Here is a 63754-nt window from a genome sequence, read left to right as displayed (position 1 = left end):
TGTATATGTTGTTCTGGTCCTATAAATGTATATGTTGTTCTGGGTCCTATAGAATGTTGTTTCCGGTCCTATAGAATGTTGTTCTGGTCCTATAGATTGTTGTTCTGGTCTATAGAATGTTGTTCTGGTCCTATAGAATGTTGTTCTGGTCCTATAGAATGTATGTTCTGGTCCAATAGAATATGTTGTTCTGGTCCTATAGAATGTCGTTCTGGTCCTATAGAATGTCGTTTCTGGTCCTATAGAATGTCGTTCTGGTCCTATAGAATGTCGTTTCTGGTCCTATAGAATGTTGTTCTGGTCCTATAGAATGTTGTTCTGGTCCTATAGAATGTTGTTCTGGTCCTATAGAATGTTGTTTCTGGTCCTATAGAATGTTGTTCTGGTCCTATAGAATGTATATGTTGTTCTGGTCCTATAGAATGTTTGTTCTGGTCCTATAGAATGTTGTTCTGTCCTATAGAATGTAGATGTTGTTCTGGTCCTATAGAATGTTGTTCTGGTCCTATAGAATGTATATGTTGTTTCTGGTCCTATAGAATGTTGTTCTGTCCTATAGAATGTATATGTTGTTCTGGTCCTATAGAATGTTGTTCTGGTCCTATAGAATGTTGTTCTGGTCCTATAGAATGTTGTTCTGGTCCTATAGAATGTATATGTTGTTCTGGTCCTATAGAATGTATATGTTGTTCTGGTCCTATAGATTGTTGTTCTGGTCCTATAGAATGTATCGTTTCTGGTCCAGTAGAAGTATATGTTGTTCTGGTCCTATAGAATGTTGTTCTGGTCCTATAGAATGTTATGTTGTTCTGGTCCTATAGAATGTTGTTCTGGTCCTATAGAATGTATATTGTTCTGGTCCTATAGAAGGTTGTTCTGGTCCTATAGAATGTATATGGTGTTCTGGTCTATAGAAATGTTGTTCCGGTCCTATAGAATGTTGTTTCTGGTACTATAGATTGGTTGTTCTGGTCCTATAGAATGTTGTTCTGGTCCTATAGAATGTTGTTCTGGTCCTATAGAATGTTGTTCTGGTCCTATAGATGTTGTCTGGTCCTATAGACATGTTTGTTCTGTCCTATAGATGTTGTTCTGGTCCTATAGAATGTATAATGTTTGTTCTGGTCCTATAGAATGTATATGTTGCTTCTGGTCCTATAGAATTGTAGTTCTGGTCCTATAGAATGTTGTTCTGGTCCTATAGAATGTTGTTCGGGCCTATAGAATGTTGTTCTGGTCCTATAGATTGTTGTTCTGGTCCTATAGAATGTTGTTCTGGTCCTATAGAATGTTGTTCTGGTCCTATAGAATGTTTATGTTGTTCTGGTCCTATAGAATGTTGTTCTGGTCCTATAGAATGTTGTTCTGGTCCTATAGAATGTATATGTTGTTCTGGTCCTATAGAATGTTGTTCTGGTCCTATATGTTGTTCTGGTCCTATAGATGTTGTTTCTGGTCCTATAGAATGTATATGTTGTTCTGGTCCTAGTAGAATGTATATGTTGTTCTGGTCCTATAGAATTGTTGTTCTGGTCCTAGTAGAATGTATATGTTGTTCTGGTCCAGTAGAATGTATATGTTGTTCTGGTCCTATAGAATGTATATGTTGTTCTGGTCCAGTATAGTATATGTTGTTCTGGTCCTATAGAATGTTGTTCTGGTCCTATAGAATGTTGTTCTGGTCCTATAGAATGTATATGTTGTTCTGGTCCTATAGAATGTTGTTCTGGTCCTATAGCAGGTATATGTTGTTCTGGTCCTATAGAATGTTGTTCCGGTCCTATAGGAATGTTGTTCTGGTCCTATAGATTGTTGTTCTGGTCCTATAGAATGTATATGTTGTTCTGGTCCTATAGAATGTTGTTCTGGTCCTATAGAATGTTGTTCTGGTCCTATAGAATGTTGTTCTGGTCCTATAGAATGTTGTTCTGGTCCTATAGAATGTATATGTTGTTCTGGTCCTATAGAATGTATATGTTGTTCTGGTCCTATAGAATGTATATGTTGTTCTGGTCCTATAGATTGTTGTTCTGGTCCTATAGAATGTCGTTCTGGTCCTATAGAATGTCGTTCTGGTCCTATAGAATGTCGTTCTGGTCCTATAGACTGTTGTTCTGGTCCTATAGAATGTTGTTCTGGTCCTATAGAATGTTGTTCTGGTCCTATAGAATGTTGTTCTGGTCCTATAGAATGTTGTTCTGGTCCTATAGATTGTCGTTCTGGTCATATAGAATGTCGTTCTGGTCCTATAGAATGTAGTTCTGGTCCTATAGACTGTCGTTCTGGTCCTATAGAATTGTTGTTCTGGTCCTATAGAATGTTGTTCTGGTCCTATAGAATGTTGTTCTGGTCCTATAGAATGTTGTTCTGGTCCTATAGAATGTTGTTCTGGTCCTATAGAATGTTGTTCTGGTCCTATAGAATGTTGTTCTGGTCCTATAGAATGTATATGTTGTTCTGTCCTATAGAATGTTGTTCCGGTCCTATAGAATGTTGTTCTGGTCCTATAGATTGTTGTTCTGGTCCTATAGAATGTTGTTCTGGTCCTATAGAATGTTGTTCTGGTCCTATAGAATGTTGTTCTGGTCCTATAGAATGTTGTTCTGGTCCTATAGAATGTTGTTCTGGTCCTATAGAATGTTGTTCTGGTCCTATAGAATGTATATGTTGTTCTGGTCCTATAGAATGTATATGTTGTTCTGGTCCTATAGATTGTTGTTCTGGTCCTATAGAATGTATATGTTGTTCTGGTCCAGTAGAATGTATATGTTGTTCTGGTCCTATAGAATGTTGTTCTGGTCCAGTAGAATGTATATGTTGTTCTGGTCCTATAGAATGTTGTTCTGGTCCTATAGAATGTATATGTTGTTCTGGTCCTATAGATTGTTGTTCTGGTCCTATAGAATGTTGTTCTGGTCCTATAGAATGTATATGTTGTTCTGGTCCTATAGAATGTTGTTCTGGTCCTATAGAATGTTGTTCTGGTCCTATAGAATGTATATGTTGTTCTGGTCCTATAGAATGTTGTTCTGGTCCTATAGAATGTTGTTCTGGTCCTATAGAATGTTGTTCTGGTCCTATAGAATGTATATGTTGTTCTGGTCCTATAGAATGTATATGTTGTTCTGGTCCTATAGAATGTATATGTTGTTCTGGTCCTATAGATTGTTGTTCTGGTCCTATAGAATGTATATGTTGTTCTGGTCCAGTAGAATGTATATGTTGTTCTGGTCCTATAGAATGTTGTTCTGAGTCCAGTAGAATGTATATGTTGTTCTGGTCCTATAGAATGTTGTTCTGGTCCTATAGAATGTATATGTTGTTCTGGTCCTATAGATGTTGTTCTGGTCCTATAGAATGTTGTTCTGGTCCTATAGAATGTTGTTCTGGTCCTATAGAATGTATATGTTGTTCTGGTCCTATAGAATGTTGTTCTGGTCCTATAGAATGTATATGTTGTTCTGGTCCTATAGAATGTTGTTCCGGTCCTATAGAATGTTGTTCTGGTCCTATAGATGTTGTTCTGGTCCTATAGAATGTATATGTTGTTCTGGTCCTATAGAATGTTGTTCTGGTCCTATAGAATGTATATGTTGTTCTGGTCCTATAGAATGTTGTTCTGGTCCTATAGAATGTTGTTCTGGTCCTATAGAATGTATATGTTGTTCTGGTCCTATAGAATGTATATGTTGTTCTGGTCCTATAGAATGTATATGTTGTTCTGGTCCTATAGAATGTTCGTTCTGGTCCTATAGATTGTCATTTCTGGTCCTATAGAATGTCGTTCTGGTCCTATAGAATGTCGTTCTGGTCCTATAGACTGTTGTTCTGGTCCTATAGAATGTTGTTCTGGTCCTATAGAATGTTGTTCTGGTCCTATAGAATGTTGTTCTGGTCCTATAGAATGTTGTTCTGGTCCTATAGAATGTTGTTCTGGTCCTATAGAATGTCGTTCTGGTCCTATAGAATGTCGTTCTGGTCCTATAGAATGTTCGTTCTGGTCCTATAGAATGTCTGTTCTGGTCCTATAGAATGTCGTTCTGGTCCTATAGAATGTTGTTCTGGTCCTATAGAATGTTGTTCTGGTCCTATAGAATGTATGTTCTGGTCCTATAGAATGTATATGTTGTTCTGGTCCTATAGAATGTTGTTCTGGTCCTATAGATGTTGTTCTGGTCCTATAGAATGTTGTTCCGGTCCTATAGAATGTTGTTCTGGTCCTATAGATGTTGTTCTGGTCCTATAGAATGTTGTTCTGGTCCTATAGAATGTTGTTCTGGTCCTATAGAATGTTTCTGGTCCTATAGAATGTTGTTCTGGTCCTATAGAATGTTGTTTCTGGTCCTATAGAATGTTGTTCTGGTCCTATAGAATGTTGTTCTGGTCCTATAGATGTTGTTCTGGTCCTATAGAATGGTTAGGTCTATAGAATTGTTCTGGTCCTATAGAATGTGTTATGTCCTATAGAATTTGTTCTGGTCCTATAGAATTGTTGTTCTGGTCCTATAGAATGTATATGTTGTTCTGGTCCTATAGAATGTATATGTTGTTCTGGTCCTATAGAATGTTGTTCTGGTCCTATAGAATGTTGTTCTGGTCCTATAGAATGTAATGTTGTCTGGTCCTATAGAATGTCTGTTCTGGTCCTATAGAATGTAATGTTTTTCTGGTCCTATAGAATGTTGTTCTGGTCCTATAGAATGTATATGTTGTTCTGGTCCTATAGAATGTTGTTCTGGTCCTATAGAATGTTGTTCTGGTCCTATAGAATGTTGTTCTGGTCCTATAGAATGTATATGTTGTTCTGGTCCTATAGAATGTATATGTTGTTCTGGTCCTATAGATTGTTGTTCTGGTCCTATAGAATGTATATGTTGTTCTGGTCCAGTAGAATGTATATGTTGTTCTGGTCCTATAGAATGTTGTTCTGGTCCTATAGAATGTATATGTTGTTCTGGTCCTATAGAATGTTGTTCTGGTCCTATAGAATGTATATGTTGTTCTGGTCCTATAGAATGTTGTTCTGGTCCTATAGAATGTATATGTTGTTCTGGTCCTATAGAATGTTGTTCCGGTCCTATAGAATGTTGTTCTGGTACTATAGATTGTTGTTCTGGTCCTATAGAATGTTGTTCTGGTCCTATAGAATGTTGTTCTGGTCCTATAGAATGTTGTTCTGGTCCTATAGAATGTTGTTCTGGTCCTATAGAATGTTGTTCTGGTCCTATAGAATGTTGTTCTGGTCCTATAGAATGTATATGTTGTTCTGGTCCTATAGAATGTATATGTTGTTCTGGTCCTATAGATTGTTGTTCTGGTCCTATAGAATGTCGTTCTGGTCCTATAGAATGTTGTTCTGGTCCTATAGAATGTTGTTCTGGTCCTATAGAATGTTGTTCTGGTCCTATAGATTGTTGTTCTGGTCCTATAGAATGTTGTTCTGGTCCTATAGAATGTTGTTCTGGTCCTATAGAATGTATATGTTGTTCTGGTCCTATAGAATGTTGTTCTGGTCCTATAGAATGTTGTTCTGGTCCTATAGAATGTATATGTTGTTCTGGTCCTATAGAATGTTGTTCTGGTCCTATAGAATGTTGTTCTGGTCCTATAGAATGTTGTTCTGGTCCTATAGAATGTATATGTTGTTCTGGTCCTATAGAATGTATATGTTGTTCTGGTCCTATAGATTGTTGTTCTGGTCCTATAGAATGTATATGTTGTTCTGGTCCAGGAGAATGTATATGTTGTTCTGGTCCTATAGAATGTTGTTCTGGTCCAGTAGAATGTATATGTTGTTCTGGTCCTATAGAATGTTGTTCTGGTCCTATAGAATGTTGTTCTGGTCCTATAGAATGTATATGTTGTTCTGGTCCTATAGAATGTTGTTCTGGTCCTATAGAATGTATATGTTGTTCTGGTCCTGTAGAATGTTGTTCCGGTCCTATAGAATGTTGTTCTGGTCCTATAGATTGTTGTTCTGGTCCTATAGAATGTATATGTTGTTCTGGTCCTATAGAATGTTGTTCTGGTCCTATAGAATGTTGTTCTGGTCCTATAGAATGTTGTTCTGGTCCTATAGAATGTATATGTTGTTCTGGTCCTATAGAATGTATATGTTGTTCTGGTCCTATAGAATGTATATGTTGTTCTGGTCCTATAGATTGTTGTTCTGGTCCTATAGAATGTCGTTCTGGTCCTATAGAATGTCGTTCTGGTCCTATAGAATGTCGTTCTGGTCCTATAGACTGTTGTTCTGGTCCTATAGAATGTTGTTCTGGTCCTATAGAATGTTGTTCTGGTCCTATAGAATGTTGTTCTGGTCCTATAGAATGTTGTTCTGGTCCTATAGAATGTTGTTCTGGTCCTATAGAATGTTGTTCTGGTCCTATAGAATGTATATGTTGTTCTGGTCCTATAGAATGTATGTTTCTGGTCCTATAGAATGTTGTTCTGTCCTATAGAATGTTGTTCCGGTCCTATAGAATGTTGTTCTGGTCCTATAGATTGTGTTCTGGTCCTATAGAATGTTGTTCTGGTCCTATAGAATGTTGTTCTGGTCCTATAGAATGTTGTTCTGGTCCTATAGAATGTTTATGTTGTTCTGGTCCTATAGAATGTTGTTCTGGTCCTATAGAATGTATATGTTGTTCTGGTCCTATAGAATGTATATGTTGTTCTGGTCCTATAGATGTTGTTCTTGGTCCTATAGAATGTCGTTCTGGTCCTATAGAATGTTGTTCTGGTCCTATAGAATGTTGTTCTGGTCTATAGAATGTTGTTCTGGTCTATAGAATGTTGTTCTGGTCCTATAGAATGTTGTTCTGGTCCTATAGAATGTTGTTCTGGTCCTATAGAATGTATATGTTGTTCTGGTCCTATAGAATGTATGTGTTCTGGTCCTATAGAATGTTGTTCTGGTCCTATAGATGTATATGTTTCTGGTCCTATAGAATGTTGTTCCGGTCCTATAGAATGTTGTTCTGGTCCTATAGATTGTTGTTCTGGTCCTATAGAATGTTGTTCTGGTCCTATAGAATGTTGTTCTGGTCCTATAGAATGTTGTTCTGGTCCTATAGAATGTTGTTCTGGTCCTATAGAATGTTGTTCTGGTCCTATAGAATGTATATGTTGTTCTGGTCCTATAGAATGTATATGTTGTTCTGGTCCTATAGATTGTTGTTCTGGTCCTATAGAATGTCGTTCTGGTCCTATAGAATGTTGTTCTGGTCCTATAGATTGTTGTTCTGGTCCTATAGAATGTTGTTCTGGTCCTATAGAATGTTGTTCTGGTCCTATAGAATGTTGTTCTGGTCCTATAGAATGTTGTTCTGGTCCTATAGAATGTATATGTTGTTCTGGTCCTATAGAATGTTGTTCTGGTCCTATAGAATGTTGTTCTGGTCCTATAGAATGTTGTTCTGGTCCTATAGAATGTATATGTTGTTCTGGTCCTATAGAATGTTGTTCTGGTCCTATAGAATGTTGTTCTGGTCCTATAGAATGTTGTTCTGGTCCTATAGAATGTTGTTCTGGTCCTATAGAATGTATATGTTGTTCTGGTCCTATAGAATGTATATGTTGTTCTGGTCCTATAGAATGTATATGTTGTTCTGGTCCTATAGATTGTTGTTCTGGTCCTATAGAATGTCGTTCTGGTCCTATAGAATGTTGTTCTGGTCCTATAGAATGTTGTTCTGGTCCTATAGAATGTTGTTCTGGTCCTATAGAATGTTGTTCTGGTCCTATAGAATGTTGTTCTGGTCCTATAGAATGTTGTTCTGGTCCTATAGAATGTTGTTCTGGTCCTATAGAATGTATATGTTGTTCTGGTCCTATAGAATGTATATGTTGTTCTGGTCCTATAGATTGTTGTTCTGGTCCTATAGAATGTATATGTTGTTCTGGTCCAGTAGAATGTATATGTTGTTCTGGTCCTATAGAATGTTGTTCTGGTCCAGTAGAATGTATATGTTGTTCTGGTCCTATAGAATGTTGTTCTGGTCCTATAGAATGTATATGTTGTTCTGGTCCTATAGATTGTTGTTCTGGTCCTATAGAATGTTGTTCTGGTCCTATAGAATGTTGTTCTGGTCCTATAGAATGTATATGTTGTTCTGGTCCTATAGAATGTTGTTCTGGTCCTATAGCATGTATATGTTGTTCTGGTCCTATAGAATGTTGTTCCGGTCCTATAGAATGTTGTTCTGGTCCTATAGATTGTTGTTCTGGTCCTATAGAATGTATATGTTGTTCTGGTCCTATAGAATGTTGTTCTGGTCCTATAGAATGTTGTTCTGGTCCTATAGAATGTTGTTCTGGTCCTATAGAATGTTGTTCTGGTCCTATAGAATGTTGTTCTGGTCCTATAGAATGTATATGTTGTTCTGGTCCTATAGAATGTATATGTTGTTCTGGTCCTATAGAATGTATATGTTGTTCTGGTCCTATAGATTGTTGTTCTGGTCCTATAGATTGTTGTTCTGGTCCTATAGAATGTCGTTCTGGTCCTATAGAATGTCGTTCTGGTCCTATAGACTGTTGTTCTGGTCCTATAGAATGTTGTTCTGGTCCTATAGAATGTTGTTCTGGTCCTATAGAATGTTGTTCTGGTCCTATAGATTGTTGTTCTGGTCCTATAGATTGTTGTTCTGGTCCTATAGAATGTCGTTCTGGTCCTATAGAATGTCGTTCTGGTCCTATAGAATGTCGTTCTGGTCCTATAGAATGTCGTTCTGGTCCTATAGAATGTCGTTCTGGTCCTATAGAATGTTGTTCTGGTCCTATAGAATGTTGTTCTGGTCCTATAGAATGTTGTTCTGGTCCTATAGAATGTATATGTTGTTCTGGTCCTATAGAATGTTGTTCTGGTCCTATAGAATGTATATGTTGTTCTGGTCCTATAGAATGTTGTTCCGGTCCTATAGAATGTTGTTCTGGTCCTATAGATTGTTGTTCTGGTCCTATAGAATGTTGTTCTGGTCCTATAGAATGTTGTTCTGGTCCTATAGAATGTTGTTCTGGTCCTATAGAATGTTGTTCTGGTCCTATAGAATGTTGTTCTGGTCCTATAGAATGTTGTTCTGGTCCTATAGAATGTATATGTTGTTCTGGTCCTATAGAATGTATATGTTGTTCTGGTCCTATAGATTGTTGTTCTGGTCCTATAGAATGTATATGTTGTTCTGGTCCAGTAGAATGTATATGTTGTTCTGGTCCTATAGAATGTTGTTCTGGTCCAGTAGAATGTATATGTTGTTCTGGTCCTATAGAATGTTGTTCTGGTCCTATAGAATGTATATGTTGTTCTGGTCCTATAGATTGTTGTTCTGGTCCTATAGAATGTTGTTCTGGTCCTATAGAATGTTGTTCTGGTCCTATAGAATGTATATGTTGTTCTGGTCCTATAGAATGTTGTTCTGGTCCTATAGAATGTTGTTCTGGTCCTATAGAATGTATATGTTGTTCTGGTCCTATAGAATGTTGTTCTGGTCCTATAGAATGTTGTTCTGGTCCTATAGAATGTTGTTCTGGTCCTATAGAATGTATATGTTGTTCTGGTCCTATAGAATGTATATGTTGTTCTGGTCCTATAGAATGTATATGTTGTTCTGGTCCTATAGATTGTTGTTCTGGTCCTATAGAATGTCGTTCTGGTCCTATAGAATGTCATTCTGGTCCTATAGAATGTCGTTCTGGTCCTATAGAATGTCGTTCTGGTCCTATAGAATGTCGTTCTGGTCCTATAGAATGTCGTTCTGGTCCTATAGAATGTTGTTCTGGTCCTATAGAATGTTGTTCTGGTCCTATAGAATGTTGTTCTGGTCCTATAGAATGTATATGTTGTTCTGGTCCTATAGAATGTTGTTCTGGTCCTATAGAATGTATATGTTGTTCTGGTCCTATAGAATGTTGTTCCGGTCCTATAGAATGTTGTTCTGGTCCTATAGATTGTTGTTCTGGTCCTATAGAATGTATATGTTGTTCTGGCCCTATAGAATGTTGTTCTGGTCCTATAGAATGTTGTTCTGGTCCTATAGAATGTTGTTCTGGTCCTATAGAATGTTGTTCTGGTCCTATAGAATGTATATGTTGTTCTGGTCCTATAGAATGTATATGTTGTTCTGGTCCTATAGATTGTTGTTCTGGTCCTATAGAATGTTGTTCTGGTCCTATAGAATGTTGTTCCGGTCCTATAGAATGTTGTTCTGGTCCTATAGAATGTTGTTCTGGTCCTATAGAATGTTGTTCTGGTCCTATAGAATGTTGTTCTGGTCCTATAGAATGTTGTTCTGGTCCTATAGAATGTTGTTCTGGTCCTATAGAATGTATATGTTGTTCTGGTCCTATAGATTGTTGTTCTGGTCCTATAGAATGTCGTTCTGGTCCTATAGAATGTCGTTCTGGTCCTATAGAATGTCGTTCTGGTCCTATAGAATGTTGTTCTGGTCCTATAGAATGTTGTTCTGGTCCTATAGAATGTTGTTCTGGTCCTATAGAATGTATATGTTGTTCTGGTCCTATAGAATGTTGTTCTGGTCCTATAGAATGTTGTTCTGGTCCTATAGAATGTATATGTTGTTCTGGTCCTATAGAATGTTGTTCTGGTCCTATAGAATGTATATGTTGTTCTGGTCCTATAGAATGTTGTTCTGGTCCTATAGAATGTATATGTTGTTCTGGTCCTATAGAATGTTGTTCTGGTCCTATAGAATGTTGTTCTGGTCCTATAGAATGTTGTTCTGGTCCTATAGAATGTATATGTTGTTCTGGTCCTATAGAATGTATATGTTGTTCTGGTCCTATAGATTGTTGTTCTGGTCCTATAGAATGTATATGTTGTTCTGGTCCAGTAGAATGTATATGTTGTTCTGGTCCTATAGAATGTTGTTCTGGTCCTATAGAATGTATATGTTGTTCTGGTCCTATAGAATGTTGTTCTGGTCCTATAGAATGTATATGTTGTTCTGGTCCTATAGAATGTTGTTCTGGTCCTATAGAATGTTGTTCTGGTCCTATAGAATGTTGTTCTGGTCCTATAGAATGTTGTTCTGGTCCTATAGAATGTTGTTCTGGTCCTATAGAATGTATATGTTGTTCTGGTCCTATAGAATGTTGTTCTGGTCCTATAGATTGTTGTTCTGGTCCTATAGAATGTTGTTCTGGTCCTATAGAATGTTGTTCTGGTCCTATAGAATGTATATGTTGTTCTGGTCCTATAGAATGTTGTTCTGGTCCTATAGAATGTTGTTCTGGTCCTATAGAATGTTGTTCTGGTCCTATAGAATGTTGTTCTTGTCCTATAGAATGGATAAATACAACTTTTGGTAGCGTGTTCTGACTGAAAGTTAAAAAAGGTGTAATCAGTCCTTAAACAAGGTGTAGTCTCAAGGGTGTAGTGAGTCATTTGCTACAGAACAGGTTGTGTTCAACATTCTGGAATGTTCAGGTACACATATACACCGTGTAGAACAGACGTTGGCAGCTAGTCTAGTGGTTAAGAGCAGCGGCAGTTAACAGCTTTGGGCCAGTAACCAAAAAGGTCGCTGGTTCGAATCTCCGAGCTGACTAGGTGAAACAATCTGTCGATGTGCCCTTAAGCAAGGCACTCAAGTGTAAGTCATTCTGGATAAGAGCGTCTGCTAAACGACAAAAAATGAAATGACTTTTCTGACGTGTAGAGTAAGAATGGTAAAGTTATACACAGTATTTCTATCAGCCACAATCAGTAAGTTTCTCTTTCCTGAACCCGACCAACAACAACAGGTGTAAACAGGAAGTGACATCACTCACCAGGTCCTTCTGGAAGTAGATGAGTACACCGGCTGCCACCTGACCAATCAGAATCAGCAGCAGGCAGGTGAAGTACTGTGGAGGAAGAGAGGATCGTGGGATATATGAGACGACATCACCGTGGCAACAGTCCGTCATAACAATGCATAAACACATCCGCCCAACCCCCAACCCACATACCAGACATCCTCACCTGCAGCATCATTCAGTCATCAACAAATAGAAATGCATTATGCATTCAACTATGTATGTAAATAATTGACTAGGATGTGAACTTCCAAATCAAAACTACAGTAGTAACCCTGGAGAGGATCTGCATCATCTCCTTTGTGTTGTTACAATATCCACTGGAACAGCCATGGGGCTTTCTGTTGATACAATATCCACTGGAACAGCCATGGGGCTTTCTGTTGATACAATATCCACTGGAACAGCCATGGGGCTTTCTGTTGATACAATATCCACTGGAACAGCCACGGGGCTTTCTGTTGTTACAATATCCACTGGAACAGCCATGGGGCTTTCTGCTACAATATCCACTGGAACAGCCACGGGGCTTTCTGTTGTTACAATATCCACTGGAACAGCCACGGGGCTTTCTATTGCTACAATATCCACTGGAACAGCCACGGGGCTTTCTGTTGATACAATATCCACTGGAACAGCCACGGGGCTTTCTGTTGCTACAATATCCACTGGAACAGCCACAGGGCTTTCTGTTGTTACAATATCCACTGTAACAGCCACGGGGCTTTCTGTTGCTACAATATCCACTGGAACAGCCATGGGGCTTTCTGTTCCTACAATACCCACTGGAACAGCCACGGGGCTTTCTGTTGCTACAATATCCACTGGAACAGCCACGGGGCTTTCTGTTGCTACAATATCCACTGGAACAGCCACGGGGCTTTCTGTTGCTACAATACCCACTGGAACAGCCACGGGGCTTTCTGTTGCTACAATACCCACTGGAACAGCCACGGGGCTTTCTGTTGCTACAATATCCACTGGAACAGCCACGGGGCTTTCTGTTGCTACAATATCCACTGGAACAGACACGGGGCTTTCTGTTGCTACAATATCCACTGGAACAGCCATGGGGCTTTATGTTCCTACAATACCCACTGGAACAGCCACGGGGCTTTCTGTTGCTACAATATCCACTGGAACAGACACGGGGCTTTCTGTTGCTACAATATCCACTGGAACAGCCACATGGCTTTGTGTTGCTACAATACCCACTGGAACAGCCACAGGGCTTTCTGTTGCTACAATACCCACTGGAACAGCCACGGGGCTTTCTGTTGCTACAATATCCACTGGAACAGCCACGGGGCTTTCTGTTGCTACAATATCCACTGGAACAGCCATGGGGCTTTCTGTTGCTACAATATCCACTGGAACAGCCACAGGGCTTTCTGTTGCTACAATATCCACTGGAACAGCCACAGGGCTTTGTGAGCGACTCCTCCCTGTACAGTAGCAGTAGTTTGTAATGCATTCACACTAGCATACACTGAGTGGACAAAACATTAGGAACACCTTCCTTATATTGAGTTGCACCCCCTTTTAGTCCTCGGAACAGCCTCAATTCATCGGGGCATGGACTCTACAAGGTGTTGAAGACGTTCCACAGGGATGCTGGCCCATGTTGACTTCAATGCTTCCCACAGTTGCGTCAAGTTGGCTGGATGTCCTTTGGGTTGTGGACCATTCTTGATATACACAGGAAACTGTTGAGCGTGAAAAACCCAGCATCGTTGCAGTCCTTGATAAACTAAATCAGTGCACCTGACACCTACTACCATACCCCGTGCAAAGGCACTTCAATCTTTTGTCTTGCCCTTTCACCCTTAGAATGGCCCACATACACAATCCATGTCTCAATTGTCTCAAGGTTTAAGAATCCTTCTCCTCCCCTTCATCTACACTGATTGAAGTGGATTTAAGAGGTGACATCAATAAGGGATCATAGCTTTCACCTGGATTCACCTGGTCAGTCTGTGTCATGGACAGAGCAGGTGTTCCTAATATTTTGTCCACTGTGTAGGTTTTGGAGATGGCAGTAATTTTTTAAAGATGATTTTGACTTTAGCTTCATGCACCACTGATTGTAAGTCGTGTGTGTGTGTGTGTGTGTGTGTGTGTGTGTGTGTGTGCTCACCAGGCCCAGCAGACAGCGGATCTCGTAGATAGCCCCCAGACAACCCAGGAAGCCCATCAACATGGAGAGACCACCTACACCTATCAGGATGTAGGAAGCTATCTTCAGCACTGTGGAGGACTCTTCTGTAGAGAGAAACAAGCAACACTCGCAGGTTAGCACATTAGCGTCGCTATGGTAAAAACCATATATAGGCTAGCATTTTAGCATACCTACAGTACACCATGGGAGACTCCTCTGTAGAGGTGGGAACAAGCAGACTCGTTAGCATATCTGCCGTAAACACATATAGGTTAGCAGTATAGCAATCGACTACTGTGCAGGCTTGTATTTAAGCAGTCTGATGTAGGCTATACACAGGCTAGCATTTTAGCACACCTATGTATACAAAGTGACAGGCATTTTAGCCCATTCATCCCTTAGCAGACAGCATGTTCTGCTTCCTGTCTGACAGGTAGACAGACAGTAGAATATAACAGACATCTTCCTCTAAGGCAACTCATTCCCACAAAACCAAAAAGGACCTGATCTCACACCAACATATCTGTTCATGGAAACAGTTCTGGATCTCACACCAACATATCTGTTCATGGAAACAGTTCTGGATCTCACACCAACATATCTGTTCATGGAAACGGTTCTGGATCTCACACCAACATATCTGTTCATGGAAACAGTTCTGGATCTCACACCAACATATCTGTTCATGGAAACAGTTCTGGATCTCACACCAACATATCTGTTCATGGAAACAGTTCTGGATCTCACACCAACATATCTGTTCATGGAAACAGTTCTGGATCTCACACCAACATATCTGTTCATGGAAACAGTTCTGGATCTCACACCAACATATCTGTTCATGGAAACAGTTCTGGATCTCACACCAACATATCTGTTCATGGAAACAGTTCTGGATCTCACACCAACATATCTGTTCATGGAAACAGTTCTGGGAATCCTGGCTTCTAAAAAACATTTTTTTTTTTTTAAAGATTCTACTGGAGCCAGAGAGAGATTAGGTCTGCATTTCAAAATGGCACCCTTTTCCCTATTTAGTGCACTACTTTTGACCAAAAAGTGCACTGAAAAACTGTTTAAATAGTGTGCACTATATAGGGAGCAGGGTGCAATTTGGGACATAGATTATGTCTGGCAAGAGGAGGACTGATATATGTTACTCTGAGGACACTGTTCTCAGTGTGTGTGTGTGTGTGTGTGTGTGTGTGTGTGTGTGTGTGTGTGTGTGTGTGTGTGTGTGTGTGTGTGGCACTGCCAAACATTCTGAGGCTTTCAAAGGAACGAGAGAAGCATGTTTCTGTGGATCACTCCGGAGGTCTGGAACCAACAGTGTGTCGTCACGGAGGCCCAAACTCTCTGCAAAGTCCAGAAACCACCACTGGGACAGAGAACGGACAGGTCAACCTCATCTAAAGTCTTCAGTTTAAGGAGACGTCCTCCTTGGAGACAGAGACCAGCTCCTGAGATCCCCAGAGGTTTTCAGTAGAAATGGCAGAAACATCTGGCACACCAGGCAATTCAAAGTGTTTTTTTGTCAGCGCAGTGTCAGCGAAATGATTACTTGCAAGAAATGCTTATGCAAGATGTGAAACACGGCCAAATGTATATAGGTCATAGAGACAAAGTGGACTAAATACACAGAAAAAACAGTATCCTAGTTAATACTGTGATGAAATAGCTGTGGTTGGTTAGCGCTATACTCTAGCGTGTGACCAATGTGGAATACAGGAAGTTCAATAATGCCATGCTGGCTGATTTCTTCTTCTTCTGATTCTAAGCGGGATGACTGTGGCAATATTACTGAAGGAATATGTAAACCGCTGGTTGGGAACCCTCATTCCCAACAAAAGCAGTTTAACCAGACACGTATCTGGTTAAGAGAGACAGAGACCCTGCAGCACATCACAGACAGAGAGGAACGGCTAGAGAACAGATACCAGAACCCGGGGGAGTGGAGGGAGAGGCCTGGGGCCCCTGGGATAGAACCCGGGGGAGTAGTGGGTGGAGGGAGAGGCCTGGGGCCTCTGGGATAGAACCCGGGGGAGTGGTGAGTGGAGGGAGAGGCCTGGGGCCCCTGGGTTAGAACCCGGGGGAGTGGAGGGTGGAGGGAGAGGCCTGGGGCCCCTGGGTTAGAACCCGGGGGAGTGGAGGGTGGAGGGAGAGGACTGGGGCCCCTGGGATAGAACCCGGGGGAGTGGAGGGAGAGATGGGTACGACGCCTGCTGCTGGTTCCCCAAAAACAAAGAAATCATAGGTTTACGTGGGAGGAGGAGGGAGTGGGAGAACGGTGGTGGGAGGAGGAGGGAGTAGGAGAACGGTGGTGGGAGGAGGAGGGAGTGGGAGAACGGTGGTGGGAGGAGGAGGGAGTGGGAGAACGGTGGTGGGAGGAGGAGGGAGTGGGAGAACGGTGGTGGGAGGAGGAGGGAGTGGGAGAACGGTGGTGGGAGGAGGAGGGAGTGGGAGAACGGTGGTGGGAGTGGGAGAACGGTGGTGGGAGAACGGTGGTGGGAGTGGGAGAACGGTGGTGGGAGGAGGAGGGAGTGGGAGAACGGTGGTGGGAGGAGGAGGGAGTGGGAGAACGGTGGTGGGAGGAGGGAGTGGGAGAACGGTGGTGGGAGGAGGGAGTGGGAGAACGGTGGTGGGAGGAGGGCATGGGAGGAGCGAGGGAACAGTGGTGGGAGGACTGTGGTGGGAGGAGAGAACGGTGGTGGGAGGAGGGAGTGGGAGAACGGTGGTGGGAGGAGGGCGGGAACAGTGGTGGGAGGAGGGAGTGGAACTACTTAGTCAAATGTAGTGCACTATATGTCGGGAATAGGGTGCCACTTGGGACAACCAGCTCTGGAATGATCGTTAGGCTGGTTGGGGTTTGTTTCAACTCCTCCTCACATAATTCCTGATTCAAACCACCACAGGCCACTATAAAGACCCTGGTATAAACCCTTACTACAGATCAAACCACTACAGACCACTATAAAGACCCTGGTATAAACCCTTACTACAGATCAAACCACTACAGGCCACTATAAAGACCTTGGTATAGACCCTTACTACAGATCAAACCACTACAGGCCACTATAAAGACCCTGGTATAAACCCTTACTACAGATCAAACCACTACAGGCCACTATAAAGACCTTGGTATAGACCCTTACTACAGATCAAACCACTACAGGCCACTATAAAGACCCTGGTATAAACCCTTACTACAGATCAAACCACTACAGGCCACTATAAAGACCTTGGTATAGACCCTTACTACAGATCAAACCACTACAGACCACTATAAAGACCCTTACTACAGATCAAACCACTACAGACCAATATAAAGACCTTGGTATAGACCCTTACTACAGCTCACACTAGTGTTGTCACGATAACATTTTGCTAACGATATACGACCAGGCCAAGTCTCTCGATACCAATTAGTATCGCGATATCACGGAGGGGGGAAGAAAAAAAATTGGTGGCCTGGCATCCTGTTCGCCCCGTCCCCCAGACACATGTTCCTGTTATCTAAACGTTCCCTAAAAACCTGTCACTGAACTTCCCCCTTCTAGTCAATACAACACATTGAATTTAACTTCCCCCTTCTAGTCAATACAACACATTGAATTTAACTTCCCCCTTCTAGTCAATACAACACATTGAATTTAACTTCCCCCTTCTAGTCAATACAACACATTGAATTTAACTTCCCCCTTCTAGTCAATACAACACATTGAATTTAACTTCCCCCTTCTAGTCAATACAACACATTGAATTTAACTTCCCCCTTCTAGTCAATACAACACATTGAATTTAACTTCCCCCTTCTAGTCAATACAACACATTGAATTTAACTTCCCCCTTCTAGTCAATACAACACATTGAATTTAACTTCCCCCTTCTAGTCAATACAACACATTGAATTTAACTTCCCCCTTCTAGTCAATACAACACATTGAATTTAACTTCCCCCTTCTAGTCAATACAACACATTGAATTTAACTTCCCCCTTCTAGTCAATACAACACATTGAATTTAACTTCCCCCTTCTAGTCAATACAACACATTGAATTTAACTTCCCCCTTCTAGTCAATACAACACATTGAATTTAACTTCCCCCTTCTAGTCAATACAACACATTGAATTTAACTTCCCCCTTCTAGTCAATACAACACATTGAATTTAACTTCCCCCTTCTAGTCAATACAACACATTGAATTTAACTTCCCCCTTCTAGTCAATACAACACATTGAATTTAACTTCCCCCTTCTAGTCAATACAACACATTGAATTTAACTTCCCCCTTCTAGTCAATACAACACATTGAATTTAACTTCCCCCTTCTAGTCAATACAACACATTGAATTTAACTTCCCCCTTCTAGCCAATACAACACATTGAATTTAACTTCCCCCTTCTAGCCAATACAACACATTGAATTTAACTTCCCCCTTCTAGCCAATACAACACATTGAATTTAACTTCCCCCTTCTAGTCAATACAACACATTGAATTTAACTTCCCCCTTCTAGTCAATACAACACATTGAATTTAACTTCCCCCTTCTAGTCAATACAACACATTGAATTTAACTCCCCCTTCTAGTCAATACAACACATTGAATTTAACTTCCCCCTTCTAGTCAATACAACACATTGAATTTAACTTCCCCCTTCTAGTCAATACAACACATTGAATTTAACTTCCCCCTTCTAGTCAATACAACACATTGAATTTAACTTCCCCCTTCTAGTCAATACAACACATTGAATTTAACTTCCCCCTTCTAGTCAATACAACACATTGAATTTAACTTCCCCCTTCTAGTCAATACAACACATTGAATTTAACTTCCCCCTTCTAGTCAATACAACACATTGAATTTAACTTTCCCCTTCTAGTCAATACAACACATTGAATTTAACTTCCCCCTTCTAGTCAATACAACACATTGAATTTAACTTCCCCCTTCTAGTCAATACAACACATTGAATTTAAATTCACACTGTTCAGTGTATAATAGAATACTGCATAGAGTGGCTGATTGGCTCATATTTGCAAACGCCTAGCTGTGATTGGTCTGGAGGAATGGGAGGACTGAATATAGATGCATAATGGGCTGTATGTCATTGTGTCGGTCAGGGGACAACACTGCATGAAACCTTATTTACTGTTTAGTTAACACACACACACACACACACACACACACACACACACACACACACACACACACACACACACACACACACACACACACACACACACACACACACACACACACACACACACACACACACACACACACACACACACACACACACACACACACACACACACACACACACACACACACACGAGTTAGATATTACTGCATGGTCGGAACTAGAAGCACAAGCATTTCGCTACAGTCGCATTAACATCTGCTAACCATGTGTATGTGACAAATAAAATGATTTGACACACAAACTGCTCCCAACTTTTAAAACGTTAGGCACCAAACAGAATGTAAGGAGCAGCAGAAAGAGAGTCTCCCATTAGGCCTATATGAATCCTATATAGTTTAGTCTCCCATTAGGCCTATATGAATCCTATATAGTTTAGTCTCCCATTAGGCCTATATGAATCCTATATAGTTTAGTCTCCCATTAGGCCTATATGAATCCTATATAGTTTAGTCTCCCATTAGGCCTATATGAATCCTATATAGTTCAGTCTCCCATTAGGCCTATATGAATCCTATATAGTTTAGTCTCCCATTAGGCCTATATGAATCCTATATAGTTCAGTCTCCCATTAGGCCTATATGAATCCTATATAGTTCAGTCTCCCATTAGGCCTATATGAATCCTATATAGTTCAGTCTCCCATTAGGCCTATATGAATCCTATATAGTTCAGTCTCCCATTAGGCCTATATGAATCCTATATAGTTTAGTCTCCCATTAGGCCTATATGAATCCTATATAGTTTAGTCTTCCATTAGGCCTATATGAATCCTATATAGTTCAGTCTCCCATTAGGCCTATATGAATCCTATATAGTTCAGTCTCCCATTAGACCTATATGAATCCTATATAGTTTAGTCTCCCATTAGGCCTATATGAATCCTATATAGTTCAGTCTCCCATTAGGCCTATATGAATCCTATATAGTTCAGTCTCCCATTAGGCCTATATGAATCCTATATAGTTCAGTCTCCCATTAGGCCTATATGAATCCTATATAGTTCAGTCTCCCATTAGGCCTATATGAATCCTATATAGTTCAGTCTCCCATTAGGCCTATATGAATCCTATATAGTTTAGTCTCCCATTAGGCCTATATGAATCCTATATAGTTTAGTCTCCCATTAGGCCTATATGAATCCTATATAGTTTAGTCTCCCATTAGGCCTATATGAATCCTATATAGTTTAGTCTCCCATTAGGCCTATATGAATCCTATATAGTTTAGTCTCCCATTAGGCCTATATGAATCCTATATAGTTTAGTCTCCCATTAGGCCTATATGAATCCTATATAGTTCAGTCTCCCATTAGGCCTATATGAATCCTTTATAGTTTAGTCTCCCATTAGGCCTATATGAATCCTATATAGTTTAGTCTCCCATTAGGCCTATATGAATCCTATATAGTTCAGTCTCCCATTAGGCCTATATGAATCCTATATAGTTCAGTCTCCCATTAGGCCTATATGAATCCTATATAGTTCAGTCTCCCATTAGGCCTATATGAATCCTATATAGTTTAGTCTCCCATTAGGCCTATATGAATCCTATATAGTTCAGTCTCCCATTAGGCCTATATGAATCCTATATAGTTTAGTCTCCCATTAGGCCTATATGAATCCTATATAGTTTAGTCTCCCATTAGGCCTATATGAATCCTATATAGTTTAGTCTCCCATTAGGCCTATATGAATCCTATATAGTTTAGTCTCCCATTAGGCCTATATGAATCCTATATAGTTTAGTCTCCCATTAGGCCTATATGAATCCTATATAGTTCAGTCTCCCATTAGGCCTATATGAATCCTATATAGTTTAGTCTCCCATTAGGCCTATATGAATCCTATATAGTTTAGTCTCCCATTAGGCCTATATGAATCCTATATAGTTTAGTCTCCCATTAGGCCTATATGAATCCTATATAGTTTAGTCTCCCATTAGGCCTATATGAATCCTATATAGTTTAGTCTCCCATTAGGCCTATATGAATCCTATATAGTTTAGTCTCCCATTAGGCCTATATGAATCCTATATAGTTTAGTCTCCCATTAGGCCTATATGAATCCTATATAGTTCAGTCTCCCATTAGGCCTATATGAATCCTATATAGTTCAGTCTCCCATTAGGCCTATATGAATCCTTTATAGTTTAGTCTCCCATTAGGCCTATATGAATCCTATATAGTTCAGTCTCCCATTAGGCCTATATGAATCCTATATAGTTTAGTCTCCCATTAGGCCTATATGAATCCTATATAGTTCAGTCTCCCATTAGGCGTATATGAATCCTATATAGTTTAGTCTCCCATTAGGCCTATATGAATCCTATATAGTTTAGTCTCCCATTAGGCCTATATGAATCCTATATAGTTTAGTCTCCCATTAGGCCTATATGAATCCTATATAGTTCAGTCTCCCATTAGGCCTATATGAATCCTATATAGTTCAGTCTCCCATTAGGCCTATATGAATCCTATATAGTTCAGTCTCCCATTAGGCCTATATGAATCCTATATAGTTTAGTCTCCCATTAGGCCTATATGAATCCTATATAGTTTAGTCTCCCATTAGGCCTATATGAATCCTATATAGTTTAGTCTCCCATTAGGCCTATATGAATCCTATATAGTTTAGTCTCCCATTAGGCCTATATGAATCCTATATAGTTTAGTCTCCCATTAGGCCTATATGAATCCTATATAGTTTAGTCTCCCATTAGGCCTATATGAATCCTATATAGTTCAGTCTCCCATTAGGCCTATATGAATCCTATATAGTTCAGTCTCCCATTAGGCCTATATGAATCCTATATAGTTTAGTCTCCCATTAGGCCTATATGAATCCTATATAGTTTCAGTCTCCCATTAGGCCTATATGAATCCTATATAGTTTAGGTCTCCCATTAGGCCTATATGAATCCTATATAGTTTAGTCTCCCATTAGGCCTATATGAATCCTATATAGTTTAGTCTCCCATTAGGCCTATATGAATCCTATATAGTTTAGTCTCCCATTAGGCCTATATGAATCCTATATAGTTTAGTCTCCCATTAGGCCTATATGAATCCTATATAGTTTAGTCTCCCATTAGCCCTATATGAATCCTACATAGTTTAGTCTCCCATTAGGCCTATATGAATCCTACATAGTTTAGTCTCCCATTAGGCCTATATGAATCCTATATAGTTTAGTCTCCCATTAGGCCTATATGAATCCTATATAGTTCAGTCTCCCATTAGGCCTATATGAATCCTACATAGTTTAGTCTCCCATTAGGCCTATATGAATCCTATATAGTTTAGTCTCCCATTAGGCCTATATGAATCCTATATAGTTTAGTCTCCCATTAGGCCTATATGAATCCTATATAGTTTAGTCTCCCATTAGGCCTATATGAATCCTATATAGTTTAGTCTCCCATTAGGCCTATATGATTCCTACCTTTGAATCACATCTCATGAGAAGCAGACCCTTGTCCTTTCTTCCTGGACCAATCAGATGTGCCTAAACCTAGTGTGAAGTTACCAGGTTGTTAGCTAGCTAGGTAACATGACTGAACATGACGTTGTTCGTTTTCAAACCAATAATTAGCGACCTGGGATTAGTTTAAAACCGCCCGCGACATGGTTTTGTGAAATTATATCAAATGCCTGCGAATCCCAGTAGAAAGAAAAGTTGCCTCTGGTAATATGGGTCATATTTATATAACCGTTTAGACTAGAGACAAGACCAGACCTCTGGTAATATGGGTCATATTATATAACTGTTTAGACTAGAGACCAGACCTCTGGTCATATGGGTCATATTATATAACTGTTTAGACTAGAGACCAGACCTCTGGTCATATTATATAACTGTTTAGACTAGAGACCAGACCTCTGGTCATATTATATAACTGTTTAGACTAGAGACCAGACCTCTGGTAATATGGGTCATATTATATAACTGTTTAGACTAGAGACCAGACCTCTGGTAATATGGGTCATATTATATAACTGTTTAGACTAGAGACCAGACCTCTGGTAATATGGGTCATATTATATAACTGTTTAGACTAGAGACCAGACCTCTGGTAATATGGGTCATATTATATAACTGTTTAGACTAGAGACCAGACCTCTGGTCATATTATATAACTGTTTAGACTAGAGACCAGACCTCTGGTAATATGGGTCATATTATATAACTGTTTAGACTAGAGACCAGACCTCTGGTAATATGGGTCATATTATATAACCGTTTAGACTAGAGACCAGACCTCTGGTAATATGGGTCATATTATATAACTGTTTAGACTAGAGACCAGACCTCTGGTAATATGGGTCATATTATATAACTGTTTAGACTAGAGACCAGACCTCTGGTAATATGGGTCATATTATATAACTGTTTAGACTAGAGACCAGACCTCTGGTAATATGGGTCATATTATATAACTGTTTAGACTAGAGACCAGACCTCTGGTCATATTATATAACTGTTTAGACTAGAGACCAGACCTCTGGTAATATGGGTCATATTATATAACTGTTTAGACTAGAGACCAGACCTCTGGTAATATGGGTCATATTATATAACCGTTTAGACTAGAGACCAGACCTCTGGTAATATGGGTCATATTATATAACTGTTTAGACTAGAGACCAGACCTCTGGTAATATTATATAACTGTTTAGACTAGAGACCAGACCTCTGGTAATATGGGTCATATTATATAACTGTTTAGACTAGAGACCAGACCTCTGGTAATATGGGTCATATTATATAACCGTTTAGACTAGAGACCAGACCTCTGGTCATATGGGTCATATTATATAACTGTTTAGACTAGAGACCAGACCTCTGGTAATATGGGTCATATTATATAACTGTTTAGACTAGAGACAAGACCAGACCTCTGGTCATATTATATAACTGTTTAGACTAGAGACCAGACCTCTGGTAATATGGGTCATATTATATAACTGTTTAGACTAGAGACCAGACCTCTGGTAATATGGGTCATATTATATAACTGTTTACACTAGAGACCAGACCTCTGGTCATATTATATAACTGTTTAGACTAGAGACCAGACCTCTGGTAATATGGGTAATTTATATAACTGTTTAGACTAGAGACCAGACCTCTGGTAATATTATATAACTGTTTAGACTAGAGACCAGACCTCTGGTAATATGGGTCATATTATATAACTGTTTAGACTAGAGACCAGACCTCTGGTCATATTATATAACTGTTTAGACTAGAGACCAGACCTCTGGTAATATGGGTCATATTTATATAACCGTTTAGACTAGAGACAAGACCTCTGGTAATATGGGTCATATTATATAACCGTTTAGACTCGTGACAAGACCTCTGGTAATATGGGTCATATTATATAACTGTTTAGACTAGAGACCAGACCTCTGGTAATATGGGTAATTTATATAACTGTTTAGACTAGAGACCAGACCTCTGGTAATATGGGTCATATTATATAACTGTTTAGACTAGAGACCAGACCAGACCTCTGGTAATATGGGTCATATTATATAACTGTTTAGACTAGAGACCAGACCTCTGGTAATATGGGTCATATTATATAACTGTTTAGACTAGAGACCAGACCAGACCTCTGGTAATATGGGTCATATTATATAACTGTTTAGACTAGAGACCAGACCTCTGGTAATATGGGTCATATTATATAACCGTTTAGACTAGAGACCAGACCTCTGGTAATATGGGTCATATTATATAACTGTTTAGACTAGAGACCAGACCAGACCTCTGGTCATATGGGTCATATTATATAACTGTTTAGACTAGAGACCAGACCTCTGGTCATATTATATAACTGTTTAGACTAGAGACCAGACCTCTGGTAATATGGGTCATATTATATAACTGTTTACACTAGAGACCAGACCTCTGGTAATATTATATAACTGTTTAGACTAGAGACCAGACCTCTGGTAATATGGGTCATATTATATAACTGTTTAGACTAGAGACCAGACCTCTGGTCATATTATATAACTGTTTAGACTAGAGACCAGACCTCTGGTAATATGGGTCATATTTATATAACCGTTTAGACTAGAGACAAGACCTCTGGTAATATGGGTCATATTATATAACCGTTTAGACTCGTGACAAGACCTCTGGTAATATGGGTCATATTATATAACTGTTTAGACTAGAGACAAGACCTCTGGTAATATGGGTCATATTATATAACCGTTTAGACTAGAGACCAGACCTCTGGTAATATGGGTCATATTATATAACTGTTTAGACTAGAGACAAGACCTCTGGTAATATGGGTCATATTATATAACTGTTTAGACTAGAGACAAGACCAGACCTCTGGTAATATTAGATAGACCTGTATTTAGACTAGAGACCAGACCTCTGGTAATATGGTCTATATAACTGTTTAGACTAGAGACCAGACCAGACCTCTGGTAATATGGGTCATATTATATAACTGTTTAGACTAGAGACCAGACCTCTGGTAATATGGGTCATATTATATAACTGTTTAGACTAGAGACAAGACCAGACCTCTGGTAATATGGGTCATATTATATAACTGTTTAGACTAGAGACCAGACCTCTGGTAATATGGGTCATATTATATAACTGTTTAGACTAGAGACAAGACCTCTGGTAATATGGGTCATATAGAAAAGAGTAGAGGGCCTAGAGAGCTGCCCTGAGGTACACCACACTTTACATGTTTGACATTAGAGAAGCTTCCATTAAAGAAAACCCTTTGAGTTCTATTAGATAGATAGCTCTGAATCTACAATATGGCAGAGGTTGAAAAGCCATAACCTGTTGTTGAAAAAACATGTTTGAAGAATAATATCAAAGGCTGCAATGAGATCTAACATTACAGCTCCCAGAATCTTATTATCAATGTATTTCAACCAATCATCAGTCATTTGTGTCAGTGCAGTACATGTTGAGTGCCCTTCTCTATAAGCATGCTGAAAGTCTGTTGTTAATTTGTTTACAGAGAAATAGCATTGTATTTGGATCAAACACAATTTTTTTCCAACAGTTTGCTAAGAGCTGGCAGCAAGCTAATAGGTCTGCTGTTAGAACCAGTAAAGGCCGTTTTACCACTCTTGGGTGGCGGAATGACTTTGGCTTCCCTCCAGGCCTGAGGACAAAGACTTTCCTCGAGGCTCAGATGAAAGATCTGACAGATAGGAGTGGCTATAGTCAGCCACCATCCTCAGTAGCTTTCCATCTAAGTTGTCAATGCCAGGAAGTTTGTCATTATTGATCGTTAACAATAATTTCCCCACCTCTCCCTCACTAACTTTACAAAATTCCAACTTGCAATGCTTTTCTCTGTCATTATTAGTTTTTTTTATGCATGAATACGATTGCTCACTGTTCGTTGTTGGCATTTCCTGCCTAAGGTTTGCCCACTTTTCCAATGAAGTAATTGTGATGAATAAGCCATCTGATTGGATGAAAGATGGAGTTGAATTCTGCCCATCATTTCATTTAAAGTACTCCAACGTTTTTTTCCCATCATTCTTTATATCATTGATCTTGGCTTCATAATCAACTCCGACTGGCCTGTGCTCTTGGTTCTAACAGGCGATGAAATGATACAATGTATCAACATGGGAGCAGAGCAAGCCAAGCCAGCGATGTAACAGAAGACTCATCAGGGTCCCCGCTCGCCATCACGGCTACATTATATTATAAAACCGAGAGGAATAGATGGGCATGAAGAGCGGACAGAGAGAAGCAGGTGAGAGGGGGATGGTAGGGGATGCTGAGAGAAGCAGGTGAGTGAGGGCTGGTAGTGGATGCTGAGAGAAGCAGGTGAGTGATGACTGGTAGGGGATGCTGAGAGAAGCAGGTGAGTGAGGGCTGGTAGTGGATTCTGAGAGAAGCAGGTGAGTGAGGGCTGGCAGGGGATGCAGAGAGAAACAGGTGAGTGATGACTGGTAGGGGATTCTGAGAGAAGCAGGTGAGTGAGGGCTGGCAGGGGATGCAGAGAGAAGCAGGTGAGTGAGGGCTGGTAGGGGATGCAGAGAGAAGCAGGTGAGTGAGGGCTGGTAGGGGATGCAGAGAGAAGCAGGTGAGTGAGGGCTGGTAGGGGATGCTGAGAGAAGCAGGTGAGTGAGGGCTGGTAGGGGATGCTGAGAGAAGCAGGTGAGTGAGGGCTGGTAGGGGATGCTGAGAGGAGCATGTGAGTGATGACTGGTAGGGGATTCTGAGAGAAGCAGGTGAGTGATGACTGGTAGGGGATTCTGAGAGAAGCAGGTGAGTGAGGGCTGGCAGGGGATTCTGAGAGAAGCAGGTGAGTGAGGGCTGGCAGGGGATGCAGAGAGAAGCAGGTGAGTGAGGGCTGGTAGGGGATGCTGAGAGAAGCAGGTGAGTGAGGGCTGGTAGGGGATGCTGAGAGAAGCAGGTGAGTGAGGGCTAGTTGGGGATGCTGAGAGAAGCAGGTGAGTGAGGGCTGGTAGGGGATGCTGAGAGAAGCAGGTGAGTGAGGGCTGGTAGGGGATGAGAATGGGCTGCGTTCAAAGTGTCATTAATCATCGGTCCATGTGTTGTTGTTCAGTGTTCACTGGGGTGGCAGGAAGACTAGTGGTTAGAGCGTTGGACTAGTAACCAGCAGGTAGCCCAGTGGTTAGAGCGTTAGACTAGTAACCAGCAGGAAGCCTAGTGGTTAGAGCGTTAGACTAGTAACCAGCAGGTAGACTAGTGGTTAGAGCATTGGACTAGTAACCAGCAGGTAGCCTAGTGGTTAGAGCGTTGGACTAGTAACCAGCAGGTAGCCTAGTGGTTAGAGCGTTGGGCCAGTAACCAGCAGGTAGCCTAGTGGTTAGAGTGTTGGACTAGTAACCAGCAGGTAGCCTAGTGGTTAGAGCGTTGGGCCAGTAACCAGCAGGTAGCCTAGTGGTTAGAGTGTTAGACTAGTAACCAGCAGGAAGCCTAGTGGTTAGAGCGTTAGACTAGTAACCAGCAGGTAGACTAGTGGTTAGAGCATTGGACTAGTAACCAGCAGGTAGCCTAGTGGTTAGAGTGTTGGGACTAGTAACCAGCAGGTAGCCTAGTGATTAGAGCGTTAGACTAGTAACCAGCAGGTAGACTAGTGGTTAGAGCATTGGACTAGTAACCAGCAGGTAGCCTAGTGGTTAGAGCGTTGGGTCAGTAACCAGCAGCTAGTCTAGTGGTTAGAGCGTAGGGCTAGTAACCAGCAGGTAGCCTAGTGGTTAGAGCGTTGGGCCAGTAACCAGCAGGTAGCCTAGTGGTTAGAGCGTTGGGCCAGTAACCAGCAGGTAGCCTAGTGGTTAGAGCGTTGGGCCAGTAACCAGCAGGTAGCCTAGTGGTTAGAGCGTTGGGCCAGTAACCAGCAGGTAGCCTAGTGGTTAGAGCGTTGGGCTAGTAACCAGCAGGTAGCCTAGTGGTTAGAGCGTTGGGCCAGTAACCAGCAGGTAGCCTAGTGGTTAGAGCGTTGGACCAGTAACCAGCAGGTAGCCTAGAGGTTAGAGTGTTGGACTAGTAACCAGCAGGTAGCCTAGTGGTTAAAGCGTTGGGTCAGTAACCGAAATGTTGCTCGATCAAATCCCCGAGCTGACAAGGTAAAAATCTGTCGCTCTGCCCCTGAACAAGGCAGTTAACCCACTGTTCCCTGGTAGGCCATCATTATAAATAAGAACTTGTTTTTAAATGACTTGCCTAGTTAAATAAAGGTTAAATAAAATAAAACATAAAAACTTGTGGACTAGAAAAAGAGCCCTGACAATTACTGTCTTTCTACCATTCCTCTGGTGAAATGACTGCCACATTACTACCATTCCTCTGGTGAAATGACTGTCACATTACTGCCATTCCTCTGGTGAAATGACTGTCACATTACTACCATTCCTCTGGTGAAATGACTGCCACATTCCTACCATTCCTCTGGTGAAATGACTGCCACATTCCTACCATTCCTCTGGTGAAATGACTGTCACATCACTGTCATTCCTCTGGTGAAACGACTGTCACATTACTGCCATACCTCTGGTGAAACGACTGTCACATTACTGCCATTCCTCTGGTGAAACGACTGTCACATTCCTACCATTCCTCTGGTGAAACGACTGTCACATTCCTACCATTCCTCTGGTGAAACGACTGTCACATCACTGTCATTCCTCTGGTGAAATGACTGTCACATTCCTACCATTCCTCTGGTGAAATGACTGCCACATTCCTACCATTCCTCTGGTGAAATGACTGCCACATTACTACCATTCCTCTGGTGAAATGACTGTCACATTACTACCATTCCTCTGGTGAAATGACTGTCACATTACTGCCATTCCTCTGGTGAAATGACTGTCACATTACTGCCATTCCTCTGGTGAAATGACTGTCACATTACTGCCATTCCTCTGGTGAAATGACTGTCACATTACTGTCATTCCTCTGGTGAAATGACTGTCACATTACTACCATTCCTCTGGTGAAATGACTGCCACATTCCTACCATTCCTCTGGTGAAATGACTGCCACATTACTACCATTCCTCTGGTGAAATGACTGCCACATTACTACCATTCCTCTGGTGAAATGACTGTCACATCACTGTCATTCCTCTGGTGAAATGACTGTCACATGACTACCATTCCTCTGGTGAAATGACTGTCACATGACTACCATTCCTCTGGTGAAATGACTGTCACATGACTGCCATTCCTCTGGTGAAATGACTGTCACATGACTACCATTCCTCTGGTGAAATGACTGCCACCATTCCTCTGGTGAAATGACTGCCACCATTCCTCTGGTGAAATGACTGCCACCATTCCTCTGGTGAAATGACTGCCACCATTCCTCTGGTGAAATGACTGCCACCATTCCTCTGGTGAAATGACTGCCACCATTCCTCTGGTGAAATGACTGCCACCATTCCTCTGGTGAAATGACTGCCACCATTCCTCTGGTGAAATGACTGCCACCATTCCTCTGGTGAAATGACTGCCACCATTCCTCTGGTGAAATGACTGCCACCATTCCTCTGGTGAAATGACTGCCACCATTCCTCTGGTGAAATGACTGCTACATTACTACCATTCCTCTGGTGAAATGACTGTCACATTACTACCATTCCTCTGGTGAAATGACTGTCACATTACTACCATTCCTCTGGTGAAATGACTGCCACATTAGTATGTATAGTTTTATAAACTTACGCAGGATGACCATGAAGCTCTCATTGTCCAGAAGGACCCACAGTCCGAACCCCATGATGAGGGCGCCAAACAGCTGCAGAGAGAGAGAGAGAGAGAGAGAGAGAGAGAGAGACAGAGAGCGAGACAAATAGAGAGAGAGAGACAGAGAGGGAGACAAATAGAGAGAGAAAGAGAGAGAGAGACAGAGAGAGAGAGAGACAGAGAGCGAGAGAGTCAATACAAAAATGGTAAATAAGACATGCTCAACTCTTTACTAAGTTCTGTAAATGAGTCTTTGGGTGCTGTTGGCCAGGAGTAACGTTCCATAGACAACCATCTACATCAGTCCTGTTACATTCTAGTTTCTCTACATCAGTCCTGTTACATTCTAGTTTCTCTACATCAGTCCTGTTAGTAGTGAGATCACACCATACATTCACACGCAGTGTAACTTAAGTCTTAAGCTCTGGATCACACTTTTAATTTACTCTGTTCAGAGATGGGAATGAGGGGTGATAGAGAGAGTGGGGAGAGAGAGAGGGGGATTGTGGGAGCCTTGGACTGAGCGGATGAGTGTCTCTGTGGTAACCAGGCCACCATCACTTAATCTGCTCTCTAATGAAGAAACCAGGGAGAGAGAAAGAGAGGGATGGAGGGAGGGGGGTGAGAAGGAGAAAGAGGGAGAGAGAGGGGGAGAAAAGGAGGGCATGAGAGAGGGCATGAGAGAGATAGAGAGTGAGAGGGGGGGCATGAGAGAGATAGAGAGCGAGAGAGGGGGCATGAGAGAGATAGAGAGAGAGAGAGAGAGAGAGAGGGGGCATGAGAGAGATAGAGAGAGAGGGGGCATGAGAGAGAGAGAGAGAGAATGATGTCAGAGAATGAGAGTGAGAATGATGTCAGAGAATGAGAGAGTGAGAATGATGTCAGAGAATGAGAGAGTGAGAATGATGTCAGAGAATGAGAGAGTGAGAATGATGTCAGAGAATGAGAGAGTGAGAATGATGTCAGAGAATGAGAGAGTGAGAATGATGTCAGAGAATGAGAGAGTGAAACAGAGGACAAGGATGACAGAGTAGTTGGTGTGTGTTGGTGAGTTCACATTCCCTCCCACCGACTCCATCTCAAACCGGTCCAACACGGCAATAGGGCTGTGGCGGTCATGCCATATTGTCATGCATGTTTCATCCACTCAGAGTAGAGGCTGATGTCCTGTACAGGCATGTTATCCGAGTCTGGGAAATAAGATACTTACGAAGAAGAGGACATTGAAGAGGAACAGGAAGTACTTGATTGCCTTCATGCATCCTTTCCCCATTGTGATCGCTCTGTAAACAACAGAATACAAATATTTAGTCATACTTTATCTGAAGAGTACTTAAGCATTAATATAATAAAATCATGAAGATAATCACAGGTCAGTCAGACATCCCTGTGGTCTACTAAAGAGTTTAACACGATGCCATCAAAGTACAGAGGGGACATGATCCACATAGTGTGTGTGTGTCTGGATTTGTGTGAGAGGCCTACAGTATAAGTGGTGACAGATCCCTGGTACCCCCTGACCTGCTGGCTGAGATGATAGAGACCTGGACCACTAGGAGACAGATCCCTGGAGCCCCCTGACCTGCTGGCTAAGCTGATAGAGACCAGGACCACTAGGAGACAGATTCCTGGAACCCCCTGACCTGCTGGCTAAGCTGCTGAGATGATAGAGACCTGGACCCCTAGGAGACAGATCCCTGGTACCCCCTGACCTGCTGGCTGAGATGATAGAGACCTGGACCACTAGGAGACAGATCCCTGACCTGCTGGCTAAGATGATAGAGACCTGGACCACTAGGAGACAGATCCATGGGAACCCCCTGACCTGCTGGCTGAGATGATAGAGACCTGGACGACTAGGAGACAGATCCCTGGAACCACCTGACCTGCTGGCTGAGATGATAGAGACCTGGACCACTAGGAGACAGATCCCTGGAACCCCCTGACCTGCTGGCTAAGATGATAGAGACCTGGACCACTAGGAGACAGATCCCTGACCTGCTGGCTAAGATGATAGAGACCTGGACCACTAGGAGACAGATCCATGGGAACCCCCTGACCTGCTGGCTGAGATGATAGAGACCTGGACGACTAGGAGACAGATCCCTGGAACCCCCTGACCTGCTGGCTGAGATGATAGAGACCTGGACCACTAGGAGAGATCCCTGGAACCCCCTGACCTGCTGGCTGAGCTGCTGAGGTGATAGAGACCTGGACCACTAGGAGACAGATCCCTGGCCTGCTGGCTGAGATGATAGAGACCTGGACCACTAGGAGACAGATCCCTGGCCTGCTGGCTGAGATGATAGAGACCTGGACCACTAGGAGACAGATCCCTGGTACCCCCTGACCTGCTGGCTGAGATGATAGAGACCTGGACCCCTAGGAGACAGATCCCTGGAACCCCCTGACCTGCTGGCTGAGCTGCTGAGGTGATAGAGACCTGGACCACTAGGAGACAGATCCCTGGAACCCCCTGACCTGCTGGCTAAGCTGCTGAGGTGATAGAGACCTGGACCACTAGGAGACCGATCCCTGGAACCCCCTGACCTGCTGGCTAAGCTGCTGAGGTGATAGAAACCTGGACCACTAGGAGACCGATCCCTGGAACCCCCTGACCTGCTGGCTGAGATGATAGAGACCTGGACCACTAGGAGACAGATCCCTGGTACCCCCTGACCTGCTGGCTGAGATGATAGAGACCTGGACCACAAAGATTACTGATATACAACCAGCCAGTGGTGGAAAAAAGTACCCAATTATCATACTTGAGTAAAAGTAAAGATACCTTAATAAAAAATTACTTAAGTAAAAGTGAAAGTTACCCAGTAAAATGCTACTTGAGTAAAAGTCTAAAAGTATTTGGTTTTACATATACTTAAGTATCAAAGTATAAATCATTTCAAATTCCTTTACATTAAGCAAACCAGGCGGCATGATTTTCTAGTTTTTGTACAGACAGTCAGGGGCCACACTCCAACATCATTTACAAATAAAGCAGTTGTGTTTAGTGAGTCCACCAGTGACCATGTGTTCTCTTGATAAGTACGTGAATTGGACCATTTTCCTGTCAAAATGTAACAAGTACTTTTGGGTATCAGGGAAAATGTATGGAGTAAAACGCACATTATTTTCTTTAGGAATGTGGTGAAGTAAAAGTTGCCAAAGATATAAATAGTAAAGTACAGATACCTCAAAAACTACTTAAGTAGTACTTTAAAGTATTTGTACACCACTACAACCCCAACAACCTGCATCAGACTGTACAACCAGCAACACACAACACAAACTGAACAGCGAGCACAACATCAATCTACCTCAGAAACACAGCCTCAAGCTCTAAAACACAGCCTCAGAAACACAGCCTCAAGCTCTAAAACACAGCCTCAAGCTCTAAAACACAGCCTCAAGCTCTAAAACACAGCCTCAAGCTCTAAAACACAGCCTCAGAAACACAGCCTCAAGCTCTAAAACACAGCCTCAGAAACACAGCCTCAAGCTCTAAAACACAGCCTCAGAAACACAGCCTCAAGCTCTAAAACACAGCCTCAAGCTCTAAAACACAGCCTCAAGCTCTAAAACACAGCCTCAGAAACACAGCCTCAAGCTCTAAAACACAGCCTCAAGCTCTAAAACACAGCCTCAAGCTCTAAAACACAGCCTCAAGCTCTAAAACACAGCCTCAAGCTCTAAAACACAGCCTCAAGCTCTAAAACACAGCCTCAGAAACACAGCCTCAAGCTCTAAAACACAGCCTCAGAAACACAGCCTCAAGCTCTAAAACACAGCCTCAGAAACACAGCCTCAAGCTCTAAAACACAGCCTCAAGCTCTAAAACACAGCCTCAAGCTCTAAAACACAGCCTCAGAAACACAGCCTCAAGCTCTAAAACACAGCCTCAAGCTCTAAAACACAGCCTCAAGCTCTAAAACACAGCCACAGAAACACAGCCTCAAGCTCTAAAACACAGCCTCAGAAACACAGCCTCAAGCTCTAAAACACAGCCTCAGAAACACAGCCTCAAGCTCTAAAACACAGCCTCAGAAACACAGCCTCAAGCTCTAAAACACAACCACAGAAACACAGCCTCAAGCTCTAAAACACAACCTCAGAAACACAGCCTCAAAACACAACCACAGAAACACAGCCTCAAGCTCTAAAACACAACCTCAAAACACAGCCTCAAGCTCTAAAACACTACCTCAGAAACACAGCCTCAAAACACAGCCTCAAGCTCTAAAACACAGCCTCAGAAACACAGCCTCAAGCTCTAAAACACAGCCTCAGAAACACAGCCTCAAGCTCTAAAACACAACCACAGAAACACAGCCTCAAGCTCTAAAACACAGCCTCAGAAACTCAGCCTCAAGCTCTAAAACACAGCCTCAAGCTCTAAAACACAGCCTCAGAAACACAGCCTCAAGCTCTAAAACACAGCCTCAGAAACACAGCCTCAAGCTCTAACACACAACCTCAGAAACACAGCCTCAAGCTCTAAAACACAGCCTCAGAAACACAGCCTCAAGCTCTAAAACACAGCCTCAGAAACACAGCCTCAAGCTCTAACACACAGCCTCAAGCTCTAAAACACAGCCTCAGAAACACAGCCTCAAGCTTTAAAACACAACCACAGAAACACAGCCTCAAGCTCTAAAACACAACCTCAAAACACAGCCTCAAGCTCTAAAACACTACCTCAGAAACACAGCCTCAAAACACAGCCACAGAAACAGAGCCTCAAGCTCTAAAACACAACCACAGAAACACAGCCTCAAGCTCTAAAACACAGCCTCAGAAACACAGCCTCAAGCTCTAAAACACAGCTCTAAAACACAGCCTCAGAAACACAGCCTCAAGCTCTAACACACAGCCTCAAGCTCTAACACACAGCCTCAAGCTCTAAAACACAGCCTCAAGCTCTAAAACACAGCCTCAAGCTCTAAAACACAGCCTCAAGCTCTAAAACACAGCCTCAGAAACACAGCCTCAAGCTCTAAAACACAGCCTCAAGCTCTAAAACACAACCTCAGAAACACAGCCTCAAGCTCTAAAACACAGCCTCAAGCACTAAAACACAGCCTCAAGCTCTAAAACACAGCCTCAAGCTCTAAAACACAGCCTCAAGCTCTAAAACACAGCCTCAAGCTCTAAAACACAGCCTCAAGCTCTAAAACACAGCCTCAGAAACACAGTTGACCTCAATATCTCACAGCAGAGCATGAGGGGCACAGGGGGCTGTAGATTCTGCAGTTTGTCTTCTCTCTGTCAAACTACTCTCTCTCTCCTTCCCCCTTCAACTCCCCTTTCCATCTTTACCTCTCTCTCTCTCTCCTCCCCTTCAACTCCCTTTTCCATCTTTACCTCTCTCTCTCTCCTCCCCCCTTCAACTCCCTTTTCCATCTTTACCTCTCTCTCTCTCCTCCCCCCTTCAACTCCCTTTTCCATCTTTACCTCTCTCTCTCTCTCCTCCTCCCTTCAACTCCCTTTTCCATCTTTACCTCTCTCTCTACAAAGTAATGGCCTCTTGCAGTCAAATAAATCTATGGAAATTACAGTAAAATGTGCGGACTAGGGCTGGCAATTGCCAGGGACCTCATGATACGACGCCAATACAATATGATGCCGATACGATACATATTGCGATTCTCACGATTCTATATGTATTATTATGATTCAATACTGAGATTTTATTGCTATTTGATGTTCCAAACATAATGCTCACTATACGTCTGCTGTAGAGAGACAGAGTTATTTCCATCATGGAAATAAAAGTACTGAAAACAAATTGTCTCCCTTTTTAAAAAGAACAAGCTGTGAAGGAAAAATAATGGCATTTGTTGTTGTTGCAGGTACAGCCAACTAGCTCAAAAATAATATGGCGATATTGTCAAAATGATACGATATAATGTCACAAATAATGGGAATCTACTTCCCAGTTCTCCACACTCCTCAAAAAAGAAAAGGTGCACTTGGACACTACCTCCAGCCAATTCTTACACCAATCCAATACTTTCAAATCAATGACAGGGAGTGTGCGAGTGCCCGCTTGGGGAAAAGAGCGGGAAAGTCGGGACGCGGCCCAAAGAGGTTACACCACGGCTAACACTGGTCAAACATTGGACTTAAACGGTCTGACAGCCAAGAGGCCCGAACGTGAATATATACTGAAACAAGGCTGTGCCATTATGTTGACTAGTTAACACAAGACCAGTTGACTACCATGTTAACGATGTGTTCAAAGAGCCCCTTCAGCCACAAGACAGTCCAGTAGTCTGTGAGTCAGACAGTTAAACCAGGCTAAATGGTCTCAACATACTGTTTAAAACACAGGGACACATACAGTGGAAAACATGACAGGGCTGGAATATAGAAGTGGACACCAACTTGCACACCAAGGATGCATCCTAAATGCCACCCAATCCCCTATATAGTGCACTACCTTAGACCAGGGCCCTATATAGTGCACTACTTTAGACCAGGGCCCTATATAGTGCACTACTTTAGACCAGGGCCCTATATTGTGCACTACTTTAGACCAGGGCCCGATATAGTGCACTACCTTTGACCAGGGTGTAAAAGGCCCCATCAACACCAACATGTGAAGTTCATAGGAACATATCAAATTGGGTGTAAAAGGCCCCATCAACACCAACATGTGAAGTTCATAGGAACATATCAAATTGGGTGTAAAAGGCCCCATCAACACCAACATGTGAAGTTTATAGGAACATATCAAATTGGGTGTAAAAGGCCCCATCAACACCAACATGTGAAGTTCATAGGAACATATCAAATTGGGTGTAAAAGGCCCCATCAACACCAACATGTGAAGTTCATAGGAACATATCAAATTGGGTGTAAAAGGCCCCATCAACACCAACATGTGAAGTTCATAGGAACATATCAAATTGGGTGTAAAAGGACACATCAACACCAACATGTGAAGTTTATAGGAACATATCAAATTGGGTGTCAAATGAAAGCTAACCCGCTGGGCACAGACGTCAATTCAATGTCTATTCCACGTTGGTTGAATCAATGTTGTTTCCATGAAATGTCAAGCGGGCTTTTCAAACAGCTCTTACATGAAAAAAGGGCATTATCATAATTTTTCACAATTTCTGTGTTATTCCAACCTTGTAAAAACACAATAATATCTTGTTTTTGACTGCACTGGGCCTTTAGAAAGGTATTAGAACTAAAGTGGGGTCAGAAAGTATTGGAACCCTTGATAAAGAAAAGTAAAAAAGACTGCATAAAGTAAATAATAAAAAATACTGAGCTATATTGTATACAAAAATAAGGGAAATTATATTATTTTATACTAACACTCAAAAAGTTAGGGGTCAAAATTATTGACCACAATGTTTTCAATACCTCACTTTGTGACAATAAGGGAACAGAGACTTTTTCTAAAATCGTTTTCTGAGATTGGAGAACACATTGGGAGAGATCTTAGACCAATTCCTCCTTCTTGATATCCTTCGTCTGAGCTTATTCCTTGTTCAATTCAAACCACAGGTTTTCAATGCGTTTCAAGTCCAGAGACTGAGATGGCCATTGCAAAATGTTGATTGTGTGGCCACTTCTTTGTGGATGTTAATGTGTTGCCCGGTGGTTATTGTCTTGCTGGGAGATCCACTTGCAGCCAGGTTTCAGCCACCTGGCAGAGACAACCAGGTTTCAGCCACCTGGCAGAGACAACCAGGTTTCAGCCTCCTGGCAGAGACAACCAGGTTTCAGCCTCCTGGCAGAGACAACCAGGTTTCAGCCTCCTGGCAGAGACAACCAGGTTTCAGCCTCCTGGCAGAGACAACCAGGTTTCAGCCTCCTGGCAGAGACAACCAGGTTTCAGCCTCCTGGCAGAGACAACCAGGTTTCAGCCACCTGGCAGAGACAACCAGGTTTCAGCCTCCTGGCAGAGACAACCAGGTTTCAGCCACCTGGCAGAGACAACCAGGTTTCAGCCTCCTGGCAGAGACAACCAGGTTTCAGCCTCCTGGCAGAGACAACCAGGTTTCAGCCTCCTGGCAGAGACAACCAGGTTTCAGCCTCCTGGCAGAGACAACCAGGTTTCAGCCTCCTGGCAGAGACAACCAGGTTTCAGCCACCTGGCAGAGACAACCAGGTTTCAGCCACCTGGCAGAGACAACCAGGTTTCAGCCACCTGGCAGAGACAACCAGGTTTCAGCCTCCTGGCAGAGACAACCAGGTTTCAGCCTCCTGGCAGAGACAACCAGGTTTCAGCCTCCTGGCAGAGACAACCAGGTTTTTGGCTAAAACATTCTGGTACTGAGTACAGTTCATAACGCTGTTGACCTTAACAACGGCCTCAGGAACCAGTGGAAGCAAAACATCCCCAAAACATCAAAGATCCGCCACTATATTTTACAGTAGGGTATGGGGTTCCTTCTCATTTCCACGCCAAACCCACCGCTTGGCCAAAGAGCTCTATTTCCATCTCATCTGACTAAAGCACCAGTTCCATTGTAAGTGCCAACGCCGTTTATCAAACTGCAGACGTTTCCATTTGTTGGATGACAAGAAAACAGTGTTCTTATACTTAGTTTAGCAGAAATGATTTGCCTTCTTTAAAGATGAAGACATATTACCTAGTGTCTTGTCATTCTGTTACCAAACCCAATCTGCACTGTTCTTAAGAGGAAATGTGTTATTTGTAAAAATGTTCAGTGGAAATAGTTAAAAAGTAGTCCTCGTGTATACAGTGGGGCAAAAAAGTATTTAGTCAGCCACCAATTGCGCAAGTTCTCCCACTTAAAAAGATGAGAGAGGCCTGTAATTTTCATCATAGGTACACTTAACTATGACAGACAAAATGAGAGCATCTGAGCTCCTAGAGAGTGACTCTCCTTTATGTTCTGTTCTGATAAGTGTTGTAACATTATCTGTGATAACTACTCATACTAACGAGTGACTCAGAGCATTATATTGTGTTGAGTTGAGGCATCCATCTCCAAGACAAAGTGAAAGCAGAGAATAAAAGGTCCTCTCTTTAAACAAATGTTTCGTCTCCAACCTCATTGGTTAATAAAAACACACTAGACAGTTTCAGAGAGTTCAGGAGCATAAAGACTTTACACAGCGTATCAAATCAATGTTTCTGTCTCAAATACAAAGGGCTGTCTACTAACCCGTCGCTGAGGCACGGCCTCGTGTGTGTGTGTCTGTGTTCAGGGTGTGTGTGTGTGTGTGTGTGTGTGTGTATCTGTGTTCAGGGTGTGTGAGTGTGTGTGTGTGTATCTTTGTCAGGGTGTGTGTGTGTATCTGTGTTCAGGGTGTGTGTGTGTGTGTGTGTGTATCTGTGTTCAGGGTGTGTGAGTGTATCTGTGTTCAGGGTGTGTGTGTGTGTGTGTGTGTGTGTTCAGGGTGTGTGTGTGTGTGTGTGTGTGTGTGTGTGTGTGTGTGTGTGTGTGTGTGTGTGTGTGTGTGTGTGTGTGTATCTGTGTTCAGGGTGTGTGTGTGTGTGTGTGTGTGTGTGTGTGTGTGTGTGTGTGTGTGTGTGTGTGTGTGTGTGTGTGTGTGTGTGTGTGTTCAGGGTGTGTGTGTGACAGACATCTGTCGCTATTCAAAGAGGCTGTAAACACATTGCTACACACATCTTACAGAAGACCCATCAGTAGTTAACACACTACCGTAGCTGACCAATCACAGACCAGGGCCCGCATTCACAAAGGTTCTCTGAGTTAGGAGTGCTGATCTAGGATCAGTTTCTGTCTTTTAGTTCAGAATGGAGTTGCACCCTATTCCCTATGTAGTGCACTACTTTTGACCTGGGCCCATAGGGCACTACAGTATATAGGGAATAGGGTGCCATTTGGGATACAGACCTTTTCTTCTGCTTTCACTTCAGGGTGTCACCAAACAAGTCAGTTCAGTCCTCTCTCACCCTCCCTCCCTCCTCCTCCTCCTCTCTCTCACTGAACTTGCTCTTGTTTCCCCACTAGATGTTCTGCTTTTCCTCTCCTGTTTCTATCTGCACCAGGCACTACTGAGAGAACACATTGGGGTTGGCTGATACAACACTCAGTACAGTGAGATAAGAGTATGAGAGGGAGAGAGAGAGGGGAGAAAGAGAGAGAGTGAGAGGGGGGAGAGAGAGGAGGGGAGAGAGAGAGAGTGAGAGGAGAGGGGAGAGAGAGAGAGTGAAAGCACTGGGTCAAGATCAGAGTTTGAAGTCAGAGTGAAAACTTGCAGGTCACTTTGCTTCCACTTTCTGTTTGCATCAGAGGCGGTTGGTACCGTTTAAGATGAGGGAGGATTATATATTTTTATTTATGAACATGGCCTTATTTCTATTACAGCATATTGGATGACTATCATTCATATTACATTCAGCCAGTTCAATGTCACATCCTTTTCTCAATAGGGGGTGCTGTTTGCACTTTGTAAAAATTTTGTTCCCAAATTAAACTGCCTCGTACTCAATTCTTGCTCGTACAATATGCATATTATTATTACTATTGGATAGAAAACACTCTCTAGTTTCTAAAACCATTTGAATTATATCTGTGAGTAAAACAGAACTCGAGTTGGAGCAATCTTCCTGTCAGCAAGTGAGAAATCTGAAATCAGCCAGGCTGTTCTGAGGTCGGTTTATTAATTTGCATGTCTTCTATTGGTTGAGATGCACTGCATACGCCTTCCCCTGGATGTCAGCAAATAGTGAGAATTGGAATGGAGTTGCTAGGCAGATCTGAGGCCATATAAATGGGCTGGGAACGTGGGGTCCTCTCTTTCCTTCATTCGCCATGACGCAAGACAGACCTCAGGATGGCGTTCTAGAAAGCTCCCGTTAGAGCCCTTAGATATATCCGGCTCTGATTTTATTCAATATAGGTGTTAAAGACATCATAATGTTGTTATTTTAAACCGAGTTATATCAGTTTATATCAGTATATTGCGATTTTCGGATATTTATTTGTGCTGCGTTCTAGTGAGTTGGGCATGTCTGGGCCACATGGCCAATGTTTACTGCTAATTCCAAAGTTGAAGGCGACAATCTACAACCGAGCAACGATTCTTTTGGACAAAGGACAACTTGCCCAAGATTCTGATGGGAGCTCATCAAAAAGTAAGAACTATTTATGATGTTAATTCGTTGTTCTGTTGAAAAATGTAAAACTCATATTCCGCCATTAATTTCGGTGCGGTCCCGCTTTAACGCACGCTGTATGTCGTAGTAACGTTAATTTTAAAAATCTAACACAGCGGTTGCATTAAGAACTAATGTATCTTTCATTTGCTGTCCAACCTGTATTTTTTAGTCAAGTTTATGATTAGTTACTGATTAGATTAGGTGCCTCTCCCAAGATTTCTCCAGACATATTGTTGGCAGCTTGGCTACTATTCTCATTGTATAACCACGATGTGCCGCTAAATATGCACATTTTCGAACAAACTCTATATGTATTGTGTAATATGATGTTATAGGACTGTCATCTGAAGAAGTTTGAGAAGGTTAGTGAAAAAATTAATATCTTTTGCTGGTTTATTCGTTATCGCTATTGTTGGCTTGAATCAATGCTGTTGTGTGGTTGGCTATTGTAGTAAGCTAATATAATGCTATATTGTGTTTTCGCTGTAAAACACTTAAAAAATCTGAAATATTGGCTGGATTCACAAGATCTTTGTCTTTCATTTGCTGTATGCTGTGTATTTTTCATAAATGTTTTATGATGAGTATTTAGGTAATTCACATTGGTCTCTGTAGTTATTCTAGTTGCTTTGGTGAGAGTTGTGATGGTGGCTGCAATGGTAAACTATGATTTATACCTGAAATATGCACATTTTTCTAACAAAACATATACTATACAATAAATATGTTATCAGACTGTCATCTGATTAAGTTGTTTCTTGGTTAGTGACTATTTATATCTTTATTTGGTCGAAATTGTGATAGCTACCTATGCAGGAAAAAAATGGTGGAAAAAAAAAGTTGTGTCTTTTGCTATCGTGGTTAGCTAATAGATTTACATATTGTGTCTTCCCTGTAAAACATTTTAAAAATCAGAAATGATGGCTGGATTCACAAGATGTGTATCTTTCATCTGGTGTCTTGGACTTGTGATTTAATGATATTTAGATGCTAGTATTTACTTGTGACGCTATGCTAGGCTATGCTAGTCAGCTTTTTTACTGATGGGGGTGCTCCCGGATCCGGGATTGTGATGAAGTAGAAGTTAATAGGTTTAAGCTCCTACATGATTCTCAAATTGTCCCTATACCCATCATGAGGTTGCTACAACCTAGCCTATGAATGAAAGTTTACAACGTAGGTGCACACAGGTCAAGAGAATTTAGAGTAATCAAGGTGACAGACAGTGACACATTCAATAGCGCTTTGCAGACTCTTGCCTGCATCTAGCTGATCTAGGGTGTAACCAGTAGTCCAACAGTTGCAAAACGAGAGTTTCTATTGGACAAATTTAGGTATGTTTATCCCAGTTTTGTTACGTTTGCTTCCGTCGAAGAAAAACATTTAAAAACAGAATCGATGCAATGAATACACACCTGATCACTTTCATAGCAGCCAAATACAAACAGCTTGTTGTGTATATATACACTGCTCAAAAAAATAAAGGGAACACTTAAACAACACAATGTAACTCCAAGTCAATCATACTTCTGTGAAATCAAACTGTCCACTTAGGAAGCAACACTGATTGACAATAAATTTCACATGCTGTTGTGCAAATGGAATAGACAAAAGGTGGAAATTATAGGAAATTAGCAAGACACCCCCAATAAAGGAGTGGTTCTGCAGGTGGTGACCACAGACCACTTCTCAGTTCCTATGCTTCCTGGTTGATGTTTTGGTCACTTTTGAATGCTGGCGGTGCTTTCACTCTAGTGGTAGCATGAGACGGAGTCTACAAGCCACACAAGTGGCTCAGGTAGTGCAGCTCATCCAGGATGGCACATCAATGCGAGCTGTGGCAAGAAGGTTTGCTGTGTCTGTCAGCGTAGTGTCCAGAGCATGGAGGCGCTACCAGGAGACAGGCCAGTACATCAGGAGACGTGGAGGAGGCCGTAGGAGGGCAACAACCCAGCAGCAGGACCGCTACCTCCGCCTTTGTGCAAGGAGGAGCACTGCCAGAGCCCTGCAAAATGACCTCCAGCAGGCCACAAATGTGCATGTGTCTGCTCAAACGGTCAGAAACAGACTCCATGAGGGTGGTATGAGGGCCCGACGTCCACAGGTGGGGGTTGTGCTTACAGCCCAACACCGTGCAGGACGTTTGGCATTTGCCAGAGAACTCCAAGATTGGCAAATTCGCCACTGGCACCCTGTGCTCTTCACAGATGAAAGCAGGTTCACACTGAGCACATGAGCACATGTGACAGACGTGACAGAGTCTGGAGACGCCGTGGAGAACGTTCTGCTGCCTGCAACATCCTCCAGCATGACCGGTTTGGCGGTGGGTCAGTCATGGTGTGGGGTGGCATTTCTTTGGGGGGCCGCACAGCCCTCCATGTGCTCGCCAGAGGTAGCCTGACTGCCATTTGGTACCGAGATGAGATCCTCAGACCCCTTGTGAGACCATATGCTGGTGCGGTTGGCCCTGGGTTCCTCCTAATGCAAGACAATGCTAGACCTCATGTGGCTGGAGTGTGTCAGCAGTTCCTGCAAGAGGAAGGCATTGATGCTATGGACTGGCCAACCCGTTCCCCAGACCTGAATCCAATTGAGCACATCTGGGACATCATGTCTCGCTCCATCCACCAACGCCACGTTGCACCACAGACTGTCTAGGAGTTGGCGGATGCTTTAGTCCAGGTCTGGGAGGAGATCCCTCAGGAGACCATCCGCCACCTCATCAGGAGCATGCCCAGGCGTTGTAGGGAGGTCATACAGGCACGTGGAGGCCACACACACTACTGAGCCTCATTTTGACTTGTTTTAAGGACATTACATCAAAGTTGGATCAGCCTGTAGTGTGGTTTTCCACTTTAATTTTGAGTGTGACTCCAAATCCAGACCTCCATGGGTTGATACATTTGATTTCCATTGATAATTTGTGTGATTTTGTCATCAGCACATTCAACTATGTAAAGAAAAAAGTACTTAAGAATATTTCATTCATTCAGATCTAGGATGTATTATTTTAGTGTTCACTTTATTTTTTTGAGCAGTGTATATTTATATATATATAATTCCCTCTGGCATCTACATGCTCTCCTCCTCTCACCTTTTCCCTTCATTTATGGACTTGAGTACACAACACATCAGCAGTCTGTAACCAAGCCAACCGCTACACACAGCCTACATCGTTGTCACCATAGTAACGTCATAGTCAACACAGCCACTAGAACTAACGTGTTAGTAAACCTGCTACAATCATGCAGTACAGTGTACAGTCAGCAGCAAGCAGTTTAGCAGTTACACCGGCGGCCCTCCCCCCTGATGGAAATACATTTATAATTAATAAAACCAAAAGCTTACTTTGACTTGGAAGAGTTCCAGCTATAGCCAGGTAGCGAACATAGCATCCCTCTCTGTTTGAGATGGTAGTTTGATTAGGCTAAACTAGCTAGCTGCATTCAATGATAGCTAATTAAGTGAAAAATAATATACTACAAAATCTCTCTCAACAACTCACCACATTTTATGCACTGCACTGCTAACTAGCTGTAGCTTATGCTTTCAGTACAAGATCCATTCTCTGATCCCCTGATTGGGTGGACAACATGTCAGTTCGTGCTGCAAGAGCTCTCATAGGTTGGAGGACGTCCTCCGGAAGTTGTCATAATTACTGTGTAAGTCTATGGAAGGGGGTGAGAACCATGAGCCTCCTAGGTTTTGTATTGAAGTCAATGTACACAGAGGAGGATGGAAACTAACTGTCCTCCGGCTACACCATGGTGCTACCCTACAGAGTGCTGCTGAGGCTACTGGATGTAAAAACAGACTTTGTTTACTTGCTTTCTGAGGTAAAAAAAAAAAAAAACCTTGAGAAGTTCCACAGTGGTGGTGAGTTAAGACAATCAGACATACAATCAGATCCCCAAATTGGCACATTTATAGGCCTACCATTTATAGGCCTAAATTTGCGTGCAAGCCAGGTAGCCTAAACCTACTGATATGTATAAATCAGATGCACGTCCTTACTCATTTTTTATATAATTTGCCGCTGCTCGACAAACAGCCTATCGATCCAACAATCGACCAGTTGACTAAATGGGGTCAGCCCTAAAATAAACTAAAGGAAAAGTAAGGACATTCTAGACTAGATCTACATTGTTTCTAGACCAGGGATGGGCAACATTGATGTGGATGGGGGCCACAAGAAAAACAAAAACTCATCTTGAGAGGCTGCAGTGTCTCGTGGGTCTGCATATACACATCCATTTTTTTGCACGATATTCCAAATGCCTGTATGGCAAGAACCTAGTTTAGATTATTTAATGTTTTGATTTTTTAATGTTTCTGAGCGTTTAGGTCCGCTTGTTCTCATGTTGTCTTTTTGGTCTTGTCTCCTTGGCTCCTCTGTGCGTCTTCCCATTTATACCAGAGATCTGGATATAAATGACGAGATGCTCATGTCTCCGCCCTAACAATGGGAATCGTTGTCCAATGCACATTTGTGGCATGCTGGTGGTCATTTTACAGGGCTCTGGCAGTGCTCCTCCTTGCACAAAGGCGGAGGTAGCGGTCCTGCTGCTGGGTTGTTGCCCTCCTACGGCCTCCTCCACGTCCCCTGATGTACTGGCCTGTCTCCCGGTAGCGCCTCCATGCTCTGGACACTACGCTGACAGACACAGCAAACCTTCTTGCCACAGCTCGCATTGATGTGACATCCTGGATGAGCTGCACTACCTGAGCCACTTGTGTGGGTTGTAGACTCCGTCTCATGCTACCACTAGAGTGAAAGCACCGCCAGCATTCAAAAGTGACCAAAACATCAGCCAGGAAGCATAGGAACTGAGAAGTGGTCTGTGGTCACCACCTGCAGAACCACTCCTTTATTGGGGGTGTCTTGCTAATTGCCTATAATTTCCACCTTTTGTCTATTCCATTTGCACAACAGCATGTGAAATGTATTGTCAATCAGTGTTGCTTCCTAAGTGGACAGTTTGATTTCACAGAAGTGTGATTGACTTGGAGTTACATTGTGTTGTTTAAGTGTTCCCTTTATTTTTTTGAGCAGTGTATGATAACTGATGATCAATGGGCTCCACCCCGGTCAGTAATTCAACCATGCTCACTACAAGTTTAGATAGCTGGCCGCTAGACTAACTTACCAATCCCCCCCCACCCCCCCCAAAATAATGGCTGACTGCTGACGCAAAACCAATTTTTCAAAATGTCACCTTGTGTATTCTACTACTCTACCTAGCAACAGTAAGTTGAGACGCCGACTGAGTCCACCTCCGAAGGGCCTACAAAAAAGGGGCTGCCAGTTGCCCATCCCTGATTTTGACATCGTGTGTAAAAGGGATAAGAATCTGCTTTTGTTTACAGTATGTGTGTGCCAAGACACGATTCTTCCATTACTGCTGTGCCACAGGACTCTTCTTCAAATGTTAGTCTTTCTCTCCCCCATAGTAACATAGTAACTAAAACTAGGAGGAGATTAGGACATTCTATGAGAGACTGTATCTAGAGGGCCTACAGAGAGATAAAGACAGAATGTGCTTCTGTGTGTTAAAAAGGTGAAATGTACAAAGATAAGATGACTTCTGACATTTGTTGTTCTGTCTGCAGGGTGACATTAGTGTCCATTCTGACACACACGATTCCGTGCACATTACACACCTTAAGACACCGCCTCCTCTCACACTCCTGAGCTGGTTAGAGCCGTGCAGGAGGCGAGGACAAGACAATTTAGCCTATGGTTTCTTTGGGAAATGCATATCCTCTCTGGAATGGATGGATATAGACATATATACACACAGTTGAAGTCAGAAATTTACATACACCTTAGCCAAATACATTTAAACTCAGTTTTTCACAATTCCTGACATTTAATCCTTGTAAACATTCCCTGTCTTAGGTCAGTTAGGATCACCACTTTATTTTAAGAATGCGAAATGGCAGAATAATAGTAGAGAGAATGATTTATTTCAGCTTTAATTTCTCTCATCACATTCCCAGTGGGTCAGAAGATTACATACACTCAATTAGTATGTCAGCATTGCCTTTTATTTGTTTAACTTGGGTCAAACATTTTGGGAAGCATTCCACAAGCTTCCCACAATAAGTTGGGTGAATTGTGTCCCATTCCTCCTGACAGAGCTGGTGTAACTGAGTCAGGTTTGTAGGCCTCCTTGCTCGCACACGCTTTTTCAGTTCTGCCCAGTAATTTTCTATGAGATTGAGGTCAGGGCTTTGTGATGGCCACTCCAATACCTTAACTTTGTTGTCCTTAAGCCATTTTGCCACAACTTTGGAAGTATGCTTGAAGTCATTGTGCATTTGGAAGACCAAGCTTTAACTTCCTGACTGATGTCTTGAGATGTTGCTTCAATATATCCACATCATTTTCCTCCCTCATGATGCCATCTATTGTGTGAAGTGCACCAGTCCCTCCTGCAGCAAAGCACCCCCACAACATGATGCTGCCACCCCCCGTGTTTCACGGTTGGGATGGTGTTCTTCAGCTAGCAAGCATCCCCCTTTTTCCTCAAAACATAACGATGGTCATTATGGCCAAACAGTTCTATTTTTGTTTCATCAGACCAGAGGACATTTCTCCAAAAAGTACGATCTTTGTCCCCATGTGCAGTTGCAAATCGTAGTCTGGCTTTTTTAAGCAGTTTTGGAGCAGTGGCTTCTTCCTTGCTGAGCGGCCTTTCAGGCTATGTCGATATAGGACTCATTTTACTGTGGATATAGATACTTTTGTACCGGTTTCCTCCAGCATCTTCACAAGGTCCTTTGCTGTTGTTCTGGGATTGATTTTGCACTTTTCGCACCAAAGTACGTTCATTTCTAGGAGACAGAACGCGTCTCCTTCCTGAGCGGTATGACGGCTGCGTGGTCCCATGGTGTTTATACTTGCGTACTATTGTTTGTACAGATGAACGTGGTACCTTCAGGCGTTTGGAAATTGCTCCCAAGGATGAACCAGACATGGAGGTCTACAATTTTATTTCTGAGGTCTTGGCTGATTTCTTTTGATTTTCCCATGATGTCAAGCAAAGAGGCACTGAGTTTGAAGGTAGGCCTTGAAATACATCCACAGATGATACACCTCCAATTGACTCAAATGATGTCAATTAGCCTATCAGAAGCTTCTAAAGCCATGACATAATTTTCTGGAATTTTCCAAGCTATTTAAAGTCAGTCAACTTAGTGTATGTAAACTTCTGACCCACTGGAATTGTGATACAGTGAATTATAAGTGAAATAATCTGTCTGTAAACAATTGTTGGAAAAATGACTTGTGTCATGCAAAGTAGATGTCCTAACCAACTTGACAAAACTATAGTTTGTGAACAAGAAATTTGTGGAGTGGTTGAAAAACGAATTTTAATGACTCCAACCTAAGTGTATGTAAACTTCCGACTTCAACGGTATATAATGTGTTCATTAGAAGCCAATAAGAAAGCCAAACGTATAGAATGTTGTGTTTATTAGTAGCCAATAAGAAGGCTAAACAAATGTGTTTAAATTTGACAAATCAGTGCTGTAGGGTTGTCACTCTTCCAGTATCTTGATACCAGGAAGTTAGAAAGCAAAGGAAACAAAACATGCAGGGGACTTCATTTCAGGAAACACACTCCTCACGTTGTCATCCAGAGTCACAATATTTTACATAAAGTAGGTTTTTAAAAAGGACCAAAAAGTGTTTCATCTGCTTTACGTTTTATTTTGTTGCCAAGGAAAGTCTGGTCTGGTAGTACAGTCATACTGGGATTGTGACAACCCTACAAGTGCTCTCATGTGTAGAGTCAAAGAGGCTGAGTGTGGACATGTTGAACACCAGTCCTATTAGTCACTCCCATCCTACAGGCACTGGGCTGTCATCACACATCATCCTATTGGTGTGATAATGAAGCTAGAATACAGGCTTCCCCTGTTAGAGGACAAATCACACACACACACACACACACACACACCGTTTTAACGGAGCTGTCGTCCACTTGAACGAGCCTGTTCCCCAAGCAGGGCAAGGTTAAGTTTCATCAGCGTTCAGCTGGTCTAGCCAGTCTCTGGTGAAGTCTCTGGTGAAGTCTCTGGTGAAGTCTCTGGTGAAGTCTCTGGTGAAGTCTCTGGTTAAGTCTCTGGTTAAGTCTCTGGTTAAGTCTCTGGTTAAGTCTCTGGTTAAGTCTCTGGTTAAGTCTCTGGTTAAGTCTCTGGTTAAGTCTCTGGTTAAGTCTCTGGTGAAGTCTCTGGTGAAGTCTCTGGTGAAGTCTCTGGTGAAGTCTCTGGTTAAGTCTCTGGTTAAGTCTCTGGTTAAGTCTCTGGTTAAGTCTCTGGTGAAGTCTCTGGTTAAGTCTCTGGTGAAGTCTCTGGTGAAGTCTCTGGTTAAGTCTCTGGTTAAGTCTCTGGTTAAGTCTCTGGTTAAGTCTCTGGTTAAGTCTCTGGTGAAGTCTCTGGTGAAGTCTCTGGTGAAGTCTCTGGTGAAGTCTCTGGTGAAGTCTCTGGTGAAGTCTCTGGTGAAGTCTCTGGTGAAGTCTCTGGTGAAGTCTCTGGTGAAGTCTCTGGTGAAGTCTCTGGTGAAGTCTCTGGTTAAGTCTCTGGTTAAGTCTCTGGTTAAGTCTCTGGTTAAGTCTCTGGTTAAGTCTCTGGTTAAGTCTCTGGTTAAGTCTCTGGTTAAGTCTCTGGTTAAGTCTCTGGTTAAGTCTCTGGTTAAGTCTCTGGTTAAGTCTCTGGTTAAGTCTCTGGTTAAGTCTCTGGTGAAGACTACACACATGCTCAAAACACTTTTCTCCAAACCCACACAACACGTCCCTTAACAACACCTGCCCTCATTAACAAAACTCTTGCACCCATTGGCCCCCTCTTCTACATCTCACACACCAGAGCCAACATCCTCCAGCAACCATCCTCTAGCCTCACAGACAGACAGGACAAGACAAGACAGGCAGACAGGACAAGACAGACAGACAGACGGGACAGACGGGACAGACGGGACAGACGGGACAGACGGGACAGACGGGACAGACGGGACAGACGGGACAGACAGACGGGACAGACAGGCAGACAGACAGGCAGACAGACGGGACAGATAGACAGACAGACGGGACAGATAGACAGACAGAGCCCTGCTTTGAGTTGGCCCCCAAAACAAAGGCAGCTTTCAGCCACTCTGATCCCTGAACAAAAGGAGAAACTCAGCACGGAGAGGAGAGAGAGAGGACCAGTCCACTCCAGCCGTACATTCAAACAGCGTTCCAAATCACACCCTATTCCCTATGTAGCTCGCTACTTTGGACCAGGGTGCATAGGGCTCTGTTCAAAAAGTATTGCACTAGATAGGGAATATGGCGTCAGTTGGGACACAGGCCTTTTCTCTACAACAGCAGACAGATATGAAAGATGTCCCCTTTCTCACCAGAACAATGATTAGTTATGACCAAGTGACCTGAGGCTGTTTTTAAAAGGTGTAAAACTATCCCTGCCTGGTTATCTGGGCTGGGAGGGCCAGAGAAACAAGGGGGTTGAGGTAACTGGGCTGGGAGGACTAGAGAAACAAGGGGGTTGAGGTAACTGGGCTGGGAGGACTAGAGAAACAAGGGGGGTTGAGGTAACTGGGCTGGGAGGACTAGAGAAACAAGGGGGGTTGAGGTAACTGGGCTGGGAGGACTAGAGAAACAAGGGGGGTTGAGGTAACTGGGCTGGGAGGACTAGAGAAACAAGGGGGGTTGAGGTAACTGGGCTGGGAGGACTAGAGAAACAAGGGGGGTTGAGGTAACTGGGCTGGGAGGACTAGAGAAACAAGGGGGGTTGAGGTAACTGGGCTGGGAGGACTAGAGAAACAAGGGGGGTTGAGGTAACTGGGCTGGGAGGACTAGAGAAACAAGGGGGGTTGAGGTAACTGGGCTGGGAGGACTAGAGAAACAAGGGGGGTTGAGGTAACTGGGCTGGGAGGGCCAGAGAAACAAGGGGGTTGAGGTAACTGGGCTGGGAGGGCCAGAGAAACAAGGGGGTTGAGGTAACTGGGCTGGGAGGGCCAGAGAAACAAGGGGGGTTGAGGTAACTGGGCTGGGAGGACTAGAGAAACAAGGGGGGTTGAGGTAACTGGGCTGGGAGGGCTAGAGAAACAAGGGAGTGTAGGGTGAGGATCAGAAAGGGGGTGAGAGGTGTCAACAGTGAGGGGTGCAGCCTGGACTTGTCAGCAGCGCGAGCCCCAACAGTCATGGGCTGAGTCCCAAATGGCACCCTGGCCATAGGACTCTGGTTAAAAGTAGTGTAATATATAATGGCACCCTGGCCATAGGACTCTGGTTAAAAGTAGTGTAATATATAATGGCACCCTGGCCATAGGACTCTGGTTAAAAGTAGTGTAATATATAATGGCACCCTGGCCATAGGACTCTGGTTAAAAGTAGTGTAATATATAATGGCACCCTGGCCATAGGACTCTGGTTAAAAGTAGTGTAATATATAATGGCACCCTGGCCATAGGACTCTGGTTAAAAGTAGTGTAATATATAATGGCACCCTGGCCATAGGACTCTGGTTAAAAGTAGTGTAATATATAATGGCACCCTGGCCATAGGACTCTGGTTAAAAGTAGTGTAATATATAATGGCACCCTGGCCATAGGACTCTGGTTAAAAGTAGTGTAATATATAATGGCACCCTGGCCATAGGACTCTGGTTAAAAGTAGTGTAATATATAATGGCACCCTGGCCATAGGACTCTGGTTAAAAGTAGTGTAATATATAATGGCACCCTGGCCATAGGACTCTGGTTAAAAGTAGTGTAATATATAATGGCACCCTGGCCATAGGACTCTGGTTAAAAGTAGTGTAATATATAATGGCACCCTGGCCATAGGACTCTGGTTAAAAGTAGTGTAATATATAATGGCACCCTGGCCATAGGACTCTGGTTAAAAGTAGTGTAATATATAATGGCACCCTGGCCATAGGACTCTGGTTAAAAGTAGTGTAATATATAATGGCACCCTGGCCATAGGACTCTGGTTAAAAGTAGTGTAATATATAATGGCACCCTGGCCATAGGACTCCACTGATGGTAACAGAACCAGTTTGGACCTCCCAGACAACTTCATTCAGACTCCTCCTGTGACGTTCCCATGACAACCGACCGGGGGGGGGGGGGGGGGGGGGGGAGGGGGTAGGAGAATGGAGAGGGGTGTTTGTCTGAATGAGGGAGGCTCCTGCTGAGAAAGAAGTCTCACGCTTGGCCCCCCCTAACCCCCCCCCCCCCCTCTTACATAGTCCCCCCCAACTACCAGGGACATGTAAACAGAGGAGAAACACATGGTCCAGAGCCTAGTAGTTACAGGGGTGCTATGTTCTCTACTGTGGCTGCAAGGATTAGGGACTATTTAGAGTTTTGGGTTCAACGTTTGAATTTGAAGAGTTCATCTGATTCAATGACGTCCTTTTGAATAAAGAAACAACCTGTTGGGTCAAACCACTACAGACGTCCTCCCACTGGTAGAGCAGCTGGTGGACCGTCCTCCCACTGGTAGAGCAGCTGGTGGACCGTCCTCCCACTGGTAGAGCAGCTGGTGGACCGTCCTCCCACTGGTAGAGCAGCTGGTGGGCCGTCCTCCCACTGGTAGAGCAGCTGGTGATTGGTGGGCCGTCCTCCCACTGGTAGAGCAGCTGGTGATTGGTGGGCCGTCCTCCCGCTGGTAGAGCAGCTGGTGATTGGTGGGCCGTCCTCCCGCTGGTAGAGCAGCTGGTGACTGGTGGACCGTCCTCCCGCTGGTAGAGCAGCTGGTGGTTGGTGGACCGTCCTCCCACTGGTAGAGCAGCTGGTGACTGGTGGACCGTCCTCCCACTGGTAGAGCAGCTGGTGACTGGTGGACCGTCCTCCCACTGGTAGAGCAGCTGGTGACTGGTGGACCGTCCTCCCACTGGTAGAGCAGCTGGTGACTGGTGGACCGTCCTCCCACTGGTAGAGCAGCTGGTGACTGGTGGACCGTCCTCCCACTGGTAGAGCAGCTGGTGACTGGTGGACCGTCCTCCCACTGGTAGAGCAGCTGGTGACTGGTGGACCGTCCTCCCACTGGTAGAGCAGCTGGTGATTGGTGGACCGTCCTCCCACTGGTAGAGCAGCTGGTGATTGGTGGACCGTCCTCCCACTGGTAGAGCAGCTGGTGATTGGTGGACCGTCCTCCCACTGGTAGAGCAGCTGTTGATTGGTGGACCGTCCTCCCACTGGTAGAGCAGCTGTTGATTGGTGGACCGTCCTCCCACTGGTAGAGCAGCTGTTGATTGGTGGGCCGTCCTCCCACTGGTAGAGCAGCTGGTGACTGGTGGACCGTCCTCCCACTGGTAGAGCAGCTGTTGATTGGTGGGCCGTCCTCCCACTGGTAGAGCAGCTGGTGACTGGTGGACCGTCCTCCCACTGGTAGAGCAGCTGGTGATTGGTGGGCCGTCCTCCCACTGGTAGAGCAGCTGGTGACTGGTGGACCGTCCTCCCACTGGTAGAGCAGCTGGTGACTGGTGGACCGTCCTCCCACTGGTAGAGCAGCTGGTGACTGGTGGACCGTCCTCCCACTGGTAGAGCAGCTGGTGACTGGTGGACCGTCCTCCCACTGGTAGAGCAGCTGGTGACTGGTGGACCGTCCTCCCACTGGTAGAGCAGCTGGTGACTGGTGGACCGTCCTCCCACTGGTAGAGCAGCTGGTGACTGGTGGACCGTCCTCCCACTGGTAGAGCAGCTGTTGACTGGTGGGCCGTCCTCCCACTGGTAGAGCAGCTGTTGATTGGTTGACCGTCCTCCCACTGGTAGAGCAGCTGGTGACCGGTGGACCGTCCTCCCACTGGTAGAGCAGCTGGTGACCGGTGGACCGTCCTCCCACTGGTAGAGCAGCTGGTGACCGGTGGACCGTCCTCCCACTGGTAGAGCAGCTGGTGACCGGTGGACCGTCCTCCCACTGGTAGAGCAGCTGGTGACCGGTGGGCCGTCCTCCCACTGGTAGAGCAGCTGGTGACTGGTGGACCGTCCTCCCACTGGTAGAGCAGCTGGTGACCGGTGGACCGTCCTCCCACTGGTAGAGCAGCTGGTGGTTGGTGGGCCGTCCTCCCACTGGTAGAGCAGCTGGTGGTTGGTGGGCCGTCCTCCCACTGGTAGAGCAGCTGGTGGTTGGTGGGCCGTCCTCCCACTGGTAGAGCAGCTGGTGGTTGGTGGGCCGTCCTCCCACTGGTAGAGCAGCTGGTGGTTGGTGGGCCGTCCTCCCACTGGTAGAGCAGCTGGTGGTTGGTGGGCCGTCCTCCCACTGGTAGAGCAGCTGGTGATTGGTTGGCCGTCCTCCCACTGGTAGAGCAGCTGTTGATTGGTTGACCGTCCTCCCACTGGTAGAGCAGCTGGTGATTGGTGGGCCGTCCTCCCACTGGTAGAGCAGCTGGTGATTGGTGGGCCGTCCTCCCACTGGTAGAGCAGCTGGTGATTGGTGGGCCGTCCTCCCACTGGTAGAGCAGCTGGTGACTGGTGGACCGTCCTCCCACTGGTAGAGCAGCTGGTGACTGGTGGACCGTCCTCCCACTGGTAGAGCAGCTGTTGATTGGTTGACCGTCCTCCCACTGGTAGAGCAGCTGGTGACCGGTGGACCGTCCTCCCACTGGTAGAGCAGCTGGTGACCGGTGGACCGTCCTCCCACTGGTAGAGCAGCTGGTGACCGGTGGGCCGTCCTCCCACTGGTAGAGCAGCTGGTGACCGGTGGACCGTCCTCCCACTGGTAGAGCAGCTGGTGACCGGTGGACCGTCCTCCCACTGGTAGAGCAGCTGGTGACCGGTGGACCGTCCTCCCACTGGTAGAGCAGCTGGTGACCGGTGGACCGTCCTCCCACTGGTAGAGCAGCTGGTGACCGGTGGGCCGTCCTCCCACTGGTAGAGCAGCTGGTGACTGGTGGACCGTCCTCCCACTGGTAGAGCAGCTGGTGATTGGTGGGCCGTCCTCCCACTGGTAGAGCAGCTGGTGATTGGTGGGCCGTCCTCCCACTGGTAGAGCAGCTGGTGATTGGTGGGCCGTCCTCCCACTGGTAGAGCAGCTGGTGATTGGTTGGCCGTCCTCCCACTGGTAGAGCAGCTGGTGATTGGTGGGCCGTCCTCCCACTGGTAGAGCAGCTGGTGATTGGTGGGCCGTCCTCCCACTGGTAGAGCAGCTGGTGATTGGTGGACCGTCCTCCCACTGGTAGAGCAGCTGGTGATTGGTGGGCCGTCCTCCCACTGGTAGAGCAGCTGGTGATTGGTGGGCCGTCCTCCCACTGGTAGAGCAGCTGGTGATTGGTGGGCCGTCCTCCCACTGGTAGAGCAGCTGGTGATTGGTGGGCCGTCCTCCCACTGGTAGGGCAGCTGGTGATTGGTGGGCCGTCCTCCCACTGGTAGAGCAGCTGGTGATTGGTGGGCCGTCCTCCCACTGGTAGAGCAGCTGGTGATTGGTGGGCCGTCCTCCCACTGGTAGAGCAGCTGGTGATTGGTGGGCCGTCCTCCCACTGGTAGAGCAGCTGGTGATTGGTGGGCCGTCCTCCCACTGGTAGAGCAGCTGGTGATTGGTGGGCCGTCCTCCCACTGGTAGAGCAGCTGGTGATTGGTGGTCTTGATTCATCAACAGTTCATGTAGTCTACCACTAACAAGCCTAGAAAGCAGGTGATCTGCGTCCCAGACTGGCACCTAGGCTACATGAACAACATCTCCCTCAGATATGACCGTTTCTATGTCCCAGTGTGACACCCAACCTACAGCGTCAGTCTGGACACACGACCTACAGCGTCAGTCTGGACACACGACCTACAGCGTCAGTCTGGACACACGACCTACAGCGTCAGTCTGGACACACGACCTACAGCGTCAGTCTGGACACACGACCTACAGCGTCAGTCTGGACACACTACCTACAGCGTCAGTCTGGACACACGACGTACAGCGTCAGTCTGGACACACGACGTACAGCGTCAGTCTGGACACACGACGTACAGCGTCAGTCTGACACACACACCTGCAATGCAGGCAAACTGCAATCATGTTCATAAGAAACTGTTTGAAATGATTTACTGTGTTAGAGTCAAACGCAAAACATAAAACATTAAAAAACAAGACTTAAACTTTCTGTACTCGGGCCTTTCCATCAGAAAGGACCATGAGCTCCCAGAAGCCTCAGAAAACAGACGCCCCCCCCCCCCCGAGATTTGTCTTTGATTCAGCTGAAACCAACTTCATTAAATTGCTATCAATCAAGTTAGAGACGCTATCTTGTCTAACTATCTTAGCTGACATGCCTGCTGGCAAGCTTGGTAGACTTTAGAAATAAAGCAAGCAATAACTAAAATGTAGTGAATAACTCACATTCCTTTTCAGTCTTTTACCCAGATTTGAGAAGAGGGGCACAGAAGCATATATATCTTCTTTAATATAAATAAACCACCAGTCAGGAGGAGACAGACAGCTCAAGAGGAATGCTTAAATATGCAGAAAAATAGACATTCAAATCCATAATTATGCATCTCTGTTTATTACAGATCAGGGACCAATGTCGTCATTTTGTTACCGTAATTCCCGTTAATGGGTGTAAATCCATTTCACGTATTGTAGTTCAATAACCAAAACAAAAAAAAGGAGAGAGATTTTCAAACTCAAGGTTCCATGTCATAGCTGACAGACAGTTCTATCTGCAGACATCTTTGAATCTGAATTCAGAGCAGATATTTAGCAGGGTGTTTGTGGGAAAAGGTTTGAATCTGAATTCAGAGCAGATATTTAAACAGGGTGTTTGTGGGAAAAGGTTTGCATCTGAATTCAGAGCAGATATTTAACAGGGTGTTTGTGGGAAAAGGTTTGAATCTGAATTCAGAGCAGATATTTAAACAGGGTGTTTGTGGGAAAACGTGGTCATAAAACACAGAGGGAGATTTTACAGTAATTCTGTTAACAAAGTCTACATCTGCACAGTTTCTTCCACTAAGTTAGTTTTTGCTACATTTACCAGCGACACTTGTTCAACGTAGTCCTGGTGCATAGACTTGTTTGGTTCTATAAACATTCAAATACAGTTTGTGTTTGGCATATATTTTAAAGTGTAATTTCGTTACCGTGGAATTGCCCACTCGTAGTACAATGATCCCATTCAACACACAATTCACAATCAACTTAACTTGAAAACTAACTAAAAAACCACATTCATTTATATTTATTCTGGGTATGTGAACAGATCTTAAGGGTTGGGCCAGTAACAACTACGTTGGCCACATCTTTCCTTCTATCTCTAAAACACAGGGGAAAAACCCAACCAAGTCCAGCGAGGGGATCAGATCAACAACTAAAGTAAAAGTGAAAGAAAGTCTCTCAGCCAGTCATCTCTGGCATCGATGAGAGAGGAACGTCCACACTGGGAGACTGGCCAACTGATGTCATCGGTATACTCACCACCCACCCACTGATGTGGGCATCCTAATGGTATCACCAGTCACACACGCAGCTAGCTCTGCCCACCAGTCACACACGCAGCCCGCTCTGCCCACCAGTCACACACACGCAGCCCGCTCTGCCCACCAGTCACACACACGCAGCCCGCTCTGCCCACCAGTCACACACACGCAGCCCGCTCTGCCCACCAGTCACACACACGCAGCCCGCTCTGCCCACCAGTCACACACACGCAGCCCGCTCTGCCCACCAGTCACACACACGCAGCCAGCTCTGCCCACCAGTCACACACACGCAGCCAGCTCTGCCCACCAGTCACACACACGCAGCCAGCTCTGCCCACCAGTCACACACACGCAGCCAGCTCTGCCCACCAGTCACACACACGCAGCCAGCTCTGCCCACCAGTCACACACACGCAGCCAGCTCTGCCCACCAGTCACACACACGCAGCCAGCTCTGCCCACCAGTCACACACACGCAGCCAGCTCTGCCCACCAGTCACACACACGCAGCCAGCTCTGCCCACCAGTCACACACACGCAGCCAGCTCTGCCCACCAGTCACACACACGCAGCCAGCTCTGCCCACCAGTCACACACACGCAGCCAGCTCTGCCCACCAGTCACACACACGCAGCCAGCTCTGCCCACCAGTCACACACACGCAGCCAGCTCTGCCCACCAGTCACACACACGCAGCCACAGCCTCTGCCCACCAGTCACACACACGCAGCCAGCTCTGCCCACCAGTCACACACACGCAGCCAGCTCTGCCCACCAGTCACACACACGCAGCCAGCTCTGCCCACCAGTCACACACACGCAGCCAGCTCTGCCCACCAGTCACACACACGCAGCCAGCTCTGCCCACCAGTCACACACACGCAGCCAGCTCTGCCCACCAGTCACACACACGCAGCCAGCTCTGCCCACCAGTCACACACACGCAGCCAGCTCTGCCCACCAGTCACACACACGCAGCCAGCTCTGCCCACCAGTCACACACACGCAGCCAGCTCTGCCCACCAGTCACACACACGCAGCCAGCTCTGCCCACCAGTCACACACACGCAGCCAGCTCTGCCCACCAGTCACACACACGCAGCCAGCTCTGCCCACCAGTCACACACACGCAGCCAGCTCTGCCCACCAGTCACACACACGCAGCCAGCTCTGCCCACCAGTCACACACACGCAGCCAGCTCTGCCCACCAGTCACACACACGCAGCCAGCTCTGCCCACCAGTCACACACACGCAGCCAGCTCTGCCCACCAGTCACACACACGCAGCCAGCTCTGCCCACCAGTCACACACACGCAGCCAGCTCTGCCCACCAGTCACACACACGCAGCCAGCTCTGCCCACCAGTCACACACACGCAGCCAGCTCTGCCCACCAGTCACACACACGCAGCCAGCTCTGCCCACCAGTCACACACACGCAGCCAGCTCTGCCCACCAGTCACACACACGCAGCCAGCTCTGCCCACCAGTCACACACACGCAGCCAGCTCTGCCCACCAGTCACACACACGCAGCCAGCTCTGCCCACCAGTCACACACACGCAGCCAGCTCTGCCCACCAGTCACACACACGCAGCCAGCTCTGCCCACCAGTCACACACACGCAGCCAGCTCTGCCCACCAGTCACACACACGCAGCCAGCTCTGCCCACCAGTCACACACACGCAGCCAGCTCTGCCCACCAGTCACACACACGCAGCCAGCTCTGCCCACCAGTCACACACACGCAGCCAGCTCTGCCCACCAGTCACACACACGCAGCCAGCTCTGCCCACCAGTCACACACGCAGCCAGCTCTGCCCACCAGTCACACACGCAGCCAGCTCTGCCCACCAGTCACACACGCAGCCAGCTCTGCCCACCAGTCACACACGCAGCCAGCTCTGCCCACCAGTCACACACGCAGCTAGCTCTGCCCACCAGTCACACACAGCTCGCTCTGCCAACCAGTCACACACAGCTCTGATGTTACAGAGAGGAGATATGAAACAAGACTGATAGTCGGATGTTAAAGAGAGGAGATATGAAACAAGACTGATAGTGGTCACACTACACTGGTCTGGTAGGAACAAGTTACTAAACTACCTCTGTTCTGGACCATCACTGGTCTGGTAGGAACAAGTTACTAAACTACCTCTGTTCTGGGTCATCACTGGTCTGGTAGGAACAAGTTACTACACTACCTCTGTTCTGGGTCATCACTGGTCTGATAGGAACAAGTTACTAAACTACCTCTGTTCTGGGTCATCACTGGTCTGGGTCATCACTGGTCTGGTAGGAACAAGTTACTAAACTACCTCTGTTCTGGGTCATCACTGGTCTGGTAGGAACAAGTTACTAAACTACATCTGTTCTGGACCATCACTGGTCTGGTAGGAACAAGTTACTAAACTACCTCTGTTCTGGGTCATCACTGGTCTGGTAGGAACAAGTTACTAAACTACATCTGTTCTGGACCATCACTGGTCTGGTAGGAACAAGTTACTAAACTACCTCTGTTCTGGGCCCGTGTTCAAAACAGGAGCGCTGATCTAGGATCAGGTCCCCCTCTGTCCATGTAATATTATCCATTACAACTATAAGACAAAACAGATGCGAGATCAGCCTTGAGATAATATAATATACATGGCCCTGGCCAAAAACAGTGAATGCTGCTGGTAAAGTACTTGGCAGTATGTTCCATGTGTCGGAAGTATAATCTACACAACAGAATGTGTGGAGGTCAGTGGATGTAAGGATACCGCACTGCTCAAAACTCCGTTTAAGTTTGAACGTTTACACACAATATCAAATACAACGGGAAAGAATGTAACTTATACCAACGTGGTCGGCCATTCCAGACCAGCTAATGGACGAAGAAAAACCTCAATCAGATGCCTTGTTTTTTTCATAACAATAGAATAAACCCTTCCTCTGTCAGAGACTGAAAAGGCGTGTTTCAGACTTCCATATTCAATTTCACCATTTAAAAAAAAGGCCTGTTCACGCCTCTCAAAAAAATGTTTTTTATATATATATAACACTACAAGAAACGTTGCAATGTTGAACAAAAAAAGTGTGCATATTTTTATCATGATGCATCGACAATGATGATTCAGCATATAACTTCGCTACAAATGGATCCACATCATCAGGAGACGATGGTAACGTTCTGGTTAGAAAGTTTAAATGTCTGGGAAACGACTGGTCTCAATTCCAGACGTCGGCGCTTGAGTGCTGGTGTTCAACCAACAGTTCCACACATCGCACGCCACATCACCAGTAACGGAAGAAAACACAGCACCATTTTACCATTCAAAAGATTATATCCCCGAATTCTGTTTAAATTCAGAATTCTACATACATCCCCCATTCCACTTGTTTTTCTCTTCCAAAGGGCTCATCAAAATGTCAAGCGTGTCAAACCCCAAAAACAATTGCACTTCTATCCAAGGAAAAACGTAGGCTAACCATTTGCAAAAAAAACTACAAATCATATTGTGCAATACCAATGCGCAAAGTTTGCCTGGTATAATTACTTACGGTTTGGCGTAAAGTTTGTAGGGGGGAATAAAAGTTGGTGCAACGGAGTGGTTTGTCTCCTTGTCCTGTTGTGTGTGAGCTGTCTGTCTGTTGGACTTTGGACTGGTAATAACAAAGCCAAACCAAGAGTAAACAACACGACGCGGAACGGAGAAGCGTGGAGATCCTAGCTCTAGTCCCGGGCGTTACGTAACCAGCTGTTAACTTTTAGAAACGCTGTCAGCAACAAGCATGTTAGTGTAACGGCTCGGAACAGAGCTAGGGAATCCTCTGCAGTCTCCCACCATTTTAGCGAGCTTGCGCGCAATGCCCTTCTTTAACCCCTAAATCCCCGTGACGCTCGAGTGTAATTATCATGTCTGTATAGAACAAACATCAGATGCATTGATTGGGTAGGCCTACACATTGTATTTCTTTCGTATACCATTGCACGTGGACCTACATTGAGGTATAAGTCAACGCGGATGATGTAGTGAAGAGACGTTTGACTTTATAGATGTGTTTTAGTGCAGGTTGACAGTAGGTTGATGCTGTCTGTAGGAGCTATTCTGTCCTGAAACCATTCATCTGTGGCCCCAAAGCTGCAGCTACTAATAGCAACATGATACCCTGTGGTGCAGAGTCTATTCAGATCATCTCATTGGACAGATAGAGGCAGTACCCCCGTGACCGGCAGGTGGTTACAGCGTTGGACTAGTAACCGAAAGGTTGCTGGATCGAATCCCCAGAGCTGACGAGGTAAAAATCTGTCGTTCTGCCCCTGAACAAGGCAGTTAAACCCACTGTTCCCCGGTAGGCCGTCATTGTAAATAAGAATTTGTTCTTAACTGACTTGCCTAGTTAAATAAAGTGTAATGAACGTTAAACAGACAGGTACCCAGGCTAGGGTTAATGTGCTAATGGTTCTCTAAGGAGTGTAATGAACGTTAAACAGACGGGTACCCAGGCTAGGGTTAATGTGCTAATGGTTCTCTAAGGAGTGTAATGAACGTTAAACAGACGGGTACCCAGGCTAGGGTTAATGTGCTAGTGGTTCTCTAAGGAGTGTAATGAACCTTAAACAGACGGGTACCCAGGCTAGGGTTAATGTGCTAATGGTTCTCTAAGGAGTGTAATGAACGTTAAACAGACGGGTACCCAGGCTAGGGTTAATGTGCTAATGGTTCTCTAAGGAGTGTAATGAACGTTAAACAGACGGGTACCCAGGCTAGGGTTAATGTGCTAACGGTTCTCTAAGGAGTGTAATGAACGTTAAACAGATGGGTACCCAGGCTAGGGTTAATGTGCTAATGGTTCACTAAGGAGTGTAATGAACGTTAAACAGACGGGTACCCAGGCTAGGGTTAATGTGCTAACGGTTCTCTAAGGAGTGTAATGAACGTTAAACAGATGGGTACCCAGGCTAGGGTTTCCCCGTAGAAATATAATGATTCTATTGATCGTCATGGTGATCATTGTAATTGTAATGGGCTGGCCAGCCCTGCTCCGTGCGCTAGGCAGTGACACATAGCAGTACTCAGTAACAACAGAGAGAAGCTACACAGAAGAGGCCACTGTACTCAGCCTTGCATGCTACCATGCACCAGGCCAGGCGGCTAGCTAACACCATCCACTATTGATTGACCTGCATGGGTAGAGTAGTGAGGTCAGGCTCAGACCAAGGCTAGGCCAGGCGGCTAGCCAACACCCTCCACTATTGATTGACCTGCCTGGAGGGGGGGGGGGGGGGGGGGTTAGCAGAGTAGTGATGTCAGGCTCAGACCAAGGCAGGGCATTAAGTAACACAATACAATACAATCGTCCGTTCACCTCCAACGTACACAGATGATACATGCAGTATGGCGCTATACTTGTGGTTCAATGGGATGCTGTGTTCTAACACGGTCATGTAGGATTGTATGAAATGGTCCAGGACAGGGCTCTCTGGTCCCTACAATGGAGAACTGTGTCTGTTACATAGGCCCCTGTCTGTCTGTCTGTCTGTCTGTCAGTCAATACACACTACTGAACAGGCCTCAGGTTCTTCTAAAGCAGAGTTGTTCATCAGCTGTGTGTCTTACCACCCTGTCAGAGAGCCTAGCAGCCACGAGGGTATTTGTAAAGAGTCCCTCATCTTCAGGGACCTCTTCTCCCTCCTTCTCTCGCTCCTCTTCTCCCTCCTTCTCTCGCTCCTCTTCTCCCTCCCTCTCTCGCTCCTCTTCTCCCTCCCTCTCTCGCTCCTCTTCTCCCTCCCTCTCTCGCTCCTCTTCTCCCTCC

The 63754-nt window shown here is 44.4% G+C and overlaps 1 protein-coding gene across 1 annotated transcript; it reads right to left on the bottom strand.

The window, feature by feature from the left end:
* Window positions 1–11712: 11712 nt before the first annotated feature.
* LOC120042931 (CD82 antigen-like) lies at window positions 11713–61618 on the bottom strand. Its single transcript, XM_038987695.1, has 5 exons — window positions 61499–61618; window positions 31622–31694; window positions 30391–30463; window positions 13955–14079; window positions 11713–11865 (listed from the first exon to the last, which is right to left on the bottom strand). Exons 2-5 carry the CDS (start codon window positions 31682–31684, stop codon window positions 11713–11715), a joined length of 414 nt encoding a protein of 137 aa, XP_038843623.1. The 5' UTR covers window positions 31685–31694; window positions 61499–61618.
* Between the last annotated feature and the right edge of the window lie 2136 nt (window positions 61619–63754).

The sequence above is a fragment of the Salvelinus namaycush genome, unplaced genomic scaffold (assembly GCF_016432855.1).
Source record: "Salvelinus namaycush isolate Seneca unplaced genomic scaffold, SaNama_1.0 Scaffold815, whole genome shotgun sequence".
Taxonomy (NCBI): Eukaryota; Metazoa; Chordata; class Actinopteri; order Salmoniformes; family Salmonidae; genus Salvelinus; species Salvelinus namaycush.
The sequence above is the reverse complement of the archived record's forward strand: the minus strand, read 5'-3'. Positions and strand labels throughout refer to the sequence as shown.

Excerpts from the sequence above, each read along its gene's own strand:
- LOC120042931 (XM_038987695.1), bottom strand. The coding sequence starts at position 31,684 with ATGGGGAAAGGATGCATGAAGGCAATCAAGTACTTCCTGTTCCTCTTC. Across the intron at positions 14,080-30,390 it reads GAGCTTCATGGTCATCCTGC|AAGAGTCCTCCACAGTGCTG; the intron begins GTAAGTTTATAA and ends TTCTCTCTACAG. Across the intron at positions 11,866-13,954 it reads TCCGCTGTCTGCTGGGCCTG|TACTTCACCTGCCTGCTGCT; the intron begins GTGAGCACACAC and ends CTTCCTCCACAG.